This window comes from Cyrtonyx montezumae, unplaced genomic scaffold (assembly GCF_038088225.1).
Source record: "Cyrtonyx montezumae isolate F1298 unplaced genomic scaffold, pur_monq_1.0 scaffold_12, whole genome shotgun sequence".
Classification (NCBI taxonomy): Eukaryota; Metazoa; Chordata; class Aves; order Galliformes; family Odontophoridae; genus Cyrtonyx; species Cyrtonyx montezumae.
In genome coordinates this window covers 6,360,443-6,432,070 of record NW_027071848.1, presented here as the reverse complement: position 1 = coordinate 6,432,070, position 71,628 = coordinate 6,360,443, and the positions used below count along the sequence as shown (strand labels likewise).

General features: G+C 40.1%; 3 protein-coding genes across 5 annotated transcripts in view; 1 reads left to right on the top strand and 2 right to left on the bottom strand.

Annotated features, from left to right (window-relative positions):
- CHORDC1 (cysteine and histidine rich domain containing 1) overlaps positions 1–3,309 on the top strand; it is a 12,238-nt gene extending 8,929 nt beyond the window's left edge. Inside the window, exons 7-11 of the mRNA XM_065729970.1 lie at positions 56–126; positions 348–453; positions 1,576–1,695; positions 2,205–2,267; positions 2,795–3,309. Of these exons, the coding sequence (XP_065586042.1) occupies positions 56–126; positions 348–453; positions 1,576–1,695; positions 2,205–2,267; positions 2,795–2,938 (504 nt within the window). The 3' untranslated portion in view covers positions 2,939–3,309. The remainder of the gene's footprint in view (positions 1–55; positions 127–347; positions 454–1,575; positions 1,696–2,204; positions 2,268–2,794) is intronic.
- An 8,899-nt stretch (positions 3,310–12,208) lies between these two features.
- LOC136044614 (N-acetylated-alpha-linked acidic dipeptidase 2-like) lies at positions 12,209–42,486 on the bottom strand. 2 transcript variants are annotated; one of them, XM_065729979.1, is made up of 19 exons: positions 42,405–42,486; positions 41,170–41,281; positions 39,224–39,410; positions 37,743–37,844; positions 36,856–36,981; positions 34,981–35,167; positions 33,607–33,700; positions 33,232–33,330; positions 31,113–31,198; positions 30,382–30,501; positions 29,868–29,950; positions 26,329–26,392; positions 23,595–23,662; positions 19,850–19,941; positions 19,006–19,096; positions 18,109–18,373; positions 15,317–15,398; positions 14,186–14,278; positions 12,209–12,779 (listed from the first exon to the last, which is right to left on the bottom strand). In XM_065729979.1, the coding sequence occupies exons 1-19, from the start codon at positions 42,484–42,486 to the stop codon at positions 12,590–12,592; spliced, it is 2,223 nt and encodes a 740-aa protein (XP_065586051.1). In that variant the 3' UTR covers positions 12,209–12,589. The 2 variants fall into 2 exon arrangements, with proteins under 2 accessions (XP_065586051.1, XP_065586050.1); XM_065729978.1 differs by lacking the exon at positions 42,405–42,486 and having other exon boundaries at positions 41,170–41,271.
- A 5,412-nt stretch (positions 42,487–47,898) lies between these two features.
- On the bottom strand, positions 47,899–71,342 carry LOC136044612 (putative N-acetylated-alpha-linked acidic dipeptidase). 2 transcript variants are annotated; one of them, XM_065729974.1, is made up of 19 exons: positions 71,228–71,342; positions 70,443–70,551; positions 67,733–67,919; positions 66,861–66,962; positions 63,478–63,603; positions 62,492–62,678; positions 60,258–60,351; positions 58,964–59,062; positions 58,243–58,328; positions 56,670–56,789; positions 55,289–55,371; positions 55,086–55,149; positions 54,513–54,580; positions 53,224–53,315; positions 52,335–52,425; positions 51,337–51,601; positions 51,160–51,241; positions 49,105–49,197; positions 47,899–48,104 (listed from the first exon to the last, which is right to left on the bottom strand). In XM_065729974.1, exons 1-19 carry the CDS (start codon positions 71,334–71,336, stop codon positions 47,915–47,917), a joined length of 2,247 nt encoding a protein of 748 aa, XP_065586046.1. In that variant the 5' UTR covers positions 71,337–71,342; the 3' UTR covers positions 47,899–47,914. The 2 variants fall into 2 exon arrangements, 1 of the variants encoding a protein (XP_065586046.1); XR_010621834.1 differs by lacking the exons at positions 47,899–48,104; positions 49,105–49,197 and having other exon boundaries at positions 51,162–51,241; positions 51,337–51,431.
- Between the last annotated feature and the right edge of the window lie 286 nt (positions 71,343–71,628).

The following is a 71,628-nucleotide window of genomic DNA, read 5'->3' as shown; positions in this document are numbered from 1 at the left end:
TAACTCTGTTCCACCTTCCTATAACAGTAAAAACCTTCAAATCTTTTTTCACTAGACATACCAAGGGCTGCACAGCACTGAAGAAGTGTGTCAGTACCACTCCGGCGTGCCTATATTTCATGAAGGGTTAGTACTCAGTTTAGTTTTTTAATTTGTCTTTTATCTGCTACTGCTTTTGTCATAGATGCTGTTTTGTATTCATTCTGAATTTCTTCCAGTCGAAAATGGTAATGATTGAAAAACAGTCTACTAAATTAATGGCAGTTCTGCTTAAGGGAATGATTGCAAGCATTCACAGTAGTGTCCTGAAGATTGTTTTTTGATTACGTTCTTTGCAAACTTTAAAGGATGAAGTATTGGAGCTGCTGTAAAAGGAAAACATCCGACTTCAATACGTTCTTAGCTCAGGAAGGCTGCACAACAGGAACACATGTGTGGACTAAAAAGGATGCGGTGAGTACCGCTGGCATTGCTTTATGCAGCTGGTCACTGCAAGCTTTCAGTACTGCAATGTAGTGCATAGCTTGTATGGGGATTTTACCATAGTTGAGCTGCTTTAGATCACTACCAATGAAATAATACGTGGGATACTGTGCACAGCATGGCAGGACAGAAAAGGAGTTTGAAATACTCTGTGTTAGTACTCTATCACAGGTATGCTTCAGTCTTTCTTTGCCTTAATGGATACATAAATGTGAACGTGTTGTTGGCAAATTCAGCTTTAACAAAAAGTTGTACTGTTGTGTGCAGCTTTACACATGTTTTTATAGTCTTCATTCCTGAGGTAAATTCAGTTTGATGCAGCAAACATAAGTGTTATTTAGCAAAAGAAAATCAAAGATTTATAACAGAAGATGAGATTCTGTTCCTCATAACAACTGCTTTCCAAGTGCTTTACTTCCTCAGTCACAAAATTGCTGCTTGCTTTTAAGATTTGCTTGTACTTCAGCAGTGGTTTCAGGCACATAAATAACAAACAGAAAATTTGAAGTGATAAATGTAAAGCGAGCAAGTGTCCTTGTAAAGTATGTACTCAAATGTTAAGAAATGCATTCAGTGTTTGTATTCAGGTATGGGCTTCAACTTGCTTGCTGTTTGAGTGTGGGTTTTGTGTCGTTTTTGTTTGTTTTATTATTTCGTTTTTTCATGCATTAAGAACAAACAAAGAGGAATGCTTAATTTTTTGTAGTAATATGAAAATTTCTTGAGTCCTGGCTTCCTTTTTCTGTTACACTCCATACTACTACCTGCTGGATAACTCTAGCCTGGAAAAGAAGGTTGATCTGACGGAGAACATTACTACCTCATTTCATCACAGTGCCCCTCTTTTTTTCCCCATATTCTCTATCATGAATGTGTATTTATTGAAGTTATATACATGTATGTACATATAGTGTATATATAAGTATTTTGCACTCTTATCTCAGCATGTAGTCATATCCTAGCTTTGTTGATTGACTGTTGAAGCAGCACTAGGATTAGTCCTCGATTATTTTATTAATATTATTATTTAATTACTATTATTAATCCTAATAGTTCTGGATGTGTTTCTTCCATGATCTTCTCCTTATGCAGGGAAAGAAAGTAGTTCCATGCAGGCATGATTGGCATCAGACTGGAGGAGAAGTGACTGTTTCTATATATGCTAAGAACTCTGTTCCTGATCTAAGCTATGTAGAAGCAAATAGCACAATGGTGAGTATCTCCTTAAAGATGCCATTCTTGAGCCTTGTGTTTAAATGTATGTTGCTTGGGTTTTTTTTTTCCTTCCTGTTGAGATAGCTGTACTTGAATGCTTTTTTTTAAAGGCTGCATAAAGAACCTTTAATTAGACTTCTGCAATTAAATCCTCACTGTGATGCACTTCCATTAATTACAGACCTGTAATTTCATTGTATTTGACTTAAATAACTGAATCTTGTTCTTGATGGTATGCAGCTTTGCAGGCACTAATACTTAAAGAGATATAAAATGTTTCTGTGATTTCTTAATCACTCCTTTGGAGACAGTGCAACAGTTTCCTGCATGCACACACTGTGGTACTGTATCACAATCTGACAGAATGTATTTTCACTTCTGTGTGTAGGTTCTGAGTCCTAATGTAGTATGTTTGACTGTTTGACCTAGGCATGCTTAAACGCTGTTGAGGTGAGGTGCCTCATCTCCGTAGTCTGACTAAATTTTCTGCTTTTGTTTCTCTTCAGTTAAACATCCATATTGTATTTGAAGGAGAAAAGGAATTTCATCACAATGTGAAATTATGGGGAGTAAGTATAAGAATCATTTTTCTATTGAAAACAAACACAACACACAAAGCCTCAGCTGTTTCTGTGTTCCTAACTGCCTCTCTTTATGAGCAGTTATTTTTCCTGCTTACTTTGTTTATTGGAAGAAATTCAACTGTGTATCATTCAGTAATTAAATCTAACACTAATGCCCTGGGTGATGATTTGACTCTTTTTAGAGGAGCAGCTTAGATGAGGTGACCTCTTCAAATCCCTTGAGTTAAGTTATCCTAAGATCTTATCCTGAATATGATAGCTATGTCACAGGAAACCCTTGCCATGATACCTTGGATGCACATTGTGTGCGCTGTTCCCGTGTGTGTGCTGCGTGCCCGGACACGCGTTGGTTGCTTGGGAGTGACAGAGTTGATTTTTTCCAGACAAGAGTGCATTTCATCTGCCTAAATACTTGCTGATATCTAATGATAAGATTCTCTTCCTAACTTGATTCCAGAACTTCAGAATGCCTTTTGCTTGAGGCAAAGTGTGAAATGTGTTCTCTGTTTCAGGTAATTGATGTAAAGAGGAGTTATGTGAACATGACGGCGACAAAGATTGAGGTTACTATGCGAAAAGCAGAGCCTCTGTTATGGGCAAGTCTTGAATTACCAGCATCCAACACCCAACAAAAAAATGAGGATTCAGATCAATAATAATTCCAAGAGACAAGATTTCCTATAGCGAAGTGGTGACTTGCTACTGTAATCAAAGTATTTAATTTTTATATAGGTTTTTTTTTATTGTTAGATCTTATTCCGTTCCACAACAAAGTTCTAATGCACAGCGAATGTAAGTGTCAGCTTCAGGAGTAACAGCTGTTTCTTCTGCTCTCACTCCCATGAGAATATTTATTCTAGTTGGAGTGACTCTGTGAAGATTTAAAATAAGAGCTATTGCCTCAGCTTACCTGCTATGCACTGACCATGCAAACAGACGTGCTGTCAGCCCGCAGTGCGTTCATTTTTCAGGTGTTGTGTTGAGACTGAGTCTTTTTAGTAGTACATGCTAGAATCAGCACTTTTCATCATGAAGCACATGATATTAAAGGGAAAAAAGCCTGAGTTTTTGACTTGATGAACATGCAATTCCATGTCTAAATTAAATATGATAGTAAATGTTAAAGAGCACTTGTAGACTTCTGTTTTTGTCTGCTGGAACTAACGTTTGTTTCAATACCTGCTGGCTGTAAAGGGATGGAATAAAAGGTATTTTGATAAGAGCTTCGGTACTTCTGACTTGCTGTCTTTCAAACATAAATGCAGGAGATCAAATTAAAACAAAAACAAAGGTGGCAAGAGGGGATATTTCTTACTCTTGTACCTTTGCTGCTTGATTTGTTAAATGTGAAGGTCAGGGGGTGGTGAAACAAGTAACAGCACCTCAACTTTGGAAAACATACAAACTGCAAAATATTGTAGAACTGCCAAACTCTGTATATATTTGACAGAGTCTTCAGGATGTGTGCTCTGTGCTGTCCCACAGCGTTCAACATCTTGAATGCTTTCCAAGGGGATGTCTGCAGTAGGTGAAGGCAGTACACAGTGTAGGTGCCTCAGGAAAATTATTTTGATGTAGATACTTGTTCTCTTCTTCCTGAGGACAGTGATCTGAGAACTAAGTTTGCAGGGGAAGTCTTAGGAGAAGCAAACAACAGGCATTAAAACATCTGTCTCAAATCATAAATGTTCTGCTGAAATAAAATATCTTTAAAATGTTTTCTCTTGAAGAAGCATAAGCAAGGTTATACTTAGAAATCTACACCTTGCATTTGTTTCCAGTTCTGCAGCATTTATGGTTTCTGGCTGAAGGGTAGTTTTAAAGATGAGGCTTTCTACTTAACATTAGTGCATAAGTTGCTTGCTTTCTTTTTCTACTTGCAAAAGCAGTTCTGGTTTGCAGCTGAAAGAGGGGAAAAAACATGTTTTCATGTGTAAGTTAAATATGTAACATTATTTGTGCTAAACTTAAGCAGCTCTGTGGGATGTGCTGATGCTCATCTGTCTTTGATAGACCTGAAATCCAAGAGAAATGGAGAATGCAGCAAAAGCATTCTGTAATTTTAAGTAGGTATAATTCAGTGCATATCCAGCAGGTATAATTTCAGTGCAGAGCTCTGCCTGTAGCAATGTGTAACCCTGCAGTACTAGCAAACACTTTACCAAATAAGCCATGCCCTCACACCAGTGTTCAAATATGTTTTGATGCTTCTTAACCCATTTCCTTGTCGACTTGGAGGAAGTATCGTTGCTTGCCCTAATTAAAAGTTCCAGCTCTAAATTTTACATGAAAGATTCAACTGAATTCTGATAATGCCTTTTAAACAAAAATAAATTTGAAAGGGTCGGATGCTGTGAAGTGGTAAAGCTTAATGGAAACATTGACCTGCAAGTGCTCCTCAAAAATGGTTCCAGTGTTCCCAGTGTGTTCTGAGCCGACAACTGGAGCTCTTATTAGTTCAGTACTAAGAAAAAGTACTTAAATGGCTGAAGAATTCTGAACAGCTGTAGCTAGCAGCATGCCACCTGCAGAAGTTCAGAACCTGGACAATATTTAAACACAAGGATAAAATTCTAAATTATCAAGCAGGTTAAAGTGTGTCTACAGATGTGGATGTGTAAATGCTGCATTTCATTTTACAGAATTTCAGTATGATTGCAGTGTATGCTGTAAGTTACGTTGTAAAAACCCTTTTTGAAGGACTACAAGGGAATGTGAGTTTCTTCAGGAAAAAAAAAAACCCTCTTTTTAAGCAGTTCATATGACCTGAGTGTACTTAACCTAAAATTCATGAAAATGTGAATGATTGGACTTTCTGCTGTTAAGGCTGCAGCTTTTGAGACTCTAACTACGTGCCTCTTGGAAACAAGATTCTGCTGGGAGCTGGGTCAGCGTGGTGGTGAATGTTAGAAAGCTCCTCGAGGCACGGCCTTCAGTTGTGCTTTGGTATTGTCACTGATTCCTCCAACTCTTTCCCTGTTGTTCGTACCCTCAGCAGGGACCTCTGTAATGATTTTTTTCCCCATCAGTAATGCTGTAAACACTTTTAAATGGCTCCTATTCAAAAAAGCAAGCACATGAAAAATCCCAGCTTAGATGAGGCCAGAAGGTCTCAGTTATACAAATGGCAGCAGAACTGTCCACAGCCGATGACATTCAAATTAGGACGTGTGTGGATTGTGCTGAGTTTCTTGTTTAACGGCATTCTGTGCAACTTCTTGCATCCATTTATGTTTAACCATCATCAGGGAACAAAAACCTGCTGAACGTACTTGCTGAATCTGAGTGCTCTGAGCAGGTTATTGTGGCTGCTCAGAACAGTCTGCAACACACTGATGTCTGACATCTTCACGTGGCTCCTGAGAGCTGGCACTTCAGTGCCATGTGGGTTTGACTGACTTTTGTTAGTAAAGGGGGGGGAGGAAAAGGTGTGGTATATCAAACTAATAATATTTCTCAAAAGCAATATTTGATAGCTAAGTGTTTTTTGCTTACACAGGCTTTACCCTGTTTAATAATGGTGAAGTTTAGTGGTGCAAGCAAATATATACAGGGTTATTTGCAGTTTAATTTACCCACTTTTCCACGTTCTTGGAGGTTGTGCTGTATTTAACGAGCTGGTTCATGGTCACAGTTTTATCATTCATGAGATGACAAACCCACAGGGTAGCAGGCTGTACCTCATGTAGCAGTGTTACACAGCTCAGACAGAGCTGTCCTGCACGCAGAGCTCTTCTTCACAATGCATTTTTAATAAGAAAAACAGTATGTGTATGTACCGACCTGTGGCAGATTCCAGTGTTCTCCTTCAAGTCCAGGCCCGTTTCCTGCCTGCTGTCACACTGTGTGTAGAACAGGACATTCCTCGGGTGCGCTTTGCTTTGGATGCTCACACTGCTGAGCACTGCGCTGCTCTGCTGCCTTACACGGCGCTGAAGTAACCGCAGAAACATCTTGCATCTGATGCCTTCTGGAACACTTGCACCACCAAGTCACCATTTCAGTAACGTAGGGACTAGTTCTATTCTGAATAGAATTCTGCCTTGAAAAAGAAAACAGCTACTTGCTCTGTGTAACAATGCAGTTTTTGCTCACGTTCCTTAAAAGCGGCATGATTCTTGGTTACGTACTGTACCCACGGATGGATGGTTGTTCCCTATCACTACTGTTCGTTTTTTGTCTCTGTTCAGGAAGGAGAGAGATCCTATTTAAAGTAATGAGTTATGTGTCTGGAACACTGTTTGAAGGCGCCGATAATTTTGTCATTATAAATAAGAGTTGAATTACGGTTGGGGGAGGGAGGAAAACATGTCCTATTGCATGGTTATTTGATTCTGCGCATTCATGAAACTTTCATGCAGTAATTAATCTCATGTCTTCATTTCTTTTTTTTTTTCTCTTCCCAGATTTATTCAATAAAATTCTTACTACATGCTGGTTAAACTTGGATTTTTTGGCTGACTTCGTTGTAGGAGTGAACTTCCCTTTGGATTTGTAACAGTTGTTAACGTGCAGTGGGCATCATGCACAGGTTGGTTCTGTCTGGGAGGGGTGCAGTGGCCAAGGGGCACTGTAGGGTGAATACCCTGAATGAATAGCACCCACTCAATATAACGGACTGTATATTCTTGGGTGGATTGTTTAGATGGTATAGAGACACCTGATAAGTTAGGAAGGGCTCACCTGTAATTCCACACAGGAGGGATCTCCAACAAGACATCCTTCCCCAGTGGTGGTCAGCCCTTAAATGGGGTCTGGGAGAGGTGCAGCCTCTCCATCCCTTCTGCTCACACAGTGCATTGCCGCCACCTGTGCTCCTGCAGCTGACTCAGTGCTCACCTCAGGTGATCCAGCAGTGGCTCGGGCCGTGGTTCAGCAGTTCCCATACAGGGCACAAATGTCCAGTGATGTTTACAAAATCAACATTCGTTGAAGTGTGGACGTATTTTCACAGAATGAGGACACTACTGTCCATGAGTGCTGACAAGCGTGTGTTTGTAGTCAGTCTCTGAGCCCAAGAGGAAGGGGGCTGTGCGAACAGATACCTGTAATGTAGAGGGATGTGAAGTGCCTGAAAGTGTGCTTAACAAGTTCCAACCCTCCATCCCCAGGCAGGGCCACCAACCTCCAGGTCTGGTAGTAGAGCAGGCTGCCCCGGGCCCCATCCAGCCTGGTCCTGAATGCCTCCAGGGACGGAGCACCCACAGCCTGTCGGGGCAGCCTGTGCCAGCAGCTCACCGCTCTTAGTGAAGAACTTCCCTTTCAAATCCAATGTAAACCTTTCCTCCTTGAGCTTAAATGATGAGTTAAATACCATCAACTGTATGATGACCAGCTCTGGCTACCTGGAATGTGTGCAGGTTTTGTTTTGCTTTTTTTATTTTTCTTTTTTTTTGCATCCAGTGCTCCTGTGCGACAGGAAGCATCCTCTTGAATAGAGTATTTCATTTTCACAACCTGCTGAAAGCATTTGTAAAATATACTCTTGGTTAAATATTAATAAAAGCTGCATTGCAACCAAAAGTCACTGAAAGCTAACTGGAGGCTCAGCTGTACCTCACAGCCATCTACAGCATATTTTAGTCCAAAAACCTTGTTCTCCAGAGTGTTTATTTTTAATTTGACATAAATATTGATGCTGCAGCACTACTACAGAACTCAGCGCTCGGGGTAAAACGGACTGCGCTTCTACCTTAATATGCTTCACCTAATTTCTTCTTCCTTTATTGCAAACCAGATCTGTGTGTTGGAGGCACATGCTGCTCCGCACTTCCACACCCTGAGGGACTCTTTAATATTTCAGGGAGCGCCGTGTAATCAACTAACACTGCATACATAAACATGAGCACAAACTTCAGAACTTCCACCTTCACTTGCGGACGCTGTCACGCTTGGATTGTGTACTCGTGAACGTAACCTGAACAGAAGCGTTCTGTTCAGGACTCTGCTGCTACCTCTGAAGATCAGAAGCCTGTCAGCACTTCTCTTATAGAATTTTTACTTCAGGGAATTAATAAATAAAATGGAATTCCCGTGCTTCACAACTGAAAGAAAATAAAAGTGGGAAAACGAAGTGGAGCGTGTTCAACACAGCTGAAAAGTAATGTTTGGGAGGGGGGTTTTCAGATGTCCGTAGGAAGAGACAACCTAAATTCTGCAGAAGGTGCACCAAGGCCGAGGGTTAACGTGAAGCAACAGCTCTCACTGAGTGCTCTGAGGGGCTGAGCACTGAGCACTGAGCTCAGTTGTGCAGTTACAGCCCGAACCCCATAGAAACGTGCAGCCCTCCAAAAGGAGGCTGTTCATCGGACTGCAGGTGGCCGTAAATGACAGACGTGTGTGAAATGGAAGCACGTTCAGGCTGAATGACGTGGAAAGAGAAAACCTAAAGCCATTTCATCCATTCTCAGGTTTACCAGCAGTGGATGCATCCACGTAAGACCCAGAGATGGTTTGTGAAGCAGTCCCTGAGTGCAGATCCCTGTGATGAATGCAGCACTGCCACAGCTGGCAGCAAGGCTTTGCTCCAGCCCTGTAAGCTCCTGGGACTAGCCAGGCTGGCTTGGTCTGAGCTGCTCCACACCTTCCTGGCGGGTTGTTGTGGCTTGTTTGGCTGATGGGCAGTGGGATGAGCTAAAAAGAACCACACAGAGCATCGCAGACTGGTTGAGAGGGGAAGGCAGCTCTGTGTCCATCTGGTCCACCCCACTCCAGCAGGGACACCCAGAGCAGGGTGCCCAAAGCCACGTGCAGGCGGCTTCTGGAGGTCCCCAAGGAACGGGTAGATTCTACGAAGTGTGTGTTGAACTAGTGTGTTTAACTATGGTTTGGTGTGGAAACATCTGCCCATAACAAGACAGGATGCTGGAGCTTTATTCCTCAGCTGCAGCAATGGGTGACAGCAGTGGCTGCACTTGTGCAGAGCCTGTGCCACAGCAGCTCTGAGCCCTGGGCTGCAGGCAGCGTTTCAGGGTGGGTAGGAAGTGCGGAGGACCGAAGCTCAGCTGGAGAAGCAGAACCAGCACTGCTCTGCTCAGCAGGTCAGTGCTGGTTCCAGGAATATCAGAAGGGAAAAGTGACCTCAGAGGGAGCGAAAGCTTTCAGCGCTCTGTTCTCAGCTGACCCTGTTTCCCTAGGCTGCCCTCCTGCTGCACGTGGATTGCCTCAGGATGTGTTGTCACAACAGTCGCTGTGTTCAGCACCCGTGGCTTGTCTCCTTCTAAAAGTGCAGCCAAGTTTGGAGGTAGCGTGGATGGCAGAGCCAGGAGTGTGTCAGCAGCTTTCTGTCAGCGAGCAGCCTAGCAAGGCACATCTGGGGAAGCTGCCATGTAAATACAGCACGTCTATTCTTATCTCTGCCCTCCTGTGAAATGCTTTTCCCATTATCGCCTTCCCTGTTCCTTCCCTTTATGGAAGGCTGTAACACATTGAAGCAGGTCCAGCCCCTCCTGCATGAGGTTCCTCCAATCCTCCAGTCGGGATGGATCCATCAGGAAAACCAGCTGGCACTGACATGAGCCGCCTTGGCTTCGTGGATTATAACTGCCAGAAGCAAGTACAGAAACCATCCTCTGCATGGATGCTCCTAACCTTCCTCTCCTAACGACTGCCACCAGTAACTGATGTCCCTGCTGCACTTCACTCAGAGCTCAAGTCTAGCACACTGCATGCTTTAGATGTTACTTCAGTAAACCAAAGTGTTACAGGTGTTGAGAGAAGTGTTGGTCCCACTTAACCCCCAGTGCTTCACCCACAATGGTACTGCATCAGCGTCAGTTTTCATTAAGCTCAAGATGTGCAAGGCGTTTCCGGAGATTGTTCAATTTCTGTTTATTTTATCTATTTATGTCCTCCCTTGCTGAAAAGCAGGGCCAAAGAGCTATCTCAAATTGCTGCCAGTGTTAAGTTCCTGGAAGTCTGTGAGCATAAGCCATCTGTAAGTAAGGGTTTGGGTATCGCCAGCCCTGCAGAATGCCAGAGAGGATGGGAAAGAGACCTTAAGCTGCACAGAGTTTTCAGGACGTAGCTGGTCATAATGGCTCACTCATCCATATGTTGTTATCAACGAAGTCGAGAAGGGGATGGGAGTGACAGATTCCAGCTGGGCACTCTGTACTGCTTCCAACAGCAATGGAAACCACGGCAGAGAACAGGTTATTTTGCAGTGGTGAGGTAATGGCACAGAGCTTCAAAAGCTTGCACTGTATGTTCACTGGTGAAACATTTGTTCACTTAAATGAGAGGTGGCTTATTTCATTACAGAGATTTCTGCTAATTATGAAGACATCACGCTACATCAGATATCTCCTTTCTCTATGGATGCTCTTTGTTTGCCATATCCTGACAGGTCCTAGGCAGCTACCAGCAGCAGCTGTTCAGAAGAAGGAGATGCCAGTGGCTTTTCTTCCACCATCCAAGCATCCAAACCCCTCCTTGGGGAACATTCAGTTACTGCAGGTAACATTAAGCTATGAGGGAGGAGGAGTGACCCAGGGAAAGGGAACAGTGACCAGAGTGGTTATGGAGCAGTCACCATTCTACATGGTAGCTTATTCCCCTGAGAACAACTTCCTGAGGGACTGAACTGCTGTAATTTCTGGCTCCCTTGTCTGATTCAAGGCATTTGGGTTGAGAACAAGTCTTGCTGGAGCCCTGTAAGTGTTGTATCCACTGCCCTGTTTCCAGTTCTGTTTTACCACATCTGTTCTGCTTGCCATAAAATGGAAAGCATTTCATTCCCCAAACCTGCAGCAATTTATGGTTATGAGAAAAGCTGCATCATACTTTATACAAGAGAAAAAAACTGGTTATTATCAGCTTCCTCACAAACGGGAATGTGATTTAATAACACTGTAGCCATTGTGTTAGTGGTAAAGTGGATAAGAAGTACATTTAGAGGCAAATGAAATGAGAATCCTTTTTTTTTTTTAACAAATTAAATGGTTTTGTACAATTCCTTCATTCAACAGTTTCACACAATTCAGCCTTTCAGTATCTAAAGGGGAGCTACAGGAAAGGAGAGAGACTTCAGCAGGGTTTGTGGTCATAGAACAAGAGGAAATGGCTTTCAGATTAAAGACAGTAGATTTAGGTTATATATAAGGAAGAAGTATTTTACAGTGAGGGTGGTGAGGCACTGGAACAGGTTGCCCACAGATGTGGCTGATACCCCATCCTTGGAGACTTTCAGGGTGAGGCTGGATCAGGCCCTGGGCAGCCTGATCTAAATGTCCCTGTTCATTGCAGGGGAGTTGGAGTAGATGAGTTTCAAAGGTCCCTTCCAACTCTAAGGGTTTTATACGCAGCACCTGATGGGAAACTATCTCAGGTCTTATTAGAAGACAGAATTATTCCATACACTCAAGCCCTCCACCAATTATGGCATTGCTGTCCTCCACCCCCTTCAACTAGAAGGAGATACCACTGTGAAAGAGCTCTTCCAGGAAAAAACAAAACAAAACAAAAGAGCAAAAGCTGCCATTGATTTGGGACTGGCAAAATCATCACTGGGAGCAGGGAGATCAGTTCTCAGTTAACCCACAATCTCCATTTTCCAAAGCACGACTCCAGGATGGAGGTACACAGCCACTGTCTCAATGATGGACCCTCACTGTTCACAGGCCTCTGTGTAAACCTCACAGAAACTGCTTTTAAATTTCTGCATTAGAGCAGCTCTGATTGTTTAAAAAGTCTAGCAGCCCTTTCAGCAATCAATCAGAGGGACCACCAGTTATTCCTTTTTCAGGAATAGAAAGCAAGTCAGTAAGCCCCGTGGCAGGAGGCTGAACGAGATGATTTTTGAGGTCCCTTCGAACCCATGATACATAATTCTACAATGAGCACTCACCAGTCCTGAAGAATGGATGCTAAAATACAACGGTGCCCAGGGTGAATTACACAATAAACTTGTTAGAAAAAGTAAACAAAAATGTATGAGCTGAGGACCGTGTCATTTGTTTTTGGCAAAAAATGTGCTGTTGATCACTGCTATGTACAAGATCTGCAATGTGCCAATAACCAGGCTGTACATTCAGGAGATGGGGGGCTCTGATGGGGAACTGATTCTTCCACCTCCCCCACCTGCATGCCTTAGCTCTGCTTCCAGACAGGGCTGTTCTTCAAGTTACACTTTTGCCACTATCCGAGAAGTGGTAATGTCTCACTCAGGAGTCCTTTGATACACAGAGCTCCTGCTCACCCTTCCCCTGCAGCTGCACACAGTCGTGAGGTTGGGAGCTCAGACACAGCAGGCAGTATCCTGACTACAGTGACCTCAGCTATGTGACTGAGTTTGTGAAGCCACCATCCTAAGCTACCTCTTTCAGTGTCTCTGCAGCTGCCTGCACAGTGAAGGCCGCAATGGAAATCTGCCTCTTAACTTCTTCCCAGGCTCTGTGAGGATCAGTTTTGCTTTCAATATCAAACATGGCATCATAGATACCCGGGAAGGACTCTCCAGCATACTTGTTGTGGCTGCTTGGAGCAAAGATGACATGCCTGTGGGGAAAGAAAAAAAGCGCAGGTATACCAAGTGAAAAAATCATGAGCACTATGTATATTCATTTGGGGAAACTGTAAAACATATGTGCTAAAAAAGCAGCTAAGAATTACAAGACTAGAATATACTAAATAGACAGGAAATCTAGCTGGATCTGTCTTTAGAAGGATAGAATAAACAAGCCCATAGGACAAACTCTATAGGAAAGAGAACAGATTTAGCACAGGGAGCCCTCTCCTTGGGAAAACTCCCTGCATTTGCCTTATTAGGAATGAAGCCACGTTAGGAACTTTTGTAAATGAGAGCTCAACGAATCTGTTGAACTAACGTGACAGTACAGAGCAAGGAATAAAATAAAAAATGGGTGTACGACTGAGGAGAAAAACATAAAGAAGTCTCAAAAAATAATTAGTCATTATAAAAATAAATGATTGATAATTGCAAGATCTGAGAAAGGAATGTGAAAACCTATGGGAAACTGTTAAGAAAGGCATGGATTCTTTAGAGGAACAGTGATTATACTGGAACTGAAGTGGATAAAATCACAGCTTACATTTACTTATTTTTTATACTGAATAGTTGCAGTTAAATTTATTTTGTTCATAAAAGGTAATAAAGTGCATTCGTAGTATGTGAAGGATGCCCCCCAACTCGAAATAAACACTAAAGCTATGTTCACAGGGAGAACTGCAGGAAACAAACACTTCACAAAAGCATGAGCAACCGTTTATCGTCGGAGGATGGAAGTACAATTCTCAGTTCCACCTGCATGAGGGACTTCTGGCTTGGAGTGAATGCCTTCAGCCAGTGAGTCAGCTGCATCCAGCCATCAGACGTATCCAGCCATTGGGAAAAGGCAGATATTGTGAGCAAAGCGAGGCAGATGAGTACCCGACACTGGAAGCTAGCTTCTGGCAAGAGGAACTAATAAATCCACTGGACTCCTAGATGGGGTATGCTGGTGAATTGACCACTGCCTTCCTCCAGACCCACAGGCTTGTAGAGAGAGAACTTCAATAGGAACAAATTAAGGATTAAAGACAATGGCAAGCAACCAAAGGTGGGATGGACAGGACTCCAGAGAATAGCTCATGGGCCTTTATCTATCTGAAAACCTCAGAGTATCCTGGCTTATAGAAATAGAGTGGCAGAACTGGGAAAATGAATTAGGGTGGTGCAGACAAGGAGTTCTCCTTACAACAAAGCCTGCTACTCTCTGAATTATACCTAAAAAGGTATCTGCTGAGCTATAATGCCTACATACAGCCTACACAGAAGTTAGACTCATTAGGATGGGGTTCATCTCCAGAATCAGTCTAGACAGATAAGAAACTTAATTAAGAGTTAGGGGATTTAACTTAGACAGTTAAGGAACTTGGACAGGATAAGAAACTTGTTGCCTCACCTGTAAAACTTCCTTCCTGGTAAGCCAAGAGGATCAATGAAAGCTCTTTCTACAAACATCAGCTGATCGTTCACGATCCGCACTGCAACTGGGCTGCAGAGAATGGAAATGAAGCACATTTCACATGGTGAAGAAACATAACTCCTTTTCATTCAAATACTGCTCTTCTTCTTTGGATAGAAGACAAAGTTTTGTAAATAGTGACCTCCACCCATTGCACCCAAAGGGTATGGGAGCCCCACAGAATCATTAAGGTTGGAAAAGACCTCTAAGATCATCTAGTCCAATTGTCAGCCCACCCCTTCCATGTCCTCTGACCACATCCCTCAGTGCCACATCTCCACAGTTCTTGAACACCTCCAGGGATGGTTACTCCACCACCTCCCTGGGCAGCTTCTGCCAGTGCCTCACCACTCTTTCTGAGAATAAATTTGTCCTAATATCCAACCTGAATCCCTTATGGTGCAACTTAAGGCCATAGGGCTGTCTCCTAGGTTTTCAAGCAGCTCAGGTTTTCAAGCATCACTCTTATCTCCTTGAGGTGTGCTAAAAGGATAAACATTTGTGTCACCTACACCATTCAAGCATAGGTGTCTAAACACAGAGCTCAGTCCAACTTTAGCTAACAATGCAATCTGCTTTTCCATTTATTACAATAATTGTAATGACAAGCTGATATTTATAAGCTCTACAGCTGATACTATTCATCACTGAAAGCAGAATTAATCTTGGCAGATACTGCTTGTCTCAGAGTTCAAGGGCTCCGGTCCATACTAATCAGACAGACTCCCTGTGCAGTCCGTGCCCTCAATACCCAAAGCAGATGTGATTATCTCCCCCTTCAAAATACTAATTTTAACTCTATGAAATATAAAGGGAATGAGGACAAGTAATTATATCTTTAAGGTAGCTAAAAACTGAGCAATATCACCCCAAGGAGAGAAAGAAATTCAGGCTGCACTGGGAGCAAATCCAAAACTGACAAAAAGTTCAGCTGGTCTGCATTTTTAACTTTCTCCAAATAAAGTCTGATGGAGGGCTTCAGGAATACCCCGGGACAAAGAAAGGAAGAACCACAGGTGAGATGTTACTAAAATGGAGATACATGTGACCTTATGTTTTCAGACTTACTCCTTCCTGTCCACTTGCTCAAGCCTCCTGTGAAATTCAGCAGCAGCCTCTGAGAAGTTCCCCACGGCAGAAAAAAGAGGATCTGGAACAGAAAGGACTTTTAAACAACTTCAGAGGATCTGCAGAGCTCAATACCTTTCAGTTGCCCAGGGGGAGCACAACTACATTTGTTTGTCTGCTCAGCTTGCACGAGTTTTCTTGTCTCTCCCAGAATCGATGACTTTCCCTAGTGCAGGCAGGAAGAGCTGCACTACCAACAGGAACAAAGACCTCATCCACAGCCCCGTGTGCCACCTACCGTGCTGCCACCCTGGACTCTGCCTGCTATGCCTGACTGCATGCATCATGCTGCACGTTCAGTTGCTTTCTCCATCTCTGTGCCTGGCAGCCCATCCAAGCCCCATGCCACAGCTGAGCCACAGAAGCAGCAGACCTCCTGCTGACAACAATATCAGCAGCAATGATTTCCCTGTGGAAGGAGCTGTTTGATACAGACCTGGGGAAAAGAATCAATTTCTGCAGCTGGTTTTTGTAGAGCAAGGCAGGTGCTGAGAGCAGAAATGGCCTTGCCAAAACTCATTACAAAGAAGGAAGTTTCACAATGTGCATGTTTTGCCTACAGGTTTCAGGAATCTTTAGATAATCCAATGCATCCTCTCTTTATAAAGGAACATGGATGAGGTCAGCACTGAAATTCAGCCCCCTCTGTGAGCAACTCCAGTCCTTCTATGCTCAAAAACTCATCACACTACTTTAGAAAGTGCAAAGGCTCCTATTAAAACCTGTCCTGCAGTTTCTACTTCCAGTAGATTTATTTATTCATCACCAGCTCACACTTATTGCATTAACATTTCTCTTTAGTTTACACTACTAGAAGCACAAGTTTTGCCCTTGCAACCCGTTTAATGGACTGTGGTGCAGAGTCACATTGCTGGGGAGGATTCACACTTCTCCATAGCTGTGCTTCCCTGGGGCAATAGTTATCAGCATGCCAGAGGACAGAGCTCTGTCCTGCTGACATCATGGCTGTATCGAGGCAACAGATTGTATTTCAGAAGCAGTAGGAGGGGATTTAAGAGAAAAAGGAAAGGTCAACTGAAAATATATAAGAGAATTTGTGCTCATGTTCCTGAGCTATTCCGTGCTGCCAGTTTTGGTTATTTTAAGAAATATTATCACTTTATGGGTTTTTTTTCCCTGAAGACCTTATTTCTCAATAGCTCATTATTACAAGTAAATATTTCATGAAGAAAAGGCTTCCAGCACTCATTGTTGCAGAACAGCTGAAATAGTAACAGAAAGGCAAATTCAAAACAACTTCATCAACTGTTCTGAAGGACAATTATGTGATTTATTCAGCTTTAATTAACAGCTTTCTGACATTGGAGGATGTCAATAAGCAACTCTATAGAAATGTTGAGTGAAATGAATTTCGATTTTGTCAAAACTACATGTTTATTGTAATGCACTCTGGTGCAATTGAATAAACATAAAATGAGAATCATAGTTTTATTTAAGATATATTTTAAAACTTATCAGGCATCAGAGGAGAGACATGAAATCAATGAAAAAAACAGTGAAGGGCTGGAAAACATTCCTCGTAAATGGTCAAAGTGCCTCATCTGTGAAATTCTTGAGGAGACAGTTTAGTGATAGTGAAAAATAAGCCCCCAAAATTGCTACTGGAGCCTGGCCAACAAAAGTATATGCATCATTTGGAAGTTATTTTGGGTAAGTTCTAATGTGAAATGAGGAGGAAACACAAACAATGAAAATAAAAGATTTAATAGAAATTTTGGGACGTGTTCCAATAGTGGAAAGTCCTGGAAAAGTCCTGCCTTGATGTGTCCTCATACAAAATACTATGGTTCTCCTTGAAATAAATCTTACTGTTATGTAAACTCTCAGCCCACTGCAACCCACCACAAAGGGCCTCCTCTGTGGCCTTGTGGCAAAAAACATTGCTTCAAAATGGTCAAGAGTTTTCCACTTAGCCCACTACAGGAAGTTTTAAATGTCTTTTTTAGGTTTCCCCCAAGTGGGGATTTGTTTTGAATTCTTCACACAGACAGCCTAAAAGAGTAGTGCATTAAAGCTAATTTATATCTTCTATCCGATGGGTCCATCAGATACCAAATGGGTTAGGAATGACTAAAAATCCTCTCTGGTACAGAAACACAAGGCAAGGAGAAAGAAAGAAGTGAGAGGGATAGAAAAGAGAATGACCGTGGAAACTATCTGAGCTTGTGACCCACAGCACCCTGCCTGCCCCGTTCTATTTTATGTGCCTCATTACAGTGTGCTCACGTGCTCAGTAAATGCGTTTACACAGAAATTAAAGGGTTCTATTGCCTCTAAGTGGTATCCAGGCAGTGATACAGATGGGAAGCAGGTTTCCCAAGGTCACACTGAGCCTCTGACCCGTGTCTCTCAAATTTTAGGCAGCTGCCACGAATGTTTAATCTGCATTCTTTTTCAAGGAAGAGAAAATAATCTGGTCATGCATGAGAACCAGGTCGATACTATCTCTTTGTTCTGGTTGTGGTTCATGGCTGCTCGTCAGTACTGTGATAACACACATAATAATTTCAACGAACATTATAACTCCCATGTTTCTAAACAATAATGAGTTAATCCCAGTTAGGTTCAGAAAGATCTTTGTCAGGGGATTTAACTTGATAGCAGATGAGAAAGAGAAAAGGAATTCAGTTTCTGAGAGAGAACTGATATATCATGTCTCTGCATAACTCCAATTGACCCACTCAACAAATTCTGCTTTGGCTATTACTCACCAAATGACACTGTGTATGTTTTCAGCTGTTCTTTGTGTTTCTTGGCCAGTTGATAAATTCTATCACTGTATCCTTTTAAGGCCTCCCCATAGTCTCTACAATCAAATGGAATGACCTGGGAATCTGCAAGTTTGTAAACCAGTTTGCCTCGCAGCTTGGTGATTGCTAGCTGCTTCTTGAAGGTGGGGTCATAAAATTTATCCACTAACTCAAAGGTCTCATACACAGTGTGATAAACAGGATAATTGCTGAATTTGTCTGTTTTCTGAAAAAGAGAAGTTAAATTTGTCAGTGACTGAAGTTAAGATTGTATTGCTGGCATGATATTGTGCACAGCTTCCAAATCAAAAAAGCTACTTCTTAAAAAGCACAACTACCATTCCCTTTTATTTATCTTCAGAAAATAAATCAACCCAAACCCCAGACTGTCACACAAGAATAAGGGACCAGGTTTCCTTCTGCCCACCTGCACAGACCTGCCTTCAGTTCCCTTGTACACACATGGCCTTCACTGATTCAGAAATGAGTCTGAAGTTTGGGATCACAGAAATCCTCAGCTGTGGCCCCTCTGAATATTGCATAGTTTCCTGAACAAACTCAAGGGGGATGTATATATAAAGGGGACTACTAATAGTATGGTGGAATGAAATCCACCCTCCTAATCAGATTCTATAAATATACTCTTGAGAACTTGATAGCCTATAAAATGTACACATTACAGTAACATTTTATTCTCCATGCCATTAGGTTTCTTGTTAAATTTTAAAATGGTACTGATGAGTCAAAAATGAGCCAAGAATTCACTGAAGCTTTTTTTTTTTATTAACTATGAATAAATGCTTTTAAAAGATGACTTTTCAGCACTATCAAACCCCTCAGAGCAATCTGTTGGCTCACCCTATTCTTGGTGTAGCGCACTCTGCCAGACGCAATTCCCAGTCTCTGGAAGTAAGCTTCAAAATCACTGCCTGATCCCAGTTTGTTTATTCTGTGTGTAGAAAACAGGACACGTAAGAGAGGCAATACTTACTTTATAAAATGGTGGTAATTTATGCAAAATGCAGATTTTCATAGAAATGGAGGTCAAGGCTTCTGAAGGGCACACCAGGGATGCTCGCTGGATCAGAGAGTGGATGAGCAGCAAGCTTAATTACCCTAACTGATTTTATTCCAGCACACTAATCCAGTATCCAGTATTACTAGGAGAATCTTTTAAAGGTAGCAACCCCGACTGTGACCACATTAGGAAAAAAATGAACATAGCATGCACAAGAACTACAGATTTGCATCAGATAAGCCTCCGCAATCTTAAAATATTAGAAGTCTATTCCCAAATCAAAAGGAATTGGGAGGCAATATATGTAGAGACAGATGTGCTTACATACTTAGCATATTCTACGGTACAAGGGCTGGCAAGTAATTTCCACAGTAGAAGACAGATTAGCATTTGTTACTTACAAGTAAATATTGCCATCTGCTGGGTAGGTGTGGAAAGGCAGAGGAAAAGCAAAATAATAGTAGGAAAGACATTGTCTTCTAGGGGTTTTTGAATGTGTGTAGTCATAATAATAGAAAAAAAGGTCGTAGCATTTTATTTTATTTTAGATACTGTTAGAGACTTCAAGTACAGAAAGATTTTTGCAGTGCTGTCATCAACAGCATATCCTGAAGAATTCTGGGGAGAAACCATGCTATGATACAATGAAAATATCGGGAAAGTGAAAACAGAGGAATTACTTACCTGGGATAACTGTTATTTTCAGGTGCAGGGTCTTTCTCAAGCCAACTGTCATAAAGAGATTTATTCTCATAACCCTCATCAGGGCTTGAAATCTGGAGAGGAATAGATCATTATCTCGTTGGAAGTATCTCTAACTCAAATCAGTATCAAAGGAGACCTCTACATCATTCTTAACCAACAGCACAGCTGCATGCAAGGAGGCACTTATACCCAACCTACTGCCATATACAACAAAATAGCATCTCATGGGCAGCTGGAGACAATCACAGGCAGAGGGTAGAGCAAGATAAAAGCTGAAAGACACAAGGTAAAGCCCATCTGCTTTTGGAAGAAATCAGAAGCATATTTGGGTTTCTAGGACTTTTTGCCAACTTGTTATAGCTCTGTGTATGCCCATATCCAACTGCATGTGACAGCACTGTGGAGCTGCCCCAGCTGTTCACCTCTCAGCTGGCAAAGGGAGAAGACAGCCCTAAGGCATCACAATTTTGTTCCACAAAACAATGATGCTCTCTTAAGAGGCTGAGCTTGAAATTTGCCTGGTTTTCCTTACAGGAAGCTTACAAAGGAACTATGTTAGAAGAAAGGGTAATATCAGTGTAACACAGTCAAGACTGGAGCCAAGATTAGAGTGATGCAAGACACTCCTGCTCTGAATAAATAAATGAATAAAAAGATAGTTCTGTATCTGTGATGGAGAATTATGAAGCTAGGAAACTGTTTGTCCAAAGCTGCTAGAAGAACTATGGCAGAATTACACACAACCCAGAACTCCAGTCCTAGTCTCCAGCTATGCCTACCTCTCTGTGACAGCTATGGCAAAAGTTATCATTGTCCTTCAACTGTAAAATTTGTTATGATGTGTGCAAGATTGGGATTTTTCTTTTTCTTTTTCTTTTTTTTTTTAATGCAAAGCATAAATGTGCATGGTTAGATGCATAATATTGTTGAGTCTTAATACAGCACTGAAAAACAGAAAGACTACAAATTGAAAATCCTAGGAGTTCTGACCTCTAAAATTATGGCAACAGTTAGCAGAAAAAATAACAACTTTGTGAAGCAATCATTTGACTGCTGTCATTTTCAGGGCATTTCAGCAAAGTTCTAAGGCTAAATTGGAAATGGCATAATAGGAGCAAGCTGAACTCTTGACACAAGCAAGTAAAGTACTTCATGCTCTGTCAGGGATGTTGTTCTAACAACAGCTCTGGTCATATCAAAACCATTGGCCAGCATTTTTATACAAAGCTAAGAACCTTGTAAAACATACTATTTAACTTAGATTTAAATCTGGGATTAGATCCCAGGAGAATAAGCACGTTCGAACCTTTATATAAATTTTATTGTGTGATGTTAGAATCAGTGAGCTAAGGGAAAGATATATCACAGTTCTGCAGTGTCTGCCAGTCACCCATACGTATGCTTCTATACCACCAGAAATGGTGGCCTAGGTAGAACTTATCTTTGAACAGATTGCCCTTGGTATCCCTGACTTCACTTCCATAGTCCATCAAAACAACTTTTTCCTTGGGTAAATCCCAGAAAACTCCATTAATCATCTTAAAGGGAATGTCCAGGGAGTGTGAAAGAAAGGCTTCTCAACCAGAGATATATGATCATTGGAGGCCACTTGGGACACATCAACACTGGTAATTAGAGATGGTTTGGAAATGGAAATTACAGAATTGAAGCACTATAAAAACTGAACCATGATTTTATTTTCCAAACTGATGGGAGGCAGACACAGTTTGAACAGTAAGAAAAGACAGGAAAAACTGTTCTCTAGAAAAATGTGGTGTGAAACAGTGAAAAAAAAGAAGTGATTATATAGAGAAAATGGATTGTAGATGAGATTCTTTGGAGAGAGAAAATATGATAGAAGATACCTGCAGAATGTGTTGTTTGATTGTGTTCAGAAAGCAGAGAACAGCAGAAAATAAGAATACTGTTGCTGAGCTCTGAACTGTGAAACAGAAAAAATAGCTGTCTATTTTGTCAATAAGAAACAAATAAGAAAAAAAATCTAAGATGTTCCAGCAGTGGCTTCTAGGAGCTCAAGCCATAGTCAAGACTTCCACTGGCATCATAACCACGATCCCTAACAAATGACACTATGAAGAATATGAACAAATATAATGTTCTTTTAGGAGCTGTTGAGCAAGGAAACAGCATGGAATTGCTGTCAGATATTCTGCTGTTAATATTATTTTTCCACTGTTAATTCTAAATAACACTGAACAAGAAAACTTTCAAAAAAAGCTCATCTTGAACACTTCCAATGGCACTTAAATGGATATTTCCTATCTTAAACCAGCAATAGATGAATAGATGACTTTAGATTAAAGAATGAGATAACATTTTTAGCCTAAAGCATCCTTTTAGTTCATTTAGAAAACACAAGAAGCAGGTCTATGGGTAAATGGGTTGTTGCAAATAGAATATATATCATTTGGACCAGGTTCCTGCAACACCAGGGACACAGAACTTCTTAAAGGTGAAACAGACTGCTCCTCAGACTGCAAAATGTGACAGCTAATGCCTGAAGAAAGAGTAAGATAAAAACAGTTGATGAGGAAGTTACATGTAGACAGTAAAATAAAAATAAGGGAAAAGTGTAGGTAAACCACCCCAGCTGCACACTGTAATTTCCAGTGCCAAAAGTACTGCCTTTAAAAATAATTCAGAATGAATGCATCCTGTGGGAATGGATACTCATAGCTGGAGTCATCCTATCATGTGATGTTTCAGTGGAGATTTCTACTTCGAACCACATCACCTTGGTTCCCTTAATATCATGGGAAAAAGATTTTTGAGAGTTAATAGGCATAAGAGTGGGCAACCATATGGGTTCAGTGGTTCCACCCATAATCTTTAAAGGGAGCCTACACTCTTGAAGTCAGACAGAGACATCTTTGATTAGCAGAGATGAAGCCAGAGCTGAGGATAATAACAATGGCACATGCTGGTGCCACAGCTAGTCAACAACTTATATGACCAATGAAGTATCGTGCCTTAGTGGATCACAGTCTTTCAGCCTTGTGATAATTCATACTGAAAGTTAGAAAAAGCAAAGGAGCCATGATCTGACAACTTGTAGTAAAGAAAATCCATACATCTGGCCCAGTACAAAGCCCATGCAGTCCTCTGATATTTATTATAGTATTTCAGGGGTTCAGTGAAGACATGGACCTGACTCAAGGGGATCTGAGAGAAGCTGCTATCTAGCCAACGTGAAAAGAAATAGATTTTAGATTTTAATAGATTGCAGTTCAATGTAAAATGCAGTCTATTTCCTTGCATGCTTACAATAACTGATCTTACTCAAATGTTATCTTGAATTTATTTATTTATACACTTATCTATATTCCGAGTTTTATATATATATATATACTGATATATACATGTATACGTATGTATTTATTTATCTCTACATACAATTATTTCACTATATATTGCAAATAATATTCCACTTATGTCAGTGATACATTTCAGCCTTGCTAAGAATGCTAAGGAACTGTGAGCCAGGACTGTGTACCACTGAGGGGATGTTTTGCCACTGATTTTAGTAGAATCAAGATTCTTTCAGCATCTCTATAAGACAAAAGCAATATTAATTAATATTTAATTAATGACCAAAAATTAATCAATAAATCAATAACATTTAATTAATTACTAAATAGTCCCATTTTATTCAGTAAACTTGCACATTCTCAGAAAATCAAGAATAAACACTCTGATTCAGTACCTCTTTTGTTAGATTATATATCAGTTTGTAGAGAAGAGGGGTGCAGTCAACTCTTAATGTGTAGTTGCCTGAAAATGAAGCACAGACATAGAAATCTTCCCCCCACATGCCACTGGCATTATCTTCCTAACAGATTAAGCCTTGCAGTCCTTTCTTAGATAAACTCCTTGACTCCAAGGCAAAGAATTTAGATCTCGCCTCACAATATATACAGAAACAGACTGTTTATTTGATCACATTTTGTAAGTTCTTGTTCCTACACAATAATGCACTGGTTATAGAACATGCAAAGCAATGTATTGGAGCTTCCACATAGTTCTAGAATATGCCCAACTATCTTTCATTTGCTACTCGTCACTCATTAGCCCTTGTCACATGCTCCCCAAAGCTTACATTAAACAGAAGGCAGTGGGTAAGTACCTCATAGGGAAGCTGCTTGCCACAGCAGCAAGAGCCCCACTGCAAACAAACTGTTGCCACTACTGAGGGAGGCAAGACTGCAAAGCCATCTTTTCTGCAGCCATCCAACAGCAGCTGGGCAAAAAACCTAACACTTCTCTACTCAGATGTGGACAACAAGAGGGTGAGAATGTTTTGACATAACAAAACATCAGAAAACACTGTTATTAGGTGCTGTCATTGCTTTAGACCTGGAGTCATCCACTCCATGCTCCCAAGAGTGAATGTTGGACTAATAATTACAGAAAACCCATCAGTGATGTAAAAATGTCTAGATAATGTTAAAATTACTTGATTACATTAGTAATGTTTCCAACAAGAGTCTGTATTTGGGAACTGGGAACTACAGACACAAAAATACTCAAAAGGATGATTTGCTATTCCTTTTATGGATTCTAAAGTCTCAAGGCCAGTGAATAGAAAGAATGTGCTGTTCAAAACATGGCACAAGAAGCAGTGTAGAGAATACATGGTGATAAAAACAATTAATTCCCAGAGTATGGATGTTTTGGCTGTACAGGGGATGCTCAGAGGAAAGTGAAAGATGCCTGAGATACTTAAAACAGTCCACTGATGATACTGCTTTTTTGCCTTATTACATCTTTCCCACTGGTTTTACTTTCACACTTTCTTTACTGCATAAAGCAAGAGACATGCCTGAGTAATGAAGATTTGGAAGAAAGCAGTTAATGCAGCAGCATGTTGGCTGCAAATCAGGTGAAAAAAATAAATGTGTTACAATCCATGCTGAGAATACAAAGCAGTTGTAAAGCTATTATTTCATCCATGAGATCTGTGTGAAATTCTGCTCCACTTTTTCCACAGCGTGTATGCTGTATAATTGAAGGAACAGCTCTACTGTCCTCACACCCAACCTCCAACAGAACATTCAGAAACTGGGTTTGGCTTTTCTTTCCTTCCAATCCTTTTGTGGCAGACAGAATTTTCAGCTGACAGGAGGAAAAAGAGTTTTTAAATGTGCCTATTGATATCTATCTTATTCACACAGAGTAAGCTCAAAATGGTTGGGTTTAACATGGGAAAAGCAATGCCCTAAAGAACTGAGAATACAGTGCTAAACAGCTTCACAGTACTCTACTGATGAAACCTCTCCCCTGCGACAACAGGCTGAGAGAGCTGGGGCTGTTCAGCATGGAGAAGAGAAGGCTCTGAGGAGACCTGAGAGTGGCTTTCAGTATCTAAAGGGGTCTGCAAGAAGGAAGGGGACAAGACTCTGCAGCAGCATCTGTGGTAACGGGACAGAGGGAAATGGTTTCAAACAAAAGAAGGGTCGATTTAAACTAGGTATTAGGTAGAAGTTTTTTACAAGGGTGGTCAGGCACTGGCACAGGTTTGCCCAGAGAGGTGGTGGATGCCCTGCCCCTGGAGACACTCAAGGTCAGGCTGATAGGGCTCTGAGCTCCTGATCGAGCTGTAGGTGTCCCTGCTCACTGCAGGGGGGCTGGACCAGATGGCCTTTAAGAGTCCTTAAGCAGTTCTATGATTCTGTGATGATTTCAGCACAGAAAACAGCAAGTGAAGGCCTTCTGCAATAAAGCTCAGAGTAATTTACGGATATTGTTCTTGCTATTCTGATTTAAGTCACTGTGCTTGCTCCAACTTTCCTCATCTAGTTTCTCAGCTGCATCCCTGTATGCCAGATTCTTCTGAGAATCTGAAGGACACAGTAAATTAAATAATAGAGAGCTTATTTTTCTATGACAACCCTGGTATAATCTGCAAGGAACTCTCTGCACGGTCTCCCTACTCACAGCACTGAAAGTGTGCACACCATCCCAAAGCAACAAAATGATTTCCCATCCCTATGAAATGTAAGCCCAAGGTTTTGGCACTAATTGTCTTGAGACTGTAAAAGGTATAGTGTCCCAAGGTACTATCATCCACTGTAAATGGAGCTGGAGCTGAGCTGCATGTACAGTCTGTCGTACATCAAAACTGTAATTGTATAATAACTGATAAAGCAATTAGGAAAGATTTTAAAATTAGTACTGGTCAGGTTATTTTCACAGAGCACTGAAGATATAGGAGGCCTTCTGGCATCCAGATATGTGGACTGCAGCTCATCGATGGCACTATGTGCAACAAAAAAGCAACACGAGAATTGAAATCATCCTCTCTCTCCGCTTCATTCTGTGTTTGTTACAATTACACTGAATATTACATTACTGATGTTTGCTAGCTCTGGATGCAATTAATAATACACAGTGAAGTACTAAACTGACATCTGTAAAGTGAGTTTAAAAGTAAGACATACCTTCTATAGAAGAATCTGTGTTGATGTACGCTACTGCCCGTTCCTGGAGGACTCTGGCATTTTCCTGGGGTTGTAAAAGTATAATTATTATTTTCATTTAGTGACATTTACTCAAGAACAAATTAAGCATACTACTTTTGTTTTGTTTTGTTTTGTTTTAACCACATTACCTTCAAAAAACAAGTCAGGATAAATAGCAAAATGTTCTTTCCTAATTATTGTGGTGTATGAGGATGGGTCAGTGACCTGGGCAAAGAAAATTCACTCTTGCTTCTGGGACTCAATTTGTTCTGGAAGTCACCCACAAGAAGTGGGTGATGCCTGCTGCATCACATAGGAGCAAGATGGGACAGGAAAATGAATGCAGAAGATATGAAACTGCAGGGAATGGCTGACTCACCAGAGGGCCGTGCAGCCTTCCAGAAGGACCTGGACAGGTTGGACAGGGACTGACAGGAAGCTCATGGAGGTCAATGAGAGTGTAGAGTCCTGCACCTGGGGAGGGACAGCCCCAGGCACTGGCACATGCTGGAAGCACCCAGCTGGAAAGCAGCTCTGCAGAAATTGGCCTGAGAGCCCACTGAACATGAGACAGCAGAGTGTACTTGCTGCTAAGAAGGTTGATGGTGCTCTTGTCTGCATTAGGCAACGTATTGCCAGCAGGTCAAGAGAGGTGATCCTTCCTCTATTTAGTGCAAGTCAGCCCACACCTGGAGTTCCCTGTCCAGTTCTTGGTCCCCCATTACAAGAGGGTTATGGACATTGTGGAGAGAGCCCAATAAAGGGCCAACAAGATGATGAAGGGCTTGGAGCACCTCTCCTATAAAGAGAGGCAGAGAGATCTGGGACTTCTCAGCCTGGAGAAGAGGAGGCTCAGGGGGATCTCATTAATGCCCATAAATACTTGATGGGAGGATCTCAAAAGAGGTTGGACATGACTGCCTTCAGAGGTCCCCCCTCCAAATTATAACATACTGTGATTCTGTGATTACTGAACAGCATTGTAATAGGGCAAATTAAAGTCATATATGTATTTTAATTTTGCACTCACAGTGCTTAAAAACTACAGCGCTTTATCAAGTAAAAAGTCAGGTGCTTTCTGAATGTATAAAACGTGACTGGGAGGTGATCCAGAATTCACAGAATCACAGCAGTGCAGGGGTTGCAGGGGTTGGGACCTCAAGAGATCACTGACTCCAACCCTCTTCTAAAGCAGGTTCCCTACAATAGGTTGCACAGGTAGGTGCCCAGACAGGTCTTGAATATTTCCATAGAAGGAGACTCCACAACATCTCTGGATAACCTGTTCCTGTGCTCCACCACCCTTACCATAAAGAATTTCTTTCATATGTTCATATGGAACTTCTTATGTTCCAGTTTTGGGCCATTGCTCCTTGTCCTATCACTGCACACTACCAAGAGCCTGGCTTCATCCATTTGCCTCCCATCTCTCTTCAGGTATTTATAAACATTAATCAGATCCCCCCTCAGTCTTCTTTTCCTCAGGATGAACAGACCCAGGTTACTCAGCACTTCCTCCAAGTGGTGAGCATACAAGAGATGCTCCAAGCCCTTTTTCATCTTTGTGGACCTCTTCTGGACTCCTAGGAGATCCCTGTGTTTTTTGAACTGAGGAGCCCAGGCCTGGACACACCATTTTAAATGAGGCCTCACCAGTTTAGCTATTGAGATCACATTCTAGTATTTAACTGAATTTTAACAATGATTAAATGGATACTGCTGTTATTTCTAAACTCACTATCTTCTAAAAACAATGAATCAAAGCTGTTTTGAGTCAACTAAGCATCGCTTTCACGCTTAATATTTACATACACGTGCTTAATTTTTTTGCAAACTGGTAATTATTTTTGGAATTGATATTCTAATCAGGATGTGATGTGTTACTAAATCATGGCTTTGTAATAGATATTCTAATTAGGTTAGTAATTGACACTGATTCATTCAATTTACAACCAACTAATTATTTTTAAATCATGCAAACTACGAATCAGCTTGATAAGAACTCCCTAACACACTCAGTGTATTTAAAACAAACACTACAGAAGATTCTGCAGGAGAATATGAAGGACTGTATGCATTTGTATGTGCATACATGCAGCCATGCATGTGTGAAAACGCAGCATAAATTCCTTCAAGATTTGTTTATGTAACAAAAAGATGTTCCCACAGTTGTAGAGTCTTTGTTACAGAGAAGACAGTAAATATAATGGGATAATCTTCCCCAAGATTTAGTAGATGACAGATCTGGCAGCTGCAGGAATGTAAGCTGTGAGGAATGTTTCCAGAGGAAATAAAATCAAATTTTGGTGTCAAAGAGTAGGAATGCACACCACTGAGACAAAGCAGGAAAACAATAATGGAAAACATAGAGGTTCAGATATGAGTGGTGCTTAGAGGCTTGAAAGCTGGTACAGCTGTCATGGCACGAAATAGTAGATGATAGATTACTAACTATTAAATTATTAAGCCAAAAACATTGCAGAGCAGCAGTAATAATATGAGAACAAGCATACAAAGAACTAATCTATTCATTACTTGCTCAAGAGAGAGAGATCTTTTAAGTACCATGCTTTCATACACCTCATTCTTAAAACACTGCTCTTTTTTTTTCTCTTGATAGCATCTAAACGTGCCCAGATAAATAGAGAAAGAAATCATAAATAAAAGATTAATATATAGTACACCTTTGTTACCAGTGGAATTCAGGACAGGTGAAGTTTTATTACCAACTCGTTCCAATCACTCAATAAATAATGTTAAAGATAACTGATGTTATGTTTTCTTTGTGTAATATCCCACAAAGCAACAATAAGGTGCAGCGTGTCTATTGCAGCTAGAAGCAAAACAATATTTCATGGGACTAAATGTCAGTGCAAATCCAAGAACAGAGAAATATCAGCTTTGTTAACAGAAGAACGATGCCGTTTGGTGTCGGGAAGCACATTTCTGGTTTTGTTATGCAATTTTGTGTTCTACTGATAAATACATTGAGCAAAAATATTTAAATGTTTTCCTTTAAAGATTTTGAAAGTACAATCCAAGTTCTATAAATAAAGCCTCGCAATTAAAATTTTAACAGCAAAAAGTTCTGTTAAATGATTCAGTGCTAATAAGCTGACACAGTTCAGTCTAAACATGTTTCATCAGACAATTTTTCATCTGATCTATTTCTTACTTGGATTTAACCAACAAAGCAATGACAACTCTGATAAGATACATTTCTCAGCAGGGCTGGACTAATCCACTCGTAGGGCTAGGAACTGAACATGCCCAATAATGCAAAGGTGAGGAAGAAAAAAAAATCAGGGAAGTTTTAAATATAAATTTTAGAAGGGTTGCTATGAGAAATTAAACAGGTAATTTGTATAAATATATGGGAAAATTGAAGCACCTGAAAAGAAATCCATTGTGCTCCAATTTCACTTCAAAGTTACTAATTACATCCTAGGAATAGCCATCCACTGGGTTCTGTGCTTCCCTTTCCAACTTCTGCTTTCTTCGCAATATTTGTTATTTACCTCAGCCCATTCTGTGGAGCCCAGCAATCCAAACTCTTCTGCATCCCAACTAGCAAAAATGATAGTTCGCTTAGGTCTCCAACCTGAAGTCACATAATTAAACTTGAAAATTCAGCTCATCTTAGAAAGTCTAGTGAAAGGTCAGCACAGTTAATTGAATCACTTTTTTAAAAAGTAGACTTAATTGATATAACAGTTAAAAAAAAATCTGAGTTCTTCAGAGAAACATATTACTGCAAAGACATTTCCTCTTAATATAAAATTATCATTCCATACAACTAAAATTGTAGCATTACACTGACAAGAGACAAGGGAATAAATTAAGCCAAGTAAGATGCAATGGAGCAGATGCATCTCTTCAGTGAATTTGTATGTTTCATAATGAAAAATATAACCAACTTTCTGTAAAGGTGAAGTTTAAATCAAAACAACTGCTACTGGGAGTACTCATCACAGTCTCTCAAAGCTGTTCTTTTCCATATCCATCATGTTAAGTCCATAATAAGAAAGTTACCTTCCATCTTCATTTTACCAAAACTTCGAACAACCTCTTGAAGAACAGCTGCACCCGTACTTGGATCAATACCACCAAATACCCAGGAGTCTCTATGACCTCCTAAAATAATGTATCTGTCTGCAAACAAGCACACAATATCAAACATGACTTAAAAATGCATGTAGGTTATCTGCATTCCCATTAATTCCACCAATATTATTCAACAAATTTGTCAGTAGCATGGACAGTGGGATTTAGTGCACCTTCACCAACTTTGCCAATGACACCAAGGTGCATGATGTGGTTGAAACACTGGAGGGGAGGGATGCCATCCAGAGGGATCAGGTCAGGTTGGAGAAGTGGACCCATGCAAACATCATGACATTCAACAAGGCCAAGTGCAAGGTCCTGCATCTTGTTCGGGTCAATTTCAAGCACAGACACAAGCTAGGGGATGAGCAGACTGACTGCAGCCCTTGAGGAGCAAGTGTTCTGGATGGAGATTCCCATGGTAAAAGGACAGGCATATAAAGAATTACAATATCATTCTAGCATTATAATTCGATTATATTCTTGAGAATGTCTATTAAAAACAGTGTAGTGGAGGGATGGGACAGGCTATTAAGGATTTCTCAGACTCCAGTATTATCTGGCTATCTTAGAAAGTAACTTTTCCTTATAACTCAAGGACAATTTCACCAAATACCAAATAAAGAAGGAATTAAAATCCTCAGGCACCTTAAGCTCACCTGGTTCCACAGCTCCTCTGATGACACCAATGACATTGTAAATTCGTGCAACTTCATTGTTTGTATGAACGTGCATTCTGACTTTTCTGAAATGAAAAGTAGTGTGTCATAATCATCACTGCATGTAAACAGGAAAGTTTATGTTTCTGTTTTGCTTTGTGTGTTCAGCACTTTTCTAATCCACTGCGCTGCATCAGTGTCCCATTTCTTATTTCAGGTTGATCTGCTGACAGAAAGAGGCCTACACAGGTTAGCCCCTAAGGTTGCAAATATTTACAGAATTTGTTTTTTTATTTATGGGTATTATTTAGTGGGTAACAATTGGTCAAACATATATTAGAGGAGGAAACTGAAGAGTCTATGCAGTAACTAAAAATGTATCTGAATTTTTACCAAAACAGTAACTGCAGATATAAATATTTTTATAAAGAATACTCTGTGATTTTGCAGCAAACCTATGTGAATTGTGATAGGATCTGGAGAGAGTCATTATAAACAGTTAAACACAAATATATTGAAATCTCTGTTTAGGACAGCAGATCAAAGTAATCAAGATTTGTCAAACCAAAAAAAATGCATTAAAGAAAACTTTCATGAAATTTTATTAAATGAAGGAAATTCAGGTATTAGAAGAAGTAAAAATAACGTAATATTCAGCTCTTTTTAACCTATAGTATACACAAAGAACGAAACAACATTAATTTTGGGTCTGGCCAAACCCCAAGAGTTTCACATCTTTTCAACAGCAAATCTGCATAGCTGTCAAAATTGAGACCCACTTCTCAAGACAGCTACTGGATTATTGCCAAGAAAATAACTGACACCTGTGTCCTGAACATGCATATGCTTGCACATTTTCCATGTGCAAGTGTCTGTCTACCTCAACTCAAAAGTGTTCAGACTTAGAATTACTCTGATAGAAAAGTATATGCAGGATTAGTCTCTATTTAAAAAAACTGTGCCCCTATCAAGTGGGTAGATGTAAAAAAGTAAAAAATATTTCCTTTGTATATATCTTCACAATGAATCATGGTAGTTCTTTCTTAACCATTCATTTTATTACTCTTAAAGATGTTCAAAACTGCACCTTGATTATGCTTTCTTTTTTTTTCCTACTTTATTCATTTTCAGATGGTATTAAAACAGAGCAAAAAAGAATAGACTAAGCCTGTACAAAATTATATAGTGTCAAAATAATATCTTGTTCTGCAGGATTTGGAACAGTGATAATGGTACATCAGTTTTACACACTGCTCATTGCTACCAACCAGTCCACATAGAATAAAATTTCATGTAAGCTGGAACTATTTTTGTGTGATGTATTCCTATATGAAAACTATCTTTAGCTTTTTTTAATGCAGTTTATAAATTATCAGATATCAGGAATGCTATGACAGTCCCTAACAGACAGTCAAATCTTTGCCATCCAACAATTGTTACGGGGCTTGATGTGCTTGAAAGTGATTCTTAGTGTTAGAGACCTGACCAGTTTTATTTTTCCATTATAGATGAAAGAAGGTAAAGAGCAAAATACTATTGCAAAATCAACAATTCCAAGTCCAATCTCTCCCAGATTGTAGGACATATGTGCTACAGGTTTTTATATCCTGTTATTTTTATGGACTTTTAACCATGGGAACTACCAGCATTGGGAAACAGCTGATGGACTCACAGAGCATTTCCACATTCTTAAGTTCAAAGAAACACTGGAAGGCTTCCAGTGGACAATGGAAACCTATCTAGAAGAGGACTACTGAATTAGTAGTGCTTCCCTTTTGGACTTACATAAATTGGCTTAACTACTTTCCCCTTGGTCATTAGAAACATGAAAGAAAAAGTAATAGATTGGATATATACTTTTTGCATCTGTCTATCCATTTACATTGGAGAACACTGAGCAAAACTGTAGTTTTGTCCCTTTACCTTCAAATTTTAATATTTATCATTGAGTGTTGTCCACTAAGAATAACATTAAATTATCCATGGCAGGGTGGTTGGAACTAGATTTTACTTTAAGGTCCCCTTCATCCAAAACCATTCCATGATTGTATGTTTCTATTTGAACATTTGTTTCACAGACTTTTTCTTAAGGACATTTTTGCAGTTTTTATAAACAAACCTTGTTGAAAAGTTGCCTGCAAATCCTGGCCCTATGTTATAAGACACATTGAGAGCTCCCTTCCAGCTGCTGTCTGGAGCTGCAGGTCCTCCCATTGCTCTGTTAAGTGAAAACCAAGAGAAACACAGTTGAGCAGTGGACTAAAAACAGAAATTCCTTTAATAGCTGCTGCACCTAAACTGAAGTGGGTTTACAAAATTATTAGAAGCATCATGCCAGAAACAGCTTTGGATTTTTGACATTTCTGATGCACATGCTACTACAAAATAGCAACTAATACAAGTAACTCTATAGATTTTACCATCTTAAAATAAAAAATCTCATAGTACATTTGTGAATAGTAAATTCTGGTGAAGAGCACTGATGTATACTCACTGTAATAATACTTCTGCATCATGATATCCAATGGGATGAACTGGGATTTTTGGAATCCCTACACCTTCGTTAACTTTGTATCTGAAAGTGTACTCTAAAAAAACAGAACAAAATATCCACTGTATAGCATTCTTAGCAGTTTCCACCAAAGTAAACTGAGATTTCTTTTGATCAGTGCAGCCACACAGCAGTCACAAGCATACATCAAGTTCTTAATCATTTTGTAGATATTGCTTTTAGGAAAGTAAAATGCAATAAGTCAGACCCAATGGTGCATCTGCACAGCCCCCACAAGAGGTCTAATGAGGATTCTTAAAGAGGCTGATTGCATCACATTCACAGGACATCAAGCTGAAGACATCTAGCCACTGGAAGAACAGTGCCTATCAGACACGTTTCTTTGTTTCTAAACTTGCCCGAGCATCCACCTGAAGTTGTCGGTAGAAAGAGATTATTGATCTAGATGCATCCCGAATCTGAATGCACACTTGGCTGAAGGCTAGATTTGCTGTCCACTATTTTGCCTCTTAAAAGCTGAATGTGGGAGAACCAGCTTGGTGTTTGCCTTCTGCAAGCTTCAGAAGACATCCACAGATGCATTTGGGGGTTGGACTCGATGATCTCAAGAGGTCCCTTCCAGCCCCTACAATTCTGTGATCTTATGATTTACCTAAGTTGCAGACATTCACAGTCTCTATGAACATAGTGAGCCATGTGCACAGAGTCTGCCCTGTTAGGTTTAATTATTTTCTGTATGGTGTTGTGTGATGCCCCCAGTAGGGATCACACAAACCAGTGACCTTTCCGGAAGCCCCTTGTATTGCCATCCCATTGGCAGCCAGGACTGGTTAGGCACCTTAATTCAGGATGCCTATAGGGACAAGATAAGCATATGGTGTCAAGCTTCAAGAGGCACTAGGCTACTGTTATTTTTATTGCAGAAATTTAAACCCTGTATAGAGAATTTTAAACTGTTTTTCTACTTGGAATTTAGGATGAGGAAGAAAACACACCTCCAAGCACAGCTATTACTCCTCTTTGATGATAGACTATAATGCAGTTTAAACTTGTCCTCTTGCAAAACATGGAGATTTAAAAACAGCTACAGATTGTCACACATTTTCTACTACTTTGCAGTCTGTAAACCTGAAATCATTCATCTGAGAGTTATAAGGCTGAGAAAATGCAAAGAGATTTTCCAAAAAACATACTTTCTCCACCTAACTCAAAGGCAACCAGTAGAAATGACATAACTGGCAGAATGTAATGTGTATATTCCTCTTTGCATCTGTACCAAAACCTGATGAATTTCCAGAGCTACTGAAACTTTCAGTTGTTGTACTTGATGGCCCAGGGCACAGATCTGTCACTCACCTTTTGCAGGATAGCCAGGTGTTAGAGGGTCCCCAGCTCCATTGAGGTTCAGCACATTCCCACGCTGGACTCCTCTGTCTGGAAGGTTCCAGCCATCTGGGTAAGGATCTACTCCTGGAGCACAGTAGTCAGCAGGGTCTGAATAAAGTATGATCCCCAGGGCTCCTGCTAAAATGGCATTTTTAACCTGTAAAATGATTTGGCATTAAGAAATTTGGGGTTTCTTAAGTGCACTAATAACTTTGAATGTTGTGATTTACTTTCATGGGGACATAATTTTAGAAGATATATATGTGGAAAAGTGAAAATGATCACAGACTCAGCAGAAAAAAAAAACACAACAAAAGACATTAAGTTCATTATTTGTGTCACACCTTTAAATCATACCTCAAAGCTATAAGATAAAGCACAAGGCATAACAACAAGGTAAAAGAACTGACCACCACCCTCCCTTCCCCACTACCCTCAATTTTATTGGAGTTAATGTCCAAAGCCAAAGGAGCAGTTACTCAATGTGTGTGCATCAGAATCCTTGTTGAATCCTTCTCCAAAATACTGCAGCTCTTCAGATGAAAAGTTGCAAACACCTTGGCTCTACAGACTACTCTGTTCCAGAAAATAAATGTCTTGCCAGAACTGCCTGAAAAGTTTGTAGTCATACCACTCTCAGAAGACTAGTATACTTACTGACTTTTCTTGTTTTACCAGTTACTGTTAAGAAGGCAGACACGCTGGATGCATTACCAGGGCTCTTTAACATAATTATCAATGATATAGATGATTGTACTAAGTGTACTTTGTAATTGACACCACACTGAGTGTTGCAGTTGATATGGCAGAAGGAAGGGATACCACTAGAAAGACCTTGATAAACTCAAGAGCCCATATCAGGGCCCATATCAATCTAATGAGGTTCAACAACACAAAGTGCAGAGTTCTGCACTTGGGCTGGGCTAACCTCAGGTATGTAATACAGAGTGGGAAAAGAACTCCTTGAGAGTAGTCTTCCTGAAAAGGACAGGAGAGTCCTGGTACATGGAAAACTTAACACGAGCCAGCAGTGCTCTCTTACAGCCTGGAAGGCCAACAGTATCCTGGGCTGCATCAGAAGAGGGGTAGCAGCAGTACAAGGGAGGTGACTGTCCCTCTCTACTCTGCCCTCGTGAGGGTAGCAGCAGTACAAGGGAGGTGACTGTCCCTCTCTACTCTGCCCTCGTGAGGTCACATCTGGAGTACTGCATCCAGGTCTGGGGCCTCCAACACAGGAAAGATGTGGAGATGTTGGAAAGGGCCCACAGGAGGGCCATGAAGATGACCAGAGGGCTGGAACACCTCTCCTATGAAAACAGGCTGAGGGAGCTGGGCCTGTTCAGTATGCAGAAGGCTGCTGGGAGGTCTCGTTATGGCCTTCCAGTATTGAAAAGGAGATTATAAACAGCAGAGAAACAAACTTTTTACATGGGTAAACAGTGATAGCACAAGGGGAAATGATTTTAAATCAAAGGAGGGAAGATTTAGATTAGATGTCAGGGGGAAGTTTTTCACTGAGATGGCAGTGAGGTGCTGGAACAGGTTGCCCAGAGAGGTTGTGGATGCCCCGTCCCTGGAGGTGTTTCAGGCCAGGCTGAATGGGGCCCTGGGCAACCTGATCTTGTACTTGATCCTGGGCAACCTTGCCTGTGGCAGCGGGCCTGGAACTTGATGATCCTTGAAGTCCCTTCCAACCCAAGCTATTCTATGATTCTATGGTTCCACTCATATCGGAAAATATGAGTGGAACCAAAACTTACATTTGCCTTTAACTCCTGCTGACTTTACCATGAGCAATATTAGACAGAGCTACCTACAAAAACAAAAATAAAACACAGCACTTGCTTTGTTTCCTCTGAAGATCTTCCCATATCTGGCTATGACAATCTTTCCTGTACAGTTAATTCCCATTTCACGCTCCAGCTTAAAAAAATCTTCAGTACGGCCGTAATTCACATATACCAGATCTGCCTGCACAGCAAAGAAAAGCAGTTTGTTGGCAACTGGTCATTGAACAAACAAAATATCTCTTCAATTTTCTTCACATGTGATATATTTCCATAAAAATAGTTCCACTCCCGATAGAAGTAATAGCAAAATATTTCCATAATATCTACGGGAAATCTAGTCTCAGGCAGCTGACCTTCCTGTATTACCCTGCACTTAACTGCTGCCCAGCAGCCATGCAAGCCAAGGCTGAAAACGAAAACAACACAGTCTGCTAAACTGGCAAAGTTCTGTGGCCATGGATAGATATTCCTTGTATATACAGCCACTTGCTATTATATAATTTAATTCATATATATATACAAAATAATGTTGTCCCTAACTGATCCAGCCATGAAGAATTATTAAGAGTCATTTTTTAGCCTTTGAAGACAGACACTCAATCTAAACTGATTTATACAGTTATTTCTACTTAAGACTCTTGGAAACCCTTTCCATGTGACTGAGTAATGTGGAGTAACCCAAGGCATATCCAGCATTTTCCATAAATGTAAAAGCTCTTCTCTTGTTTTGTGAACCAGATTTCTAGCACGTTTAGAAAGGTTTCTTTCTAATAGACCTCTAACCTTCACACAATATGTGGTCTAGCTGTCTTTGTCTTCCCTTGAATGAATGGGTAATTAAAATTTCCACAAGAAATATTTTGAAATGTGAAGCAATCTATTCCATCAAGTGTTTCTCAAAACATTAATTCAGATAAAAATTCTCTCACTTTTCTTTCTTACCTCTGGCGTTCCTTGTGCTGAAAAAGCATTATATGGTGGCAATATATCAGTAACATTTTCATATCCCTGAGGAGGTGTTTCAAATGATGATGTATTGAAAATCTATCAACAAACAACATAAGTCTTTGGTCAAGCAATGTACCTCAAGGATAAGTTTGGTTAATACAAATGATATGCTAGTTTCCATAAACTGTCAGCAAAAAAATGGAATGCTAATTATCATGCATAACTTCAAAGAACAACCAGCTAAGGATACATAGCTGAATTTTTATAACATAATGCTGCTATAAATACAGATCACTCTTCAGAAGATGATCATCAGTTACTTAAGTAAAGAAGTAGATGAAAAATGCCATGAGGTGGTGTCAACAGAAAGATACCTAGCTCATCCATGGCATCACAGACATTTTTTTGTAATAACACCCACCTATGTTATTACTCATGTCTTCACCTCTCTGAAGCAGTTATGCTTCAGTTAAACACATGGCCTTTCACCACTGTCTATCTGTAACACCCATGTTGCCTCAAGGTTAACCTCTACTCCTTGCTACCTTGTGAGAATCTCTCTCAGAGACTGTGTTAAGGAGTTTCTGGAAAGCTTTCTCCATTCTTTCACCTCTAAGCTCATTCTTTCCTCAGCACATATTCCTCAGCTCCTACCAAGGGTCTCCACTCCTGCTAATGTGCAATGATGCTTCCTTAGCAGCTCCATCTTCCCGGGTCACTTACGCTCTTTGTCAGATTTTACTTCTACCTATTAATTCTTCTGGGTGTATAAAATAAAGAAGGTGACAGCATATGAGTTATTTGCTATTACTTCCAACACCCTAGAATGCCAATAAGATCACATTCAGGGCAACTGAAAAGAGGCAGTACTTCACACAGAGGGCAGCACCTGCATGGCATACCTCAGCAATACATGGAAAAAAGAAATTGCACAGATATTCAAGCAGACTCTGGACAGGTATTCGGGACAGAGAGCTAATGAGATTATTAACCAATTAAATACTTGGAAAAGAGGTCTAATGAAGATTCTTAAAGATGCAGTCACACTCAGAGAACATTTGAGCTGAAAACACGTAGATACTGGAAGAATTATGCATATTGGACACGTTTCTTTTTCCTAAACTTGCCTGAGTATCTACATAAAGTTGTTTGCAGAAAGAGGATATTGGTCTAGATGTACCCCTAACATGAACCTGCGCTGTTATTCTTACACGTTATAGCACATGTGTGTTGAGTCCCCACCTATCTTCATGGCCTTTCTCTTCTGCAGGAGTCCATGAGAGTTAAGCCACTCTGTTCTGTTCTGCTGCACAGTATATACAGAAAACCATATCTACATTTGAGTTCTCTTTCCACTGGAATTTTTATCAGATTATCAAGCCCAGTGCTGGGATGAAGGACTGGGAAGACAGAGGAAGGCACTATTTCTTTAAAAAGATCTTACATAAATAAAGCTTAATCATTAAAAATAGCACCTCATTCCCTTGTTCATCAATTACTGAGATGTAGTTTGGCTGCGTTTCATTTGGGTAGGAAAGCAGCACATCATAATGAACAAGTTCTGCTGAATCCAATCCAAATTTCTTCCACTGGCCTTGAATTTGTTTGGCAAGAAGAAAATTCTGCTCAGTTCCTGCGAGATGAGGCAACTTGGTAAAGGACCTGGAATAGAACCAAAAGTCACTGGTGAATGCTAACTGCAGGAGAACACAACATGCTAAGGACACGGTGCCTGCATTTTCTCAGTGTCCTTGGTTGTTTTTTGCCACTCAATTAACTAGTCTGAAAAGCTAAGAACATGGGCCAAAATTCTCTCATTCACAGTCTTTTATGCTTTTAACAAATTTTCTGGAAAGTGGGTTATGTTTTTTCTGCAGTTCCAGTCTTTTATTTGATATTAGGAAATAAAAAGTATGAAGCATTTGGCCCATCATCAAAGTAAGTAGACAAACCAGATACTGTCCCTACCCTATGGCTAAGAAACTTCAGCATAACTGCAGAGGTATTTCAGGCTGTCATTAGTCTGCATGTTGCCTAGACTCTCACCAGGACATGACCACCAGGAACTCTCCTATCTGTGGAGAGCAACAAATACAAAATAAATAAGGCCTACAGACTTAGAAAGCTTATAGACATTAGAATTGAATCTCTTGGTTTTAGAATAAATGTAAAGTAAACAAATTTGTCAATAATCATTTGATGCTTCTAATGTGGGTGCAGACCTCCATTCTGAATACCAACACATTACAAACCTGAGGTTATATTTGTTGACTTTTTGTGTGAAATTATTTCTTCTTCTGTTGCAGATATAAACACGCACAGGAATGTTTTTGATCTTATTTTTAGTTTCCAGTGAAATATATAGCAAAACAAGAGGTTATTTCTAAATCCTTGGAAGTTTTAGATGTTTTGAAAGAGCTGCAGTAATGCACAATGATGATAAAAAGTATATTTAATTAAAATTCACAACATGTCAGACTTAACCAGGCATGTACATACACTGTGTTCAGACAGGGACCTCTGTCTCATAAGAAAGACAAGAAGGCATGATGGAGTCTCAAGTGCTCAGTTAACAAGATATTATCCATTCTTACCACACTGAAGTAGTTTTTAGTTCATTGAATCAAAGAATCATAGAATCATTAAGGTTAGAAAAGAGCTCTAAGATCATCTAGTCCAATCACTAACCCATCCTCACCATGCCCACTGACCACATCCTTCAGTGCCCCATCTCCACAGTTCTTGAACACCTCCAGGGACGGTGACCCCACCACCTCCCTGGGCAGCCTGTTCACTGTTTCTGAGGATAAATTTTTCCTAATATCCAGCCTGAACCTCCCCTCTTAATCATCTCTTGTCCCAAGTTGTAACTATACAAATAACATAGTGGCATGCAAACTTTGTAACATTTTGAATGTATGAATTTTCCACTTGAACTAACAGGGTTAGCTGCTTATACAGAAAATTAAGCACACATTGGACAGATTATCAATCAAATGTAACTAACAGCAATCAGTCTTTACCAAATAAAATTAAATAATCTCTGTCTGAGAACAAAGAACAAAATTCTTCTCTGATGCTAGAGTTTCAGAGACTCATGAAGAAAAAAAGCACTTATACTACTCTAGATGAAGACTATAGAGAATCTTCATAGCAAAAATTTATGATAAGCACTGGAAGCAATACAGCTTTAGGGAAGTACCACTGTGCTGAAGAGGCAGCTTCAAAAATGGGGAGGAAAGAAGCAGAAGGGTTGCGGATCCCTCCCTTCTCCTCTCCCCAGACAGCCTGCACAAACCAGGTATTTTTAATGCATCTTAACAGCTCTGCTTTCAGGGACTGCTTCTCAGAGCTGATGTTATCGCTTTCTGGCTTTTGTGGGTGATAAAATTAACCTCAAACCAAGATGAGCAGGGCTTACCGAAGGAATTGCCTGATGCTTTCAGCTTTCATTTCATCCACAAGTCTCTGTCCCACATTTTGGAAGACATCCAAAGAGCTGGGGTTTTTTTCAGTCGGTTTTGTCAACCATCCTGAAACATATTTTAGAAAGTTAGAAAATGTCATTATTGAGACATTTTTGAGATTATTGAGACATTTTGACATTATTGAGACATTACTGAGACGCTGAAACTATCCTACTTAGCAAGAGCCCCAGTTCTCACATATCTGAGCCCACATGGAACTTAAAGTACTGAGCGGTCTCATCAAAGCCAAGAGGATGACTGGGGCTCAGAGTACCCCCTGGCTCAAACAGAGGAGTAAAACAGAGAAGCAAAAAATATTTCATGGGCTGAGTTGCACTGAAGAGTGATATCATTTAAAGAGCATACCCTAAATTTCTGGTCCATACAGATCATTTTTAAGGTGGGTGCATCTCTTGTTTGTCTTTAACTATGGTATAAATTCTGAATTACGTGTTTGCAGTGGGAGATTTAAATGTCTGATGCTCGTAATGAAGTTCCCTTAGTTAATTTATACAGATATTTAAAAAACTGAGTTTAAGCATATTCAAAACAAAAGCGTAGGACACAAAAGCCCCCATAGCACAACCACCAGATATTTGCTGTTCAGGGATCTCCTAAATGAAAGCACCATTTTTTTTCATACCCTTCTTTGATGCTTTAGCCTCATGCTTTTGCTGCAATGCAAACTTAAAAAGGACAGATGCAGACGTGCAAGTTCAGACTTAAAATAAAATGTTGCATGTGACTGCAGAAAAGAATCTGAAGTTCTAGTGGAGAGCACTGAACATGACAGAAACTTCAGCAGCTCCACTCTTGGCTGTTAGTCAGAACTCCTCCTTGCCTACATCCCTTTAACAGAATGGGAACATTTAAATGGTCCTTCAGTAAAAAGCAGAGAATAAAAAGTAAAGAAAAAAAATATCCAGTCCAGTTTTGCAGTCACTTCCAGACTCTTCTGTTACCCTCTTCTCCCTGGACTGCCTTATTACAGGAAGCTGTCAGTTCACCCTGACTCCTCTTGTATCCCTCTCCTTCCCCAACCACCCAAATCAGAGAGATGAAAAACACTCTCAGTGCGTTTCCTAAAGACCGTAAATAGCAGCCCAAGCTCTCAGATGTGAAGTTAATATATGTCACACAGAAATGTCTGTGGAGGGCAAGGGCTGCAGCCCAGTGCTATTGTACTCACCTGTGAGAAAGCCCAGCACGAAGCAGCCCAGCAGCCCGGGGCAGCCCAGCCATGTGCAGAGAGTGGCCCTGCTGCCAGCCATACAGACAGCTCTGTGGAGGTGGAGGGCAGGCAAGCTGCTGCCTTCCTCCTCCTCCTTCTCCTCCTCCTCCTCCCCCCCTCAGCACCAGGGCTGCCTCTAGCTTCTGTGATTCTCAGTTCACGTCCAGTCTAGGCAGCTGCAACCCTGCAATGAGGATGGGAGGATTTTCTGAGCACAGTAACATACCCCACAAGGCAGCCTGCATATCAGAACAAAGGCTGTGCAGCAAGCGGGGCTTCACTATTATTTTAAAGACTACTTTCTACTGATTATCAAGACCTTCTGCTTTTGGGAGTTCCTGTTTCAAGCTTAATCACAATCAGTGGAAGTGGCCACAAGATGAAATCGAGGAAGGGAAAATCTCTTTCTCTTTACTGAGGAAGCACTGAATTACTCCTCTTTGTAATCTGTGGTTACGTTGGCAAGCGATAAATACTACAATTTAGATTAACCAATGGGGACACTTCCAAATGCCACTTTCCAACTCAGACATGTTGCCAGAGGATTTCCTCCATCATCTAGCTTTTTACATTTTGGATTACAAGGTTTTTAGCATCTAGTTTTGACAATCTAATTCCACCACATCCATCAGTGTTTCATGGGAAAAGAGGCAGCTCAGCCCAGGGAAAAGCCAAGGCTTTTTGTGCAAACTTACCCTGGCTTTGCCTATCTCTCTCTGCCACTGAAGCCAAGGTGGATCTTTCTGGAACTGAGGGCCTGCCCATGAGACTGCTTCTCAGGATGAAGGCAGGAAAGCTTTTCTGGGAACCCAGACCAGCATGTTGTTCTTACTGCACACTCCCAAAAGTCCAAAGAAGATTGATCCTGTGAAAGAAATGGCAGTGCTCCAAGTATCAAGTATATGATTACTTCAAGTGTCTCAGAGTGTACTGGGAGGAGAACATTCAGAAATAGCTGGAAAAGCTGCTCAGTGTCCCAGTCACTGCAGGAAGGGCCAGTCAGGAAGGCCAGAGATGAAAGAAGAGTTACAAGACTTAGAGATTCTCTTCCAGTCAAAGCCAAGAGCTTGAGCATATGGCCACGTGGCTGGATGTCTGTTCAAATGATAAGCAAGAATGATAAGCAAGTCCAGTTTCTTATTTTTTCCTTCCTGTCATTTCCTAGATGCTCATAAGCCATCACAAACCCAGACCAGCAAGGCCTTTTTGCACCATCTCACTTGACGTACACAAACCAGATGGAATTCCACCTACAGAAAATATAACAAATGAGCATGTTGGTGTATTATTAGCATTTATACAGCACCACAGGTGTAGGACTGGCACATAATAGCAAAGTCACAAGGGCTTTTGGAGATTAATGCCTAAATTAGACCTCACATGATGGTAACATCAGTGGAGGAAGAAGGTAAGAATAGTAACAATGAGACAGTACAAAGTGTATTTATCTCTATATCTTTCTACATCCTCAAAATATCAGCTGTGCAGAGACTGAATCAGGCATCTCATGTTTAACACAGCAACAATCTAGTGGCTTCTACTGTTTAAGACAGAGTTCTAATACAATTAGTTGGTACCTGTGGCATGTTCTTAGACTCCGTGGTTTGACCACAGTCAGAGTTCATTATGTTTCATTTAAATGTAAGCATAACATAGTATGAATCTACACCTCCAATAATCTTGGTGCACTGTGGAGGCGAGTTCAAGGAGTGGCATTTCTACACAACATTTGTTGCTGACTCTCCTGGATCGTATCTATTATATATAGAATTGAAATGGCTTGCTGATACACTGCAAGAGTATACATAAGCTATCTTATCTACATTAGGAAGATGAAAAAACATTTAAAGGCTAAGCAAATTCCATTCTTCTAAGAGAAACAGGACTTTTGGTTAGATAACAGAATTTATAGCTGCTGCTGTCTTCCCTTTTGGAAGAGGTGATTCTTATAGTGTGCACAGTGGCTCAAATTGTTTTTCAAGGGAAGGGAAAGGGAATGATGCCTCCTATACCCAGTTCCATTTTCCTCAGTGCCTAAGCTGGGACAGGGGGTTCTCCTTGTTTTTTTTTTTTCTTTTGCTGCTCCTTTTCTTATCCCCCTCGTCCCCATCATTTTGTTTCTGCAATTCCCCTACTTTCTTTTCTTTGCTTATACTACCAAATCTGAAGTATGCAGTGTAAGAAATGCAGCTGGTGTCTTGCACATTTGCTGCTTCCTGATACATGGCCTGAGTAGCCCACAAGAGACATTACTAAATCACAATGCCTAAGTTGTACTGGCAGGTCTTAACTATGCTAAAACATCTAAGAATAACTGAAGCCAGAGAAAAATGAGCCTGATGTGGTGAGAGCTGAAGTACAGCATGCCTGGAATGGAAAATCACGTCTGTGAGGAGGTAGAAGGAGCTGCTCCAAACAGAAACACATAGCTCTCACTGAGCATCTTACTTAGCAGTCAAGGAATGCTCAACTGCAATTTCAAGTCAACAGCTCCCTTCTGACTCTGCCAGTTTCACAGTCTCCCCAGAGCTCTCTCATGGCCTCTGCAATCTGTGACTGCTAGATTAAAAGGGCAGCAGATTCTGATGCCTTGAGTTGGAGACTCTGCTATCTTGAACTTCAGAAGTCCTTTATCAGATTCCAGATAAAGTTTACACTACTGGCAGCTAAGTTCAGCTTGCAGACTTTGAACCCTTCTTCAACAAGAGGAATGTACCCAGTGAGGTAGAGAACTGCACATTAACTATAAACCAAAAGAAGCCTAACGGTGTCTATGAAAAGGCTCTCAAGAAAGATCATGAGAAACAGCAACTGAACCAAAAGCTTTTCCTGAGGGAATGAAGCACTAGTACACGTTGCACAGATGGGTTATGCAGTCTCTGTCCTTGGAGTTCTTCTAGACCAGACTAGGTGAAGCCTGTCCAACCTGATCCACCCTCAGAGCTGACCCTGCTTGATACACTGGAGGGAAGGGAAGCCATGCAGAGGGACCTGGACAAGCTGGAGAACTGGGCTTGTGTGAACCCGAAAAGGTTCAACAAGTCCAAGTGCAAGGTGCTGCATCTGAGCTGGGGCAATCCCAGATACTGATACAGACTGGGGCTCCTGGAGAGCAGCCCTGCAGAAAAGGGCTTGGGGGTCATATGGTGGACGAGAAGCTGCACGAGTCAGCATTAAAGGTTGAGGGAACTGGGCTTGTTTAGCCTGGAGAAGACTCCAAGGAGACTTCTTTGTAGCCTTCCCATATTTGCAGGGAACATATAAACAGAAGGGGGAACAACTGTTTACACAGGTCAATAGTGATAGCACAATGGGGAATGGTTTTAAACTAAGGGGAGATTTAGGTTAGATATGAGGAGGAAGTTTTTCACTCAGAGGGTGGTGATGCACTGGAACAGGTTGCCCAGAAAGGTTGTGGATGCCCCATCCCTGGAGGCATTCAAGACCAGGCTGTATGTGGCTCTGGGCAGCCTGGTCTGGTGGTTTGTGACCCTGCCCATGACAGAGGGTTTGAAACTGGATGATCTTTGAGGTCCTTTTCAACCCAAGCCATCCTATGATTCTATGATACACACACTCTGACTGCAGCTGTTAGAGCTGCTGCTCCACCACACTATCAGCTGTGGTCCAGCTGCAAATTTCAGACAGCTTACATACAGAGAGACAAGTACAGGTCCCATCTCAAAGATCCTGACTACCAGTCTGCTCTGTCTCAGTCCAGCTGATGTTTACTTGTAAATTCAACACATTCTGTCAATTTTCTTTTTTATTCCTATTTATAACCAACTTCAAAAACATTAACTCCATAGTCCTTCTTGGCCAATTACTGTGGATTAATATCAAAGCTTAAGAGAAAAAATGGTTAATCTGGTCAACAGCAGTTGGTAGCATTAAAAGTTTGACTCACTGTGTTAAGTCCAACAAGAAGGACTGATGATTTCTGATTAGATATAAGAAATCCTGGAAAGAAAGCACTGGAACAGGTTGCCTGGAGAAGCTATGGATGTTCCATTCCTGGAAGTGTTACAGGTCAAGCCGGAAGGGGCTATGGGCAGTCTGATCTAGTGGAAGACATCCCTGTCCACAACAATGGACTATATGTCCTTTGGGGTTTAGTTTCAATCCAAAACATTCTGTGATTCAGTGTAGCCTGAAGTTCTCCATCAGTGAAGGGGAACATCAACCACTCCCTGATTCCCTGCATAGGAACAGCTCCACACTCAGGGTTTGAGTTAGCTAACGGCTACACATCTGAGCTACACCAATAGATCCAACTGATTACAGACACTTTAAAGTATTTGTACCTCTGTCTGGCTTCTCATGATGTGTCTTACAGGACCCACTCATAGCATCCAACTCCTTGTGCACGTGGCTGATTCAGGCTGCTTTTTGAACTCTAAGAAACAATGAACTGGAAATGTTTGTCAGTAAAGTTACAAAGTCCTCAAGAACATATTAACAGACAGGGCTTAGAATGCTTATTTATTATTTATTTAGCCTTTTTTTGGGGGGGGGGGTACTTGGCTGATGGGAACTGAATGCTTTCATTTGCTGGTGCATGCCAGTTGGTTTGACTTCATTCATAAATATCACGTGACCTTTGCTTCTTTGTGGGAAGAGGAGGGGGAGGGGGAAGGGAGGAGGAGAGATGCCATCAAAGAACTTACTAATTCCTGCACTGTCAAACTGTCAGATGAATTAACCTGAAAAGACCTGAGTATTCTTCAGCTGATTTGGAGAAGACTCCACCTGGCAGGGGAGTCTGGCAGGGGGGTTGGACTCGATGATCTCTTGAGGTCCCTTCCAACCCCTATGATTCTATGATTCTATAAAACTAGGTCTTCATCTTGAAAGACAAGTTTTGTGAGATCATTAGCTTTCTGATAAGAAATATCACCTAATTTTCACTCCAGTGACTAGAAAGTTTCTTGATTAAATCTATTTGTAAACAGCTGAAAGACTTAACACGTAAAGAAAAGGACATCACGGGTGAATATTTTAGCTGGCAGCCCCGAATTTGTTATGATCGTAATACATTCCTCACACTGCATGTGCCAGTTTTCCATCTTCATATGTGAATCTTCATGTAAGAGGAAAGCAAAAAGACTATCACAGAGTACAAATATGCAACTCAAAGATAAAAAAAAAAGTTAAAAAATTTATCAAGCAAGCAGAATTCAGAGCTCTGAAAATAAATCCAGTGGTTAGAGATTCTTAAAATATGAAGCAGAGAAAATAATTTTTTTATGTAGACTCTCACTTCAGAATTTATCTACAGCCTCAGTTTGTGAAATTAAATACATTATTACCTTGTTAACAGTGTAAGTGCATTCCACTTGGTTATATTAATCACAAAGAACAAAACTTTTGCAGCACTTCTAATAAATGTCTTAATGTTTTCAAACGTTCTGGTTTTGATCATTCTTCTGCACACTGTCATACATAATCCTTGATGATAATGTTGGTATTTATGCTACTTCTTTCAGTGTTCCTGCTGCTGCCTGTACAGTGAAGGCTGCAATGGAAATCTGCCTCTTAACTTCTTTCCAGGCTTCATCTTGATCAGCTTTGCTTTGAATGTCAAACATGGCATCATAGATCCCTGGGAACGATTCTCCTGCATACTTGTTATGGCTGCTTGGAGCAAAGATAACGTGTCTGTAGTTAAGGGAAAAAGATATTCTGCATTAGGAAGATATTTTTTATTTTTAATAAATCTGACACTTCTAAATTCTCTGTCAAATTCTTGACATTGAAGGTGTAAATAAATATTGTCACTGTAGCAACAATGCCTACCTACAGTCTATGAAAAAATAAAAATAAATGAGCTACATTATTCCATGCAAATTCAACAACTTTGCACCTAAGGAGTCTTGAGATAAAATTGGCTAAAGTATCTGCCTTTCTCTGATTTCAGAAGAAGGGGAAAGATTTAAAAAATAATAATTAAAAAAATAAAATAAAGAGCCATTATCTTTTCTCACAGATATACACAGCATCTGACAGATGCAGGCATGCTTTGAGGTAGGAAAGTTGATGTTCTAACAACAGGCTGTTCTCAAGAGATTTTTAATCACAAGTCATGAGAGATAGGACTGTAGATTTTTCATTCTCCTTCTACAGTTACTTTTTATTGGAAAGATTACTATTCAGAATACAGAGTAGTAGGACAAAAAAGCTAAGCTTGATTTGAGTATTCTGCCTCTCAAAACAAAATTTATTTCTTGAACTGGAAGAGAGAACTACTCCATTCACTGTGGTTGGAATACTGCCCTCTATAATGTATTTGCTAGCATGCCTGTTCTGCTACAATGGGTCAAATTTGTAGATGTTTAATGTATACCCTATGTCATATCCAAATCCCCCAAATTAGGGGATTTGCACTGGGACAAGGGCCAAACTTTCTGATCTCATTAGAAGCACAGTGAGATCAGTAGAAATGGATTTACTGATCAGAATTCGCTAGCAGCAAGATTCTCACTCTACATACAGTGAAGTTTTCCATAGCACTGTTTTCCCTTTCAAACTTATTTGTTCTATTTAATCTACTTTTACTATGTTTAATAAAGTCATTACGATTTCATTTAGAGTTCCATAAACTACAAAGAAGTTCTAATATAGGATTCCAGGCAGAAAGTGAAAAATAACCCCTTCTTACCTATAGAATGGCCTTCCAGGTAATCCCAGTGGATCGATGAAAGCCCTTTCTAGGAACATAAGTTGATCATTTAATGATCTGACAGCAAGCAGGCTGAAAATAAAGCAACAAAAGAATAGATCAGGTACAGTGTTTTGCCTATTCTAATTTACAGTGCTGGATATATGAAGGACAGTAGATCAAGGATGTTGAACTTCAAGTGTACCCCACTGCAGACAGACCATGACAACTAACCTGCACAAACAAATGATGCTATTCTATATTGTGAGACAGTCTGGTTTATAACCTAAAAGCCTTTTAAAGCTGTTCTACAAGCCAGGGAATACTGTCAAAGAAGACAGACTTCTAGGTATTTTCTTTCATGTTGCATTTTATTCCTATATCTACTCTTCCTTAGGATGCTTAGATATACCATTCTCCATAAAGTCAGCCAGCACCAAATTACTTCAACAAAATCACATTAACGTTTATATAAAATCACATCTGAGAAACAGGAACATTAGAACTGTCTTTTGAGTCATCCAAGAATTTTGTTGTTCTGATAGCAGAATGCAGATTCCCTGGAGCAGAGACCATCTGTTTCTGTGTGCTTTGAACAGCTCTGGGCATACTACTGATGCTGAACAAATGGAAGAACTGTGAAGAAGAATATGCTGACTATACGTGGGTTTGATAGTTCACAACCAAAGTAACTTACTGTAAAGATTCAACAGCACTCACCAAGAGAAAGTGGTAAAATTTGTATCACTGTAAGCCTGCAGTAATTTTACAACTGTCAATGAAACTGGTTCAAGTTTACACTGAAACAGATTGAAACTGAAGCTGGTTGTTTGAGTTAATGTTTAGATTAAGCTCAATCAACAGCAAAATCATTTTAGACTGAACTTTCCCATTTGCTACTGTGCTGTAGAATTCACCAAGACATCACTGATTCACAAAGATTAATGATAAAAGTGTTTTCTTCTACATTTACTTAGAAACTCCAGCTAACTTTACTGATGCATTTTATTGATTTGGGAAAACAAATGGAAATGTACATGTTAAATCAAATATGTAAGCTTGATAACTGACAGGAGTTACAAAATCAAAATAACTAAGGCAGAAGAGATCTGACAGAGTATGGAGAGAAGTTATGATTTGAAAATGGACCACAGAACAGAAATTATATTCTAGCTCATAAATCAATTCTTCTGCTTATGCAAATTAGCCTTTTTCCAAGAACATTATAAACACTCCAGAGATATGAAGCCCATTAAAATGTCATACATGTCATATGCCATAACTCTAATACTTTACATAAGAAATAACTGTAAATTTATTTCCCTTTAAAGTTGCAACCATTACAAATATGGCTTTTATTCCCAGTATTCCATGAGGGCTAGCCTCTGGCTGAACTAGACACTTCCCAAGACATGTAACATACATCTACAGATATATATAAAAGGAAGTATATTTTCTTGTTCTTAGAACAGCTACAAAAAACAAATTAAAAATCAAGTATAAATAATGGCATAGGTACTGCACAGAATTTTTGGAAAGCCTGTCAAAAAGATTGCCACAACTACGATCTTGGTACAGTTATTTTTTTCATTAAGTGATACTGGTGTCTTGAAAGCTATAGTGGCTGGCCAATGCACATTACAAGTTAACATTTGTTTTTTAATGATAATCCAGCAACAAAATCCTAGGATGTTTGTACTTGGAACTGACACACCTGTGCTAGCTCTACTCATGCTATCCAACAGCCTAGTCGAAACAATGCACCATTCAAGTGCTGCTCCTGAGCAGAACTGACATGACCTTGGACACTTTTCAAAGCTAAAATGGCTTGATTCCCAGGGTCTCCAGTGTCTCTGATGTCCACTAGTTCAACACTTTTATATTTTGTTTATTAGAACAATCAGATCCTTAAAGACAAGATCCCATAATGACTTCAACTGACCATCAGTTATTTGTCATCATGGTTATTCAGGGGACTAAATGCAAACGAAGACAATGCCCTCTGAGCCCAGAGGACTACAAAGATTTGGCTGGAAAAAAACCAGTTAAACTTACTCGTTGATATCTATTTGTTGCAGTCTGTCATGAAAGCTATCAGCAGCTTCTGTAAAATTCTTCACAGCTGAAAAGAGAGCATCTGGAGGGAGCAGAGGAAGCATTTAACTTCAAATTCTGATGGCTTATAAATAAGGTATCACTAGTATTAACAGAGAAATGAAAGAATGTACCTACCAAAGGATACATTGTATGCTGCCAGTTCTTCCTCGTGATTCCTTGACATATTATAGATGATATGAGCATAGTTGCTTATGGCTGATGCATAATCTCTACAGTCAAAAGGGAGTAGAACAGAGTTGGCCAATTCAAACACCAGCCCTCCCCGTACCTGAGCAACTGTCAGATGATTCTTGAAAGTGGGATCATAAAATTTTTCCACAATTTCATACGTTTCATACACACTGTGGTAAACTGGATAGCTGCTATATTTTTCTACATTCTGAAACAAACAAAATCAACAAATCCATCATTCAAGTCAGCTATAGATACTTTATGTTTGTATGTAAACCCTGGCTGTAGGATTTAAGGCACAGTAAAGTTAAATGTTCAGGTCACACTACTACTCTGTAGCTGCTATGGACAATCAAATGGGAAGAACAGCTCAGTGGTGGAGCTCTTAGAGATCAGCCTATGATGAAATGGTTACTTGGAGATGCTCTCTGCACTGACCTGGTATTGGGCCTAAAGAAGGAAGCTAAAAACACACAGTTTCTAGTTAAGTTTCTCTTCCTCTCTTTGGATCTCAATAGTTATTACTGTTTATTTGGCTATGCATTTTTCTCAAGCTCTTCTCAATTGGTCTCATACCATGAACCACAGTCAACCCCATATTCTTCACTAAACATAAATCATTTTTGAATTCAACGCTTCATAAGGCATCACAATTCATTTAAAATGCATCATAAACTACTGAACCCTTCATGCACCACAATAATTTTGAGTACATCCACTTACTCTGAATAATAGTCCTCTCCTCTTGTCTGACTCACACCAAGATGATGTTTAATAAATATCTGTAGTGTATTAGCATACAGAGTTCTAGTTATGACCTGAGACTCCACTCTGACACACTGAACTGAACAACTACAAAAAGCTACAATGGTGAAGGGCTCATTTACAGTTATTATTCAGGCAGTTGCAAGGGAGATACAATTACTAAGATGCAGACTTACCCAGTTTTTACTGTAACGTGCTCTGCCTGAAGCGATGCCAAGACGTTGAAAAAAGACCTCAAAGTCATTGCCAGAACCCAGTTTATTTATTCTTTTAACAAGAAAGAAGAAAATGCTTTGAGTGACAATACTCAAAATACTCTTTCCAGTTTGTTTCCAAGCACTGAGATAGCTATTTGTTCTCCAGTTACAGTCACTGCACAGTCTTTCCCTAGCATGTTCTTTCTGTCAGTACACCATGAATTCCCTGAATGCCCTGCACTGTATTCACCTCTTACCAATACCTATTCTCAGGAGGACAGAACCTGAGGAGAGAAATCAAACACTCACAGGGAAAATTTAACTCACTGTCTTTAATAAATGAGCAGATCCAAATACCTTCTTCCTGCTGTATTTACAGTATTTCCAGTCTTTCAGCTGAGAGAAAACATAGTACTAGCATGGCTTCACGTAAGAGAATCAGTTTCTTAGATTCTGTAAATCTTGAAGGACAGTGCTGCAAAAACCTGCTTAGTGTGCTCCGTAGCCACTGAAATTTAGAGTCCTGACAGAAGACTGGAAGCAAGTCCAAGGGAATGCTATTGTGCTACCTCCAAGTCCTTCTGCCACTGCTTTCAGCATACTACACTTATATGTCTGAATCTCTATAAACAATGCAACACTTTACTTTTAACACACAAAGCCTCCTGTTGATGCTACAAGACCAAGTGCATGTAAGTGTTCTACAGTATCATACCAGTTGCATTCAAACTCTGTAATCTGTACCTGGTGAAAGTCAAATTTGTCAATTCAAATGCTCATTTTTCCAAGTGGGTATTTCTTTAAAGCCCACACCTACAAGCTGCAGTAATTTTCAAAGGCTTAGCCTTTATTTTCTTTTGTCACTAACCTGGGGACCTCTTTATATTCTGTAGATGGATTTTTTTTATACCAGCTCTCATAAAGAGATTTTCCATCAAACCCTTCATCAGGACTCGGTATCTAGAAAATACATATTGTAAAAAAAGACAAAAGGTATTGTTTTAAATATTACCATCAACAAAACTAAAACTTGCCATCACTTAAAGCCTATGGCTTAGGAAAATGAATAAATAGAAGTCTTTCTGCACTTCCAGTTCAACCTTTTAATGCACATTTTTCAAAGGAATATTTTATTTGTTAAAAATAAGTAACTTCAGATGTCCGTATGTACTTTCTGATATTTTTAGTGAGATGTTCAGTCATATAATTAAAATATTCAACACAAAAGAAACATTGGGAAAAAGAAAATTTCTTTCAGTTTGGCAGGAAATTTCAAACAATTCTGTCTTGGTTCAAATTAAAATTGCTTTTTCCTTGTTTTACTTTAAAAAAAGGATTTCCATGGAAGCAGGAGTGACCTTAGAAGGACAAAGTGCACAGCACTGAGTGCTTCTATCATTACTGCTACAGAGGTATACAAGTCATTATCTAGTCAGTTCCTATTACTGCTTTCAGACTACTTCCTAGATTACTGAGCACAATAAACACTGTATGTTTTTCATCTTTTTATTTTATTGCTGGGCAGCTGAGATTTCACTGCTTTTACTGTATTAATTTTTTTTTAATATCTATTCCTGTTTTATTATATTCCTAAGGATTACTCAGTGATAGTAATCAAAATAAAATATGCTTGGCTATATAGCTATGGGGCTAACTGTTTAAAGAAACGTGTCACAGATTAATTCTGGATGGGGTTACAGAGCCTCCTTCCTCATCAGTGTTCTCTTCAGACACCAGCTACCAACGGGGTGTAGTAACATGCATTAATCAGCCTTTGTTGTTGCTTTCCAGCTCTAGAAAGTGTTATGTAACCACGTTTACTGGTATGTAGGTCAACAATTTAATGATGGCTCTGGTGTACAAAGTGAGGCTCTAGTGACCTGATTTTCTGCCAGTTCTGAACACCCACATTTAGCACAAGTTACCATGGGAACTGCAGGTGATCAGCTTTTCCACAGTTCCAGATTTTAACTGGGCATTTAATTTTAACAGTTAGATTTTATTTGTTGTCTAATTGCCCAAAACAACTACATTAAGTTACTATGCTTCCTTAACCTTGGTAGAAAAGAAAGCAACATGACATCATATTTTATACCCTAAGCCCCATCCAGTAAATGAACAGTGAGTGTTGCAGCTAAAAATTTAAAACAATATTACCTCTTTGGTCACACTGTACACCAGACTGTACATCAGTGGTGTGCAATCCACTCTTAGAGTATAGTTTCCTGAAAAACAAAACAAAAAAATATTTGTATGAAGGAAGTGCTACTCAGCTGAAGCCTTGTGCCATTATGAGTTAAAGACACTAAAAAATTACACGCAAGCCAGTTCTTCCTGTAGAAGGCCCTTCTGTGATGTAATCAGGATGAATTATAAACCAACTTTTGAAGCAACCTTAACAGCTTTTCTTATGCCCCTGTGCTGATTACAAACATCATGAGAGGAGATGTAGACCCTACTGAGCTACTACAGAACAGCTCACAGACCACTTGCTGCAAACCATGTCTCCCCAAACAATGCAGCTGCTCTAAGGCACTTCTTCCCTGAAGCAACAGCAATGGAGTATCCGAAGCACACCTGACAATTCTGGGTCACTATTTTCCACACCCACCATTGGATTAACTCAACATTATCATATTGAGGCTTTTTCAGATTTCCAAGTCAAAATGCCTCCCAGTCACCCATCCACACCATCACTAATCCTATAAAATGCAAACCACAACAATATACCTTCGATGGAGGAATCTGCATTGATATAAGCCACTCCTCGTGACTGCAATAGTTTGGCATTTTCCTAAGAGAAGGAAATGAGAAAGGAAACGTTGATAATTTTTTTTCCTCAGAACAACTGAGAGAAGAAGTGCTGCTTTCTCATTCAGATTTCTTAAAGATCAGCTCTTGTGAAAACTTGTCTTGCAGACACATCAGTTTACCTCAGCCCACTCCGTAGATCCTAACAAGCCAAATTCCTCTGCATCCCAGCTTGCAAACATCACTGTTCTCCGTGGCCTCCATCCTACAGTAAAAGACCATAAGAAGTGTATTACCAAAATAAAAACTGCTCATGTCGTCTTTGAGGTGTTCATCTTTTATCCTGATCTGTGGAAATAGAGGAACTTTAAATACAACTTCCTCACTAATCTACTCTAATAGTGCTTTATTAATTTTAGCAATCCTATTTCCACTTTATTATTGTGCCAAAAATGTACTTTTTCTCCTCTCATCAAAATTTTCTAGTATTTAAAACTGAACAAGAAAAAAGAATGTGTGCATGCATTCTTGAAAGAAAGCTTTTCTTTTTGCTCATTTCAACTTAGTGCACATTGTAAATTGATTCTACTTTAACAAGAAGTTGTGTTTGGAAAGTTGTCATTATCTACTACTCAATTTCTCTGACCTGTTTCACAAATCTCAGATTTCAGTATGTAGATGATCTTCAAAACAAAGATATTTCACATGAAGTCCTGCAGTTCATTCAAACCCAGGCTGAATGCAGCATGCTCCACAGTCTTGCTTCCGTATTTTTGCACAAGGTTTGAGGATACTGGAATCTTTCAACCTTTCAACTTCATTTTTTATTTTAAACTTGCATTGCAAAGAGTGTCCCCTGATATTCAATAACTGCAGGGGTATGAGGAGAAAATGGAATGCTAATAGGTTTATGATGCAGTGGCTACACACAGAAAACTCCTATAGTACACTACTTGAGTTGTACCAGAGTGTCTTTCCATGGGATATCAAGGAGGGTGACAGCATTTGCTCTGACAACAGAAATTTGGCATATTTAATATTCTTATACTATTATAATATAAGTAAGAAACAGGTATTTTTAAAACCATTACCTCCTGCTATGCTTCCACAGCTCATTCTTCGCACTACTCAGATTTTACTCATATTTGGCTTTGTCTCCAAGCCAGTCAAGTGATCAGAAGACATTCACTGTTGCCCTGCTGAAGTACTGATAAGTTTCCCATGGCGTGAATTTTATAAGATCATTCAGACATCCAGTATGATCAACGTCAAATAAATAGCAATCAACTTTATCTGAATGTCTTATTTATTTTATTATGCTTCTCATAACTTCTGCTTTGACTTTTTTCTTCAGAAATATTTTCTCTTGAATAGATGAAATAGAGATATCAAGATTGCAAATGTAATTATTAACAGCTGAAGAGCAGTGTTAATTTTTTTTTTCCTTTGAGAGATCAGAGAGATGTATATCTAAACTTAAGCACATGTTCAAATCTCAGAGATATAAATGGACACTGCTGAAGGGAGTGGTTTCAGTGTGCTTTTTTCTTTCGTGACAATTACCTTCCTTTTTCAGTTTTCCAAAGCTCCTCACAATCTCATGAACCACAGCTGCTCCACTCTGAGGATCAATGCCACCAAATACCCATGAGTCACGGTGGCCTCCCAGGATGACATATCTATCTAGAGAAGAATGGAAGTTTACTTAGAAAAAACCTTTTTTTTCCTACCATAGTGTTGTTAATTACACACAAAATCACAGAGTTATAGTGGTTGGAAGGGACCTTCAGAGATCACAGAGCACAACTCCCATGCTAAAGCAGGTTCCCTACAGAACAGGTTGCACAGGAAGGCGTCTTGAATATCTCCACAGAAGGAGACTTAACTTTTCAGGGTAGCCTGTTCCAGTGCTCCATCACTCTCACAGTGAAGTTTTTCCTTGTGTTTATATGGAACTTCCTGTGTCTCTGCCCATTGCCCCTTCTTCTATTGCTGCATGCCACCCAAAAGAGCCTGCCCCCATCACCTTGACTCCAACACTTTAGATATTTATGAATAGTGTTGAGATCCTCTCTCAGCCTTCTCTTCTGACCTCTGAACAGTCACAGGTCCCTTTGCCTATCTTCATACACGAGATGTTCCAGTCCACTAATCATTTGTGTGGCCCTCATCGGATCCTTTCTAGAAGCTCCCTGTCCTTTCTGAACTGAGGAGCCTGGAACTGGACATTATAGCATAATGCATAATTGGAAAATATTTCTAATTTTTCATGTAGATGTCAGGTAACAAAGCTTACTAGTTTACATAATGTAAAGGTAAAAGATATTTTTACTATCTAGACCTTTTCCTGCACTTTCGGCCAATGCTAAAATCTTGACAAACAATTCAATCCCGTAAGACATAAAATTTCCTAAATTTCTTAACATTACTTTCACAATTAGAAGTACTGTGGTTTTCCTCTGAAAATAGATGCATCTTTCCACATTTTACAATAGTGTGTTTATTTTTGTACAGCACGCCAACTCCCAGCATTAAAATATGTACTTCCATGAGCATATATATATACAGTAAATAAAAAAGGTGTTTCAAAGTGATGGAAATCTGATTAATATGATCAAAGTCACACTAGACAGCTGTGATAGTATAATATGGTTAGCAGTTGTGTTTCAGAGAACAGGGAAGTGCTGCAGTTACAGATTAAATTATTGTATCATTCTAGGAATGTCTCTATATATGCTTTTTTATAGTGGAAATATCACATTGGCTACAGAAAACTATAAGACAGGCAGCAAGGCGAGAGTGTTGGAAATGATGTCTTCAGATGGAATGGATTCGTTTCATCCATTCCATCTGGTTTGAACCATTTCCATTTGGTTTTCAAGTGACAATACTGTTCCCCTATTAATAAGGAAAAATATTCAATTAAGAGTATTCCTTCAGTTGCAAAGCGACTTGCTTGATCACAAATATTTCTGTCTAGTGTATGACTACCCCTTTGGAACTCACACCCTTAACTGTATGAAATCTGATGCAGTAATTAATTCAACACTAAGTATCACACAGAGCAATATTTCAGAGAAAACCATCTTCCTCATTTTCCCTTTCTAACTAGTCCACTGAAGACAGATGACTTTACCTGGTTCCACCGTGCCTCTGATGGTGCCAATCACATTGTAAATTCTTGTTACTCTGTTGTTGCTATGAATGTGCATTTTCACCTTTCTGTTGCATTGGGAAGAAAATCCAAAGGAAAAAATCAGCCAGATTAGATAAAAAAAGGTTTAACATCTTTAAAAACTATAAAGAATAAATTGTAATGGGGCCTAGGCCACATTTACCCCATTAAATCAATTGACAAAAGGTCAAATGGTTCATATGAAGCCAATACAGTAGTTCAGCCAATAGTGAAATGCTTGGAATTAATCCTAAAGTGTAATTATTTACTTAAACACAAATCTGAAGCCATAAAAATGACACTGCACTTCCAGCACGTTTTTCTGGAGATCTTAACAATGTAGGTTAATATTGTTTTACACATGGCAATACGTAGGATCAAAAGCCAGGACCACAAGAATTTCAAATACACAGGTTCTTTTCTCAAAAAATAACCAGACTAATCAAATAGATTGCCAAAAGCTAGGTGACTGTCAAATGAACTGTGTTCAAGATTAGCTTGAAACTAAAGCAATTCAGTCATACCCTCCCAATTAGATGTGAATGTACTGCAGCTTTGCATGTAGAGCAGTTCAGCCCAGGAAATGGCCAAAATCAAAGCAACAATGCATATAACCCTAACTACTGAATCTTTCTTTAGTCATATTTTATTGTTCTACCTTTCCTTAGGAAACAGAACATACCTTGTAGAATAATTTGTTGTGAAACCAGGACCAACATTGTAAGACACGTTCAAATTTCCTTTCCAGCTACTATGTGGCGGTGCAGATCCTCCCATGTTACTATGAAAAGAAAATACACAGTATCATCATTACTAGAATCACCTTGCAACAGCACCAAACACAAACAAAGAACCAGAAACCACATTTTGCTCAGTACCATGCAAATATATCACGTCACTGTCTTAAACATTTTGTCCCATAAAGTTTTACAGGTGACTAATCTACATTTTTTTGCTACATTAACACTAGTATTTTAACATGAGGAACTGATCCTTGGCATTGAGGACAGCTCAGAATGGAAAACAGACTTTCAAGGGTTTTGCCTATTTTATAAGCTGCTTCGTGTAAATGGTACTTGGGACGTTCTACTGCCTTGAGAACTGCATTTGCAGATCATTCAGGAGAAAGTTATTTTGAGCATTCTAACAGTTTAACAGCACTGTTGTCTTTCAGTGCCTCTCTCAGGGCATCATTTAATATGGTGGCACAGGCATAGCTGAAGTGTTTTTAAGATGTCTAAAATTGAACAAATACGATGTGTCCAAGTCATCTTTTCCTGTTCCAAGCTGAATGTGCAAGGACAATGCTGCACCTGACAAATCTATTGCATCTTATTTTTTTTTTCCATGTATATGTTTCATTAACATAATTATGAATTTTAATGCCATCCCCTGGAAAGCTTGGAGCCTGCCTTCAGATCACTTGCATACTTAGTATTCACACTTACTTACATACAGCTTAAATACATTATAACACTCCAGAATTTATCCCATATCCTTACATTAGTTTGAGCTTCATTTCACATTTATGCAACACAGTACAGATGAGGAGAGAAAACATTTGGCTTCTCATAACTGACAACAGAGTACAGATCCTAACCCATCAAAGATGTATAGTTAAGTATTCACCTGGACACACATTATTTTATTGTTGGTCTTTTTCATAAGACAAGTATCATAGCAGCCCCACAAGTTGTTGCCTTTTCTCTGACTCACATTTTAACTTCAGTATAACTATAGTTAATAGTTGTTATATCAGTTAATATCTGATGCATTAAAAAAAACCCTTTCCAAAACACTTTGCATGAATCTGCTATGTAGCAAAATATGTCGATCTCCTACAGAGAGCCTTCGTCACAAACAGGATTTCAAATACTACACAAGCTGAGTGAAAAAATATTTTTCCTTTTCTTTTCAAATGTTCTTCTAATTTTCACTGAACACTTTAAGATTCCTTACGTCCCCCAAACACTGACCGCAGTAATGACTCAGCATCATGATAGCCAATGGGATGAACTGGAATGTTTGGGAGACCTACACCGCTGGCTTTGTCTAACCGGTAGGTGTACTCTGAAAGGAAAAGACAAGCATTTCTGTATCCACACGTCTCAGAATGCATCTGCACATTTCACAGCACAGCTTAAACATAGGACTTAAAGAAAATCACTTCCCTATAAGTTGTTTTCACCAACAGCAACAAAAAAAGATCTAGGTTTTGCTCAGACAAGGCACAGTTCAAATACAAATTATATTATTTTCCACAAACCAGAATCTAAATTTTCACAGTGTAGACAAACATAAACATTTGGAAGTCATTTTTCTAGTACGTATAGAATAGAATGGAATTTTGTCCTTAATACAGCATTCACAGTGCCACTTGTTGAGGGAAGCAGACAGGGAGTCATCTACAATGGCTGCTCCAAAAGCAATGCCCCCCACTTTCATAAGTTCATAAGTTCATAAGTTCATAAGTTCATAAGTTCATAAGGTTGGAAAGGACCTATAAGATCATCTAGTCCAACCATCCTCCTATCACTATCTCTACCCAACTACTAAATTAAGTCCTTTAGCACCTCATCTAAACACTTCTTGAACAGCGCTAGGGATGGTGCCTCAACCACCTCCCTAGGCAGGCCATTCCAGTGCCTGACCACTCTTTCAGAAAAGAAATGCTTCCTGAGGTCTAATCTAAATCTTCCCTGGCGCAACTTGTGGCCATTCCCTCTTGTCCTGTCATTACTTATCAGGGAGAAGAGGCCTACCCCCTCCTCACCACAACCCCCCTTCAGGAAGTGGTAGAGTGCAATAAGGTCTCCTCTGAGCCTCCTCTTCTCCAGACTAAACAATCCCAGCTCCCTCAGCCGCTCCTCATAAGACTTGTGCTCCAGGCCCCTCACCAGTTTTGTTGCCCTTCTCTGAACACGCTCCAGGGCCTCAATGTCCTTCTTGTAGTGAGGGGCCCAAAACTGAACACAGTACTCGAGGTGCGGCCGTACCAGAGCTGAGTACAGGGGGATGATCACCTCCCTGCTCCTGCTGGCTACACTATTTCTAATACAGGCCAGGATGCTGTTGGCCTTCTTAGCCACCTGGGCACACTGCCGGCTCATGTTGAGCCGAGCATCAACCAACACCCCCAGGTCCTTTTCCTCTCTACATTCTTCAATCCATTCTGCCCCAAGCCTATAGCATTGCATGGGGTTATTGTGGCCAAAGTGCAGGACCCGGCACTTGGTCTTATTGAACCTCATCCCATTGAGCTCAGCCCAGCTATTCAGCCTATCCAAATCCCTCTGAAGGGCCTCCCTACCCTCAGGCAGTTTGACACATCCTCCCAGCTTTGTGTCATCTGCAAACTTACTGAGGGTACACTCAATTCCCTCGTCTAGGTCATCAATAAAGATATTAAACAAGATGGGCCCCAAAACTGACCCTTGGGGGACACCACTCGTTACAGGACGCCAGCTGGACTTAACTCCATTAACCACTACCCTCTGGGCACGGCCCTCCAGCCAGTTCTCCACCCAGAGAAGAGTGAACCTGTCCACACCACGGGCTGCCAGTTTCCTTAGGAGAATACTGTGGGAGACCGTGTCAAAGGCCTTGCTGAAGTCCAGGTAGACTACATCAACAGCCTTTCCCTCATCTACCTGTCTGGTCACCCAGTCATAGAAGGAGATGAGGTTGGACAAGCACGACCTGCCCCTGGTGAACCCGTGCTGGCTGGGTCTGATCCCTTTATTGCCATGCACGTGCCGTGTGATCTCCCTCAATATCATCTGTTCCATAACTTTCCCTGATACCGAGGTCAGGCTGACAGGCCTGTAGTTCCCCGGGTCTTCCTTACGGCCTTTCTTGAAGATGGGAGTCACATCGGCAAGCCTCCAATCTTGTGGGACCTCTCCAGATAACCAGGAATGCTGATAGATGGCAGAAAGTGGCTCGGCAACTTTATTTCATGTTGGCCACGATGTCAGAAGCAGAGTTTGTTGGCTGGCAGCAGATACTGAACCTTCCCAACAATACTCTTTCACACTTAGCTGCTCTGTGACAGATGGCAGCTAAGGGACAGTCTGACAAAATGTGTAAGATCACTGACTCTAGCTTCTTTCTTTATAACTATGCTGAAAACACATAAATATCAAGCTCCACAGTGACTTTCAGCACTGGTTTAGGAAGTGTGTGATGATCCACTGAACAGACATCTCACCTTTTGCAGGATAGCCTGGTGTCAGAGGATCTCCTGCACCATTCAGGTTTAATACGTTTCCACGCTGGGCTCCTCCACCTGGAAGGTTCCAGCCATTTGGATAAGGATCTACTCCTGGAGCACAGTAGTCAGCAGGGTCTGAGTAGAGAATAATTCCCTTGGCACCTGCCAGCTCAGCATTCTTCACCTGCAAAACACAGTGTTTCCTATCCAGACCTTTAAAGCTTGTCACAAGCATTCAAGGGACAAAAGGAAGTATTATAAATACCAGTGATTATAACTTGGAACCTTTCACACTGCTTTAGCTAAGTAAAGGTCCCACGCTTGTATCATAAAGATCATATAGATACATAGATAATGGGTTTTGTATGAAGCAGATTTGCATGCCAATATAAACAGTTGTTAGAAACACCACCTTAAGAGTGAACGTATCAACCCTTTGTGTCAATGAGGGCATATAACTTCCAAACTAAACGGCAATTGCCCATCCCTCTGGTTATGAGTAATTTTGGTGTGTATTTCATTTTAATAAGCACTACACGGACAGCAATACCTTCTTTATGTTTAAGTCTTCTCCATTCAGATAGTATCTGGAAGAGTGGTAGCGTATAAAAACTCCATGATTATATTATCTGACCTAGAGTTAAGAGTCTAACACCAGTTTTCACTGATGAAAATAGCATATATGTAAACCAGTGAGTTATCCACTTAAAGCTTGCAGAATATTACTATATGATAAATTTTGGCATTCCAATGAGGATATTCAGTGTTTGACACTCTGAAATTCAAAATATAGCTCTTCCCAAGGTAGTTAAGACGCATTTGAACAAATTGGGAAGAACAGGCTATTTCACAGTTAAGACTGTATTACTGGAGCATAGTTACATTTTGGAACAATTAATAGTAAGCAGATACACTTTAAAATATGTAACATTTTCCAACTTACTTTTATCCTTTAGAAAACCATTTTTATACAGAGTCATTACCTTATTTCCTCTGAAGATCTTCCCGTATCGGGCAATAACAATCTTTCCTGTACAGTTAATAGCCATTTCACGTTCCAGCTTAAAGAAGTCCTCGGTGCGGCCATAATTGACATACACTAACTCACCCTGATAGAAGGAAGTAGAATTTGAATGTCAACGAGCATAAAAGAAGGAGGATGGGATCTAGTAAGACAATCGGTTGGGAACAATGAACTTCAGTACTGGCTCTTGTATGAATTCTTCTCTGATAATGAGACAGTTAAGTAAGCAAGTGAATTCTCATGAATTTACACTATCATAAAAAGTTATGTGACCTCAGCCACTATAGAGAACATAAGATTTGACTTAGAAACTGATAGTAAGTGCTCAGAGCATTGCCTTTTCTTCTCTTCACAGTCTGCTTAAGCTGCAGTCAGTCAGTCTTGGACAGCTGGAGGTATCTCAAACCTACCTTACAAAGAAAGATATTGCCCTCTGGAGATGCCTCTTTAGAATAAATACCTATAAAGTGACTCAAGTACCAGTTTAAGGTAGGCACTTGCCGTTTCAGACATCTAAACTTAGGTGACAGATAACTCTTCTCAAAGTGCATTTCTCTATATGACCACACACTTCCAGAGAGACCTTCAATTTAATTTCAAAAGGGAATTAAACTTAAATATTGAAATAAGAGGGACAGTATTTAAATAAAACAATTTCTCAGCTACTAAAATTCTGCACTTCTCTATTCAGATAATAATTCATAAACAAAAGGATTATTCTTGGGTAAGATTTTTTGAATTTATGAACAAGTTTTCCTCTTCAGTAAAATCAAGTATAACCCTAATGAAGTCAACACTGCTTTGGCAGTGTATTTAGATCAAGCAATAGTGGAATTTGGTCCTTTGTTTTAAAATAAGTTCTTTCAGAATATCCCATATCCAATAGCTAAATTTGAAGACTATTACTTTTTTTTCTGACAAATAAAATGTAAAAAGGCTAATATAATTGCAGTTGTAGTTGCATTAATAGCAACCTCCTGAGTACTCACATTAAGGACACTTGTTATAAAAACCAAGTGCAAAACAAGTTAACGTAAGAGTGACATTTCGTATTGAAATTCTTAATTCAGATTCTTAAAGGACCTCTCACAACTGTCATAAAATCACAGAATGGTTTGGGTTGGAAGGGACTGTAAAGATCACTTAGTCCAATGTCCCTGCCATAGGCAGGGATACTTTCCATTAGGCCAGGCTGCCCAGGGTCCCCATCTAATCTGGCCTTGAACACTTCCAGGGATAGTGCTTTCTTTGGGCAACCTGCTCCAGTGCCTCACCACCATAGCAGTGACAATTTGTGCCATTTCCCATTAATCTGATGAAATCTCTCATTTTTTACAGCTGCTATCTAAAATATATTACAAAGTGCAAGCCACGAGAATGTAGTGGAGACTCATGAATTGTCTTGTCTGGACTCTTTCAGCTCAGTTACAGTTCTCAAGTACAAATCTTATCTGTGATTATCATTAACTAAATAGAGGCATTTTTCCAGTCACTTAATAAGGAAGGAACAGAACTTTATTGCTATTTATAATGATAATGTTCCAAACCAACACTGCTGCATGTAAGAACTTGACTTCACATCACCACTGTAGGATTTCTAGTAAAGATTTCTATGAATAGAAGCATCTGCTCAAAACTTAACTTCTTTCCTCTGTTCATTGGGACCTAGCTGGAATACACCATACATAAGAAAAATATATTGTATCTGAGACCAAGGTATAGTACATCTACTGAGAAGCAGAAATGAGTGGCAGCTATTTCTAAATCTCTGCAGGGTTTCTCTCTAACAGGTAAGAAGCAACCATCCCACTCTGACAGTACATAACCTTCAAAATACAGTCACTACCACTTGTTAAAGAGCAGCTGCAAGAAACAGTTAACGGTGCTACGAGTGCCTAGCTGTACCTCCAGAACTCCCTGAATAGAGCTTTTACCCAGAAAACCTGAAAGCTGAGTTCCTGGACTCTCTCAGTATGAATACCTTTGATCCATTTCTTCCCACTTCCCAGGAAGGCATCCTACTCTTGAGACCACAGTTACCCTGGCACACAGGTTCTTTACAGCCTTCTCCCTTCATTGAACTTCAAGCTTTGTGCAGGAATTGTTTCCAAAATTAATGAGCAGAAAGACTAAGACTGATGAAGGCACCTGTCAAGTTCCAAGCCTCCCTCCACAGCTTAGTTATGTTTTTAATAAAATGGCTTCTAACATAAAGAAATAAAAAGATATGGGAAAACTCAGATAAGCCCAGAACCCAGGGAACATTCCCTCTGCTGAGCTTTATATGCTAGTTTCAGTAGAATTGCAACAACTGTTCACTGAAGAATGTTGTAGCTAACAGCATCAGCTAGGTATCTGGAGCTTTTGTCAAACTATTATGCGTTAACGGAAACATAAGCAATATATTTTGAAAAGACAATCTGTCTGTTAGGTATTGTTTCTTCCAGAATTGATGTTCCCCTATTTAATTCAAATAAAATCATTTTCTAAAGAAGTAAGCTGCATCTTTCAAAACTTGTTTTTATTGTTATTTCCCATATCCCATCTCTTACTGTAGCTCCCGAGAAATCAAATAAAACAGTGAAGGTATTCTGGCTTTCTCTAAGGATATTAAAACAGGAAGTCAGAATCTATGAATTTTACCTTTTATTACGTTCCAAAATTCCCACTGCGACTCTTGAAACACTCATAGCTCTCATATGTTAGGAGTAAGGCTGACTACCTGGCTCTCCAGCTTCCTCTGAGAGTGAATATAGGATATCTTCTGCTTTCTGGACTTGCACAGATTATTGACAAACTTCAGAAAGCATATGAATTTAATATTCCACAGTCAGCTCCAACTTTAGAGGACACCTTGGATGAGCCGACCTCCAGAGGGCCTTCCCTACCTATGTTATTCTATGTACAGACAGGGAAGATACTGCAAGCAAAATAATATTTCCTATTCTTACAAATAAAGTATTGAAACAAATAATGATCACAGAACAGAAAACTCCTGTTACACAGGCCAGCTCTAGAACAGACAGCTTGTCAGCTGGTGCCATCTGTGTAAGACAGAAAAGATAAATGCTAGTAGTATTGTCTATCTACTGTCTGCAATTGCCATGGACACTGCACAGCTACTCCAGTATGAGAGTCCATGGAAGAAAGTGCTTTGAAAACTAGGTTGTTTATATGGCCACTTAAATATGTCCTATTTTGTTCACCAAGATGTAAAAGAATGACAAATACTCACAGAACATCTGGAGAAGTTAAAGAACTAGATAAAATTAAAAGATTAATTTTCACATTTTTTAGGAAAATGCCATTTCTGTTTCTGCCTCTTTTACTATTCTATTTTACCTCAGGCATTCCTTGGGCTGAAAATGCACTGTAGGGTGGCACCACGTCTCTAATCGCCTCATACCCTGCAGGAGGTGGCTCCGATAATGATGTGTTGAATACCTAGTGGGAAAGAAGAAACAAACCAGGAAATATGATATAGACATACTTTTTATGCAGGCACACTTCATATGAATTTAAGTTTAAAGGATTCTAGCTTTGTAACTCAAAATGAGACACAATCAAAACTTTAATAAGCAATGGGCATCACTTTCCCTATGCAAGTTCAGTGTGTGATGTTGGAAGTCTCACTGCCACTCTTTGCACAGAAACCTGTTTATATGAACACAGGTTCCTTTAAAGAGGTCTCAATATAACAAATAAGAGAAAGCTGGATCATAATAACAAAAAATGTTTGCATTCTGCTCATCCCTGGACCTTCTATGAGCAGCAGAGCTACTCTGAATTGAACTGATTTTCTTTGCATCATTGTATCTTGAGGCATAAACTCTGTAATCTTCAAGGAATTGAATTCAGCACAATCACCAATACTGTAAAATGGCTCAATACAAGTAATGACCACGGTTGATTTTGTAAGAGACAAAGCAATTTTAGAGCAACTGAATTACATACAGTAACTTTTACACATAATTTGCTTTTCATCCATGTGTGTCAGCAAGCTGAATGAAGCAGGGTGGTTACTGGTACTCCTAGCATAAAAATGAAGAAACAAAGATATAAACTCAGACAAAAAAAATAAAGCAAAGGGACCACTGATTTCCATCAGCTTTGTATCAGGTGCCACATCATGAACAGAGAAGATAATAGTGTTCCCTCCCAGGTGTATAAAGGTAATTTTTTGCCCTGTTTGCATAAACAGGTATTTTCAGTACCTCATTTCCATGCTCATCAATTACTGAGACGTAATTGGGTTTATTTTCATCAGGATAAGAGAGCAAGACATCATAATGAATCAACTGAACAGAATCCAAACCAAACTCCTTCCACTCAGCTTGAATCTGCTGAGCCAGATGGAGATTCTCCTTTGTTCCTGCTAGGTGAGGAAGCTGTGTAAAATTGCTGGAAGAAACAGAAGCAATCGATCAGGATCAGGCAATGCAGCACATAATCTTAAACTCACTGGAAATAAATCCCCTAGGTATGACCAGATGTACCCAGACTGAATCAAGACCAAGATTCTTCTGCATCTGTATTTTTGTCTGCCTTACATTTAACTTGAGGCAAAGGGTTTCAGTCTGTCATAGGTGATTACACTTTGTTAGCAGCACAGCCTAGCAAGAATGGCACAAAATCAACAGTGGGGTCTTGCTCTTGCTTTATTCCTTGTCTTCTGGGCAACCTTGGGCCAGACATTGCTCTGCATAATGAGACTGAACTTCCTTGTAGAGCAGTAAAATAACTGAGTATAATTAATTCTAGGTATTCAGTTTAGAAATGTGCATAATTACTGTGATCCCTACATTTAATTAGCTGGATAGTCTCCTCAGATCCCACTGTTTTAATTAATTTTAGCACACTCAAAAAGTTGACTCTGAGCATGTTTTGTTGGCGAATAAGAGCGTGAGATCATAGCACCTTACAAACAAGGAAGAGAAAAACTCTGTGACTTAAGTGATATGCACAGAGAATAACAAATAGTGTAAGACAGCAGGAATGGTGAGCAACTCATTGTCTGAAAATGAAATGTGGCCAGATTCTTGAGAAAACCTAGTGGTGAACTGATCTAAAAAAGCCTTCATTAAATGAGATTATCACGTCCTCATCCTATTATATGACCATGCCATCAGCATACCACATGAACAGGTGTTAGTGCGTTAGTGAAGGAAATAAGATCTTGGATAAGAATGAGGTATGGGAAAATTTTACTTCGTTAAGTTCCAGTGAGTGTCACCAGAAACAGCAAAGTACTCTGAAAGAACATTATACTTCTGATTTTTGTACAGAGCCATGCTGATAACGTCAACAGCTTCTATCAACACTGTACTAGATACTCCTCATTCAGACAAGGCACCATTTTCTGGATTTGATTACAATTTGAGTTATGCAATAGCATTCTCCTGTATTCTATCCCCATTTAACAGTACTGTGATTTTCTTTGTTTCCTGTTCTCATCTGTTGACTGTACTCCTAGTTCTGAGAGGTGATTAAGTACTTGGGTATTCCACCACAGAACTGGTTGCATGTCAGTAAACGTGGTACAACATTTCCTGTTGGCATAGAGACCAAGAGTTTGGAGGGCAGAAAGCTCCTTTTACACATCCGTTGAGCAACAGTTGATGTTGGAGGAGCCAAAACACATGCTGAAGAGTGCAAAAAATCTGAAGTTTTTCATGTTTGTATAGGCCAGGACATGGCTGTTACACAGCAAAGAGAATGTACTTTCCAGCTAACTTATTTGCAGTAGTTTGTGGAAGTGCACTTCAAATAAAATATGTGAGATGGTCGCAATCAATGAGCTGAAAATGCATTTTTTTTAGTAATTTGGTTTTGCAGTAAGCTGTAACTTCCTGCTAGTTAATCAGGTTGGGAATCAAAGACAAATCCAAATCTATTGTCTCCTTCTAAAAGCACTGATACTTTAATACTTTCTTTACATAGAAAGTCGATTTCCACCAAAAAACTATGACTCCTGCCTTGAATAAATATATTTCTTTAACAATATAACACCTTTCTAGTAGACAATCTGTTTACAAGGTCCCTAAAACAAATCATCAATAATGCAACAGCTTCCTAGTAGCTAAAGCTTCTAAGTTTTAAGACATTAACAACAATAATTCAACAACAGACTTCAAAAACCTATGGTGCCATCTTTTACCACTTGAATTTTCAGGAACAAAACTTATCAGCTTTGCTTGTAGGAGCAGAAAATAACGCTGAAATCACATAATTTAATTTATAAACAGTAGATGAGATGTATAAATTCTTGGGGAAAAATCACAGTCTTAAAAATGTCTTTACAGCTTTAAAGATAACTGTTCTAGCTGTTCACTGTATGAAGAGGGAGAGTTTGGGAATCTATCTTTCAAGAAAGTGAGAACATGACAGAATGCTGCCAAATGACACAAATGTGATCACGAATTTGTGAGAACAGCAAAAAAGTGTGAAGTTCTAAGCTATAGGAAGAAATGCAAGCTCAAATGCTGGTATGATTCTTTTCCTTTATGTTTAAGTGCTCCACTATTTTTCCACTCAATCTGTCCCAACCTAAGTTTATTCATACAGCCCAATTAGAAGCAAATATTTCTTCCATTAAAAAAAACAGAGCTGTTGATTAAATAGGCTACATAAGAGAAAAAGTGAACTTCTATGACTGCACAAATTCACCAACTGCTGGGCAAGAATTTGACCAGTTATTAAATACTTTTAAGTATCAAGTTTGCTTCCAATGACTCCAAGAGTCTTCAACACAAACGGGAATGAGAAGAGTCAAGATGGACTGTACTATCTTTCTCAGCTTACTGGGAAACATTAGTTAAAACCTATGGCCAAAAACCTATACACTATGATCTGTTTAGTGGCATCCTTGGCTGGTTCCTGATTTTTTTTCTTATTTTTTGACAGATAAATTTACCCACTGCTTACAAAAGGAAGTGCTTGATGTTTTCAGCTTTCATCTCAGCCATAAATGCTGCCTTCATCTCCACATGATGTCTCAAAGGCATCTTCTCTTCTATGGGTTTTGCAAACCAGCCTATACAACACAGTAAAATACATCTTTCTTCAATATCACAAGATTTTGTCACCATTTTTTATCACAATACACTCAAACAGCCACACGTTGAAAAGAACGTGGTCATGACAGTGACAGCGCTGCACCACAGCAAGAAAACTTGTTAGCTAGGCATATATTGATGGGAATACAATATTAATCACAGTAATTTTACTGTAGATCATGAAGGTTGGAAAAGACCACTAAGATCATCTAGTTTAACCACTGACCCATCCCTACCATGCCCACTAACCATGTCAGCACCACAGTTCTTGCACACCTCCAGGGATAGTGACTCCACCACCATCCTGGGCAGTTGTGCCAATGCCTCACCAGCCTTTCTAAGAAGAAATTCCTACTATGCATCCTGAACCTCCCTTGCCACAGCTTAAGGCCATTCCCTCTCATCCTATCGTAGTCACCTGACAGATGAGGCTGACCCCCACTTCTCTACAACTTCCTTTCTGAGAGTTACAGAGGGTGACGAGATCCTCCCCCCCCGCCCCCCACCCAGTCCGAGCCTCCTCTCCTCCGAATGAAGAGATATTAAGAGCCGAGTGGGGGATGGGGCATTCAACCACAGAGCGCTTCCCCCCCCGACTCCCGCCCGCCGCTCAGCCCGGCTCCGCTCCGAAGAGGGGTGAAGTGCGCACTGTACCGATGAGGAACCCGAGGAGGAAAAGCCCAACCGCTGCCCCCAGGGTGACGGCCCAGAAGCGGCCGCTCGCAGCCCTGGGGCCGGCGGGCTCCGCGAGCGACGTCCACATGGCGGCCGCTCCGCTCCCGACCCGCGGCCCCAGGCACCGCTGCGCCTCTGGGCGGGCGGGAGGGCGCGGCCGTCGGTTCCCGCGCAGCGATCGGACTTTGTCTGATCTCACCCGCAGAGGGTACGGCGGTGGTGTGACTGAAAGTGAAATGTCGAAAGAGGTGATCCTGCCCCTCTGCTCCCAGGCCTCACCTGCAGTACTGCGTCCACATGTGGATTCCTCATTACAAGAGAGACGTGGACTGGTTGGAGCATATCCCGTGAAGGGACACAGAAATGAGCAGAGGTGGGGA

Bases quoted from the DNA above. Each gene is read 5' to 3' on its own strand.
- LOC136044612 (XM_065729974.1), bottom strand. From the start codon at position 71,336: ATGTGGACGTCGCTCGCGGAGCCCGCCGGCCCCAGGGCTGCGAGCGGC. The intron at 55,150-55,288 runs GTAAACTGATGT...TCCTTCTCTTAG, and splicing joins GATCTACGGAGTGGGCTGAG to GAAAATGCCAAACTATTGCA. The intron at 54,581-55,085 runs GTATATTGTTGT...TTTGTTTTTCAG, and splicing joins TGCAGATTCCTCCATCGAAG to GAAACTATACTCTAAGAGTG.
- LOC136044614 (XM_065729979.1), bottom strand. From the start codon at position 42,486: ATGGCTGGCAGCAGGGCCACTCTCTGCACATGGCTGGGCTGCCCCGGG. The intron at 41,282-42,404 runs GTGAGTACAATA...AATATGTTTCAG, and splicing joins CGTGCTGGGCTTTCTCACAG to GATGGTTGACAAAACCGACT. The intron at 33,331-33,606 runs GTGAGTATACAT...TTCACTTAACAG, and splicing joins GATGCAGAAGTATTATTACA to AGCAATGGGAGGACCTGCAG.